Genomic DNA, 72,089 nt, shown 5'->3' on the forward strand with positions numbered 1-72,089 from the left:
ATGTTGTTTATATGGCGACATGTGTGGTGTGCAATGAGTACTACATAGGGTGCACTGTGAGACCCCTTAAGAAAAGAACTGGAGAGCATATTATGGCTTCTAAGCCTGACAGTATTGTCAATCGACGGGGATTGTCGGGACTATCCAAACATTTTCGGGAGAATCATAATGGAGATGTAAGTTCCCTTAGGGTTAAAGGCATAGAGAGAGTTGGGAAGCCGGCTCGGGGTGGGGACTGGGAGCGCACTTTGAGGTGTTGTAAGGCTTACTGGATAATAGAGTTGGGAGCTAGATTCCCTATAGGGCTAAATTATCGCAGCAACATTAGCTATTTTTATTAATAGCGGATGGCGGTTTTTGTTTCCACCATGAAAACCGCATATACATTTTCCATTTCAAATGGTTGAAGGTTTTGCATTGCAAACATCTAGATAGGATAAATCAGTATAGAGACTAGCAGAGAACAATGTTGCAAAAGAATGTTGTTGTTTTTTCTCCTTATTTGCTTTATATTATTTTATACTTTTACCATTTAGAAAAAATACATAAAGTTGCTGCACTGGGAAAGTAGCGATGTCTTTTACAAACTTATTTTGTGTTGATAAGGAGGCGACAATCTATGTAGACGTCATGATTTCTGGTAGGCTGTCTCACATTTGAATTTGTAATGATTGTAAATTAACAGGTGTACATGGTTTTACTTAATGGAATGGTTATATAAGGATGTTTTTATGTAGTGTTCATATGCCTATGACAAAGAACTTTATTCAAAACGCGTCAGGAATTTAGGGGCTGTGTCCCCGCATGTTGTTTTATTCTTGACATGAAAATAAAATATTGAAGATTTTAATGAAGAGATGCCTGGTGCTGGAACTTTTTTTCCCTTCCTTTGCTAGTTCTAATTGTGCCCCTCCCAAAGCAAAAAATAAATAAATAATTGTCAGGGTCACAGAAGAGTATACAGTATCTCACAACTTTCCAGCATTTACATAGTAATTTTTCTCCTGCTGAAGTCCTAGATTCCTCTTTCATTGCCCTAATGTAAGTATGTACATGTACATAAATCTAAGTATGATGATAACAAAACTGCCCCCCAAACACAGTGTGATACCCCCATGACAAAGTCCTCCACATCAGCCTCTACAGGCAAAGTATAGCGACCCCAACACAGTATGATTCAACAACTGTGACCCACCACACAGCCCTCCATGCAGTATAATGGGTCTGCATACAGTATAACTGCCCCACACTGTATAGTGGCCTGCACTAGTCCTCCACACAGTATGATGGACCCCACACAAATCTTCACACTGCATAATTGCCTGCATACAGTATAATGGCCCCCCACATAGCCCTCAAAATATAATGGCCCCACATAACCTTCCACATAGTATAATGCGCTCCCCCATAATCCTCCATATAGTATAATGTACCCCTCCTAGTCCTCCATATAGTATAATGCACTTCTCATGGTCCTCCATAGAATATAATGCACTCCCCATGGTCCTCCATAGAATATAATGCACCCCCATGGTCCTCCATACAATATAATTCATCCTTCATCATCCCCCCTACAATAAAATGCACCCCCTCACTCCATGGTCCTCCATACAAATTAATTCCCCCATAATCCTCCATAGAATATAATCCACCCCATGGTCCTCTATAGAATATAATGAACCCCCATAGTCCTCCATACAATATAATTCATCCTTCATCATCCCCCATACAATAAAATGCACCCCCTCACTCCATGGTCCTCCATACAATTTAATTCCCCCATAGTCCTCCATAGAATATAATCCACCCCCATGGTCCTCTATAGAATATAATGCACCCCCATGGTCCTGCATACGCTATTTTGGCCACCAGTCACTGATTAAAACAAATGAATACAATGCTCACCTCTCCTTGTTCCACCCGATGCTCTGGTTTGCTGAGCGTGTGGTGTGACGCGCTGGACATCACAGAACAGTGGGCACACTGTAATTACATCATCGCGTCGGCTGCTATGACATGTCAGACTCCGAGGAAGAATGATGGGGGTGGAAGTGTCTGCTGACGCTCCCTCCTCTGTGATCATTGCTTGTGCTGACAGCCTGGTCCCCCTCCGGCTGTCAATGCGAGCAATGATGATGGAGGAGGGAGCGTCAGCAGACATTTCCACCCCTATCATTCTATGCTGACGGGTGAAGGGGGAACCCAGCTCACGGGCCCCATAGCAGTGGTGTGGCCTGCCGCCATTGGCAATATGTCACTGATGGGGACCAAAAAGATTGTATTATCATTCGTCCACATGCAGTTTGTAATAGCACATATAAGGCTACGTGCAGTCCGCATCTGTGCACCGAGCCCATAGTAAAACGTTTCCTGATATGCACTGTAATGTCACCTTAGGTGACCATTCAACCGATGAGGCCAACCTGTTTTTTTAGCCGCCATCTGGCCGGTAAGCGTCTGCATATTGATTGTCATGTTGTGTAGGAAAACACAGCAGACTGCATATTCCTATACAGAGGGCTACTGCGCAGAAACGTATACCATGCGGAGCACATTTCTTTACACTAGTTTCCTATGGTGGACGGATGCCTCAGCATCCATCCTGACTGTGCACACTATTGGCCGCATACCTCCTGAGTATGTGTCTAATAGTGGGCGCAAACATTTTGTGAACCAAGTCTACAGTAAGAGACCTGTCATATTGTACATCGCACTCGTTATGGCCCAACATCTGTCCACATAAACCTCTCAACTGTATGCTCACATCAAGTTTTTAGGCAAATCTGGATGCAAAATTTGTTTCTGCTTCTAAACTTTAATGAGTTAATTAAGCACACCAGGTATATCATATCCAGTGAAAACAAGGATCCCCTCTAGGTAGGATAGGTGATAAGTTACTGATGGGTGGGGGTCCGACCACTGCTACCCGCACTGATTGACAGACTATCCTGATGGGGAACTTTCATCACCGTTACAAAATGGAGCAACATGCTGGATGTCCGACCGCTGCTCCATTCATTCCCTCTGGGGCTGCCGGAAATGCCGGAAACCAACGAGTGCAGCGTTCACCAACCCCATAGGGAATGAATAGAGCAGCGGGTGCACATGGGAACTGGTGCTTCATTCTAAGGCTATGTGCACACGTAGAATTGACCTCTGCGGATTTTTCCACAGCGGACTTTAGAAATCCGCAGGGAAAAGGCACTGCGTTTTACCTGCGGATTTAGTGCGGATTCCACTGCGGTTTTACACCTGTGGATTCCTATTATGGAGCAGGTGTAAACCGCAGCGGAATCCGCACAAAGAATTGACATGCTGCGGAATGTAACCCGCAGGGTTTCCGCGCATGTGCACTGCAGATTGCGGTTTCCACGGGTTTACATTGTACTGTAAACTCATGGAAAGTTGCTGCGGACCCGCAGCTGCAGATCCGCAGCAAAATCCGCAACGTGTGCACATAGCATAAGGGTACCGTATGAAATCGTTCAGAGTTTCGTCCAGAAAAGTGGGACATTTTTTCTCATCTGTGATCCGTACACGAGTCGCTTTTTACAGCAGCTATTAATGATTTACAGTTTCCCGAGTTACAGAATTTCAATCGATCTGTAAAAAACAGACACTACATTATGGCTCCAGATTTTTTGCGCACTCATAGACATAAATGGGCGAGTGTCATCTGATTTACGGAAGAAACTAGTGCACGCTGCCATTTTTTTCACACGTAGACCCGGTCAGTGAAAAAGGTCACTTATTTGCCCCCATTGAATAACATAGGTCCGAGTCCTGACTGGGTTCTGCACAGATAGCACTGGGACTGAAACTACGTGTGTGAACGAGCCCTAACAAGTATAAAGCGTCCTGTTGAGCCGACCAGTCCGAGTGGCCGGACACCCAGGGATCAATGTTATCATCTATCCTACTGGTGACTTGTTTTCACTAGGCAAACCTTTTACGTGCTGCACTACAATACTTGTGATAGTCCTGGTCTATCTGTAATGGGGTAAGAAGAGGTAATGGCGTCCATCTCCAGCACCTACTGATTATAGATTGTAATTACTGTATAAATATTATCGGCGATGGTTTATCGCTCGACCAGCGAAAAAATCCCGGGGAACCATAGAACTGGGGATACGGCGGAGGATGAAAGTGAGCGCACAAGCAGACTGTGACACGCACGAGGTGGAACGCATGAGGACGCGACAGAGACCGGAAGTGGCCTCGGAACTTCCTGTCGTGAGGAGTTAGAAGAGGCTGATGCTTATCTTCGGTGCTAGTGGCAGGTGAATGAACCGGGCATCCTTCTGAAACGGTGGAATAGGAGCAGGTTGCCCGGTTTACACTAGGTTGCATGATACAGAGTGTCGAGGCTGTATTTTAATACATTTCCAGTGTCATTACTGCCCGTAGCCAGTAGGGGCGCTGTAGGTATTACTTGTCCACAATGGGACACAACACAATGACAAGTTCGTGGCTAAATGATGAGTTTGTAGTATGACATGGTAGACTGTGCCCCGTGGATAACGACTATGATTTCTGCTGTTTTATTCCTGTATGTGATGACCAGGAGGGGAAAGTGCAGAACCCCAAACCATTGGGATCTCCTCCAGTTCTGTGCGGAATCGGGTACTGAGGATGGACAAGGGCGAGACTAACGTAACGGAGCGGGTGCTGCACCTCACCCTGGAGATAATCTACCTGCTGACCGGAGAGGTGAGGGCTTTGGGAATCCAGTGGCATGACGTTACTTTTACCTCTATTAAGGGGTTATTCCTGAAAAAGCAATGTATCCTTAACAGTAGGATGAGGAATAACTTACGGATTGCCTGGGGCCCAACAACAGGGTCCCACAAGAATCCTGAGGTCGGCCCCATCCTGAATATAGCAGAGGTGCTCATGTGCGATCTCGACACCATTCATTGTCTGTTAGGGCAGCCAAGTTCGGCGTTCGGATTTCCAGCAGTCTCATGCACACCTGCACAGCCCTGATCTCAGGATCTTTGGGGGCCCCAGTGGTCAGACCCCGGAACTCTGCAAGTTATAACTTGTGGATAGGCCTTTTTGGAAATAACTCTTAATAATAGAGGAAGATGATAGGTCCTATATTCCCTTACATTGCCTATGTCACATGACCTTCCTGTCATCGCTATTATCCCTCTTATTACCAAGACAGAGTGAATATGACGTGACTTCGAGCATGGGCTGCCATATGAATATTGTTCCGGGGTTCTGTTATTGTGTAATGCCAAAACTTGGCTTTGAATGGGTGCCAGACTTTGGGCCTAGCTGCAATATATGTGAGGAGTGAGTGACTATGATGTTTCTCCTCTAGTCTTCAGTGGCTAACTTTTGTTCGTGTACCATAATTAACTATATATATATATATATATATATATATATATATATATATATATATGTATATATATATATATATATATATATATATATACACTGTGTGCAGAATTATTAGGCAAGTTGTATTTTAGAGGATTATTTTTATTATTGATCAACAACTATGTTCTCAATCAACCCAAAAGACTCAAATATAGAAGCTTAATATTTTAGGAAGTTGGAGTGGTGTTTTTTTTATTTGGCTATCTTAGGAGGATATCTGTTTGTGCTGTTGACTATTACTGTGCAGAAGTATTAGGCAACTTAATAAAAACCAAATATATTTCCATCTCACTTGTTTATTTTCACCAGGTATTTTCACCAATATAACTGCACACAATTTAGAAATAAATATTTCTAACATGGAAAAACAAAACCCCCCCAAAATTAGTGACCAATATAGCCACCTTTCTTTATGATGACACTAACAGCCTTCCATCCATAGATTCTGTCAGTTGCTTGATCTGTTTACGATCAACATTGCGTGCAGCAGCCACCATAGCCTCCCAGACACTGTTCCGAGAGGTGTACTGTTTTCCCTCCCTGTAGATCTCACATTTTATGAGGGACCACAGGTTCTCTATGGGCTTCTGATCAGGTGAACAAGGGGGCCATGTCATTATTTTTTCTTCTTTGAGACCTTTACTGGCCTGCCACGCTGTGGAGTAGTTGGAGGCATGTGATGGAGCATTGTCCTGCATGAAAATCATGTTTTTCTTGAACGATACTGACTTCTTCCTGTACCACTGCTTGAAGAAGTTGTCTTCCAGAAACTGGCAGGAGGTCTGGGAGTTGAGCTTCACTCCATCCTCAACCCAAAAAGGTCCTACAAGTTCATCTTTGATGATACCAGCCCATACTAGTACCCCACCTCCACCTTGCTGGCATCTGAGTCGGAGTGGAGCTCTCTGCCCTTTACTGATCCGGCCTCTGGCCCATTCATCTGGCCCATCAAGAGTCACTCTCATTTCATCAGTCCATAAAACCTTTGAAAAGTCAGTCTTAAGATATTTCTTCGCCCAGTCTTGACGTTTTATCTTATGTTTCTTTTTCAAAGGTGGTCATTTTTCAGCCTTCCTTACCTTGGCCATGTCCCTGAGTATTGCACACCTTTTGCTTTTTGTTACTCCAGTAACGTTGCAGCTCTGAAATATGGCAAAACTGGTGGCAAATGGCATCTTTGCAGCTTCACGCTTGATTTTTCTCAATTCATGGGCAGTTATTTTGCACCTTTTTTGCCCAACACGCTTCTTGCGACTCTGTTGGCTATTTGCCATGAAACGCTTGATTGTTCCGTGATCACGCTTCAATTTCAATTTCAAGACTGCTGCATCCCTCTGCAAGACCTCTCACAATTTTGGACTTTTCAGAGCACGTCAAATCTCTCTTCTGACCCATTTTGCCAAAGGAAAGGAAGTTGCCTAATAATTAAGCACACCTTATATAGGGTTTTGATGTCATTAGACAACACCCCTCCTCATTACAGGGATGCACACCACCTGATTTACTTAACTGGTAGTTGGATCTCAAGTCTGAACAGCTTGGAATAGGACAACATGTAAAAAAAAAAGTATCATGTGATCAAAATACAACTTACCTAATAATTCTGCACACAGTGTATGTATATAAATATATATATATCTCTATCTATCTATCTATCTATCTATATATCTATGCGCAAACATGACTTATATAGTAAAGCTCTTCTTCTTTACACTATCCTTACCCTCATAGAATACGTCAGTGTGAACCTACTACAGCCAGAGAGGACTGTCCAATAAATATCCAAATGATGGAGCAGATCATTCAGACTGCAATCATGCTGCCTTTATCAGAATTCACCCAGCATAATGGCAGCTGTGCCCAGAGGCTCGCATGGCGGGTACAAGCATGGCCTCAGATTGGCTGTTATACATTGGCACACTTGTTTCTACCTGTGTGCAATAGTGCAGCATGCCTTGATGCTCCATACAATAGCATAATGGTAAAAAACAATGTGCAATGTTCCCTACAGCCTTATGGCTAGTCTATAGAGGATGGCTTGTCAACAGACATTGTAAAAAGTATTCGGAAAAAAAACCAACCAACCCCTAATGGGAAATTCCATTTTCATTGACTGATGAAATGCCACTGACTAATTCCACAATATCCTAGTCAGTGCTCTTATGTTCTTTCACTTTACATTCTGATAATTGTTTAAAAATAAGCTATTAACTCTTCTACTTCTCAAAGTGTGGATTTTTTTCCACACCTCCTTAAAAGTTTTGTACAGTATTGTATGTTTTTTTTTTGTTTTTTTTTACAGATTGCTTGGCCATTGTCTTTATTTTTTTGAGCACATAAGCCCTTGCCTTTGTAGATATCATATGACTTTTTCATATTTTGATCTATGTTTTTTTACAGTGCCTTTTGTATCTTTCCTTTGAAACAAGTTGTAGTTGTAACATAAAACCTGCCATTTAATAAACTTGTATGACAGTGGTCACAGCTGTAGATTCCTGATATGAAATTTGCGCAATTCTACCAAAAACTAAATTTCCACTCTTGTATAAGATAAAATAAAGCTTTACTGCATCTACTATTTTCAGAGCAGAATCCTTCCTCTTCATCACACGTCCATTATCGGTGTGCCCATCCAATGTACTGCTATCACTCCTGGAGAGATCAGATGTTCCCCAAGCAATCTCTGCCAATCATTCTGTAGTGAGTTTTAGAGCAGCACAAGACTAAAGGAAATAAAACACAAAAAGGTAACTCGGACACACTGCATGTCCGCTTCTTCCTGGGGCAAGCAGGGCTGTGGAGTCGGTAAGCCACAGTTGCGACTCCGACTCCTGGATTTTATCAGGTTTCGGCTCCGACTCCAGCTCCGACTCCGACTCCGGCTCCTTCATAAATGGCCAATTCGTAACAATAAATTTACTGTTGTAAAATATTAACATCGTGCTTATTCAGTTTCTCACCATCATATAAGTAATCAGACCACTTAGGGCAAAAACTATATTTATTAGAATACAATTAGAATATAGCAAATAACTTTTATAAACTTTTATAAACTCTTGTAAGTAAATATGCAATAAACACTGTTATGCAGTTAATAAGAAGAAATCTATAAATTTGTCCTCAGAAAAAGTATTGCCTCTGTCAGATCCTCCTTCATGGATGCCCTCAAATGTGATCTAATTATTTTGAGAGCAGAGAACAACCTCTCTACACTAACTTGGGTTGGTGGCAAAGCAGTAACCACTCGGGCAACATCTGAGACAATGTCAGGATACAGAGGAATCGCTTGTTGCACTGTTATTTTTGATGAACGGTCAAATTTCTCAATTTCTTTTAGTGCACATGAAATATTCTGCTGAAATGTACTGGCTGTGTTCTTTGATGGGCATGACTCTTCTTCTATGCGGGAACGCTTTGCACGGTCCTTGTGATCCAAATATTTTTCGAAATTAAATTCTTCATCAGTTGATGAGGGTGAAGATGTGGCAGGACGACCAAATTCTTCTTGTTCCTCCTGACTGTTCTGCAACCCTTTCATCCTTACTGCTATTTCAAACAGAGCTTCTTTTCCTTTAGTTAGCTGTTGATCATCTAGATTCTAGAAGAATCCAATGCATTGGGTCTACATAAACAGCTGCCAAAAGAATGTTATTTTGTAATAGTATCTCCTCTCTCCGTTTCATTGATGTAGCAATGCCACTTGCAATTAACCCTCCTCTTTGGGACAGGCGAAACATCAGGTTCTTCCACTCCTTTAAGAAAATACCTGGAGTTAAGTCCTCTGCTTGTAATTTTTTAGTCACTGTAAATGGGTGCTCTAGCAATTTTTCCAGCTCAGTCACCTGATTCCACTGACTTTCATTTAGCGTCAGTTGAGGGTTAGCCATGTCTACAAGAAAGGTTTTCAGTTCAACCAAGCGCTGAATCATTAAGTAAGTACTGCCCCATCGTGTGGCTTGATCAATAATTGCACCTTTTCCAGCACATCTCTTCGAAATTGAGTCAACTTTAGGGGTTCTGGCAACAGTAGCCAATTTTTTCACCTTGCCAATCAGTGCAGCAGCATGTCCTTCTTGCAGACTGTCTCTTATAGCCAGCTGTAGCGTATGCACAACACAGCGCATGTGATGAATGAAAGAATGTATTGACACAGTTTCAACAAGATCATCTAAACTACTGTATCATGTTGCTGTTCATCTGAAGCAACTTCAGTTTGCTCCTCAGTTACAATACTGTGTTCCTCTATTTCAAACATTCTGTGTCTGTGGACCCAGAATGTTCTTCTAGCTGCTGGTCACCATCATTACTCTCATTCATTAGCTTAATGGTACTTATCATATTTGAAGCATTGTCAGTTACGACAGAAAGAACTTGCTCTTTTTTAAGTTCATAATCTTGCAGAACCTTTTCCACCAAGACCTGGAGAAACTCACTGGTGTGATGAGCTTTGGTGTCTTTTACTGCCAATGTCTTGGTAACTATTTCATTTTTGTCACAAACAAATCGGACATTGATGGCATAATAGTTCACTCTGTGACGTGTGCAGGCATCCATTTTAAGAAACAGAAAGCGTCCCTTGAGAGTTTTTTTTTAAGTTTTTCCTTTTGTTTAAAAGCTTCTTTGATTACTAATTTTCTAATTCTCTCTCCAGAGAAACACCAAGCTTGCGGGTCATTTCCCCATTCAGACACATAAAAGCTGGTCGTGAAAATAATGAAATAGGCACACTATCCTTTACAACAAGCTCTATGATCTGTTTTTTAAATTTATCTACTGTCATTGTCACAGTAACTTTGTCACTGACAAAATATCTTGCAACTGATGGCTGCAAAGTTCTCTGCTCCTTTGTTTGGCTGGAAGAGCTGGGCACTGGTTCATTGGTTTGGATGCAGTCTTTCTCATCCACTGCTTTCAGTACTTCTGGATGAAAGCGCTGTAAATGTCTCTTTAGATTAGAACCTCTGGTAGGAGCATTTTTATCTTTGCCTGAATATGCACTCTTGGCTTCACAGCATTTGTTTTCGTCTGGATCATTTGTCATACACTGATAGACATAATGTTTTCTATCTTGAGTGATGGTGAAATGTTCAAATACAGCAGATTTAATGTGACGCTTTGTCAGGACTCTGAACGTTTTTTACCTTTTGTGCATTACTGCCCTTTTCCAAGATGGCGTCTTTGGTCTCATGTGCACTGTGTCTTCCTGCTATAAAACTCCACCCCAGCCTTCAGTCTGTGCTAGAGTATTCTGCCTTGCATCCAGCTCCTGACCTCTGATTACTCCCTGGCTATATACCTGCTCCTGTGAACCTGTGTGGTGATCCTGCTACTCTGCGCTGAGTTCCTGCTGCATACACCAGTTTCCAGTAATCCTCCTTCATCTGCTGCTCGTGTTTACTTCCATCTGCATTTGCTGGACATGTAAGCTGTTTCTGCTCTGCAAAAACCTGAGACTATTAACCAGGCCTCCCTGGTTGAGCTAAGATATGATTTGAACTGCCTTATAAGCTTACACTGTGTTCCAAATTATTATGCAAATAATATTTCCTCATATTTTCTCTAAATTACCTATCTGAATAGCAGTCATTGTTATTTCCCAGTCATCTACTATTCTAGTATAATTGCAATGTTTTGGAACAAACTGCCTATGAAAACAGTATCTTTTAAAAAAAAAATAAACACTCAAAATGCATGTTCCAAATTATTATGCACAGCAGAGTTTTCAACCTTTTTTTTTTTATTTTGAACAAAAAAATGGTCAGTTGTGAAGTTATAAGCATTATCAGCTTATTACAATATGAAATCAAACAGTTTTCAAGTGAAAACTTTATTCTAGGTGATGTTACATTTGCACATAGGACCCCTTGTTCGAAAGAAGCTTCTGAACTCTCTCATCCATTGAATTTGTCAGTTTTTGGATGGTTTCTGGTTGAATTGTTTTGCATGTGGACAGAATACCCTCCCAGAGCTGTTGCTTAGATGTGAACTGCCTCCCGCCATCATAGACACTCCTTTTGATGATGCTCCAGAGGTTCTCAATGGGGTTGAGGTCAGGGGAAGATGGTGGCCACACCATAAGTTTGTCCTCTTTTATGCCGTAGCAGCCAGAGATGCAGATGTGTTTTTTGCAGCATGAGACGGTGCATTATCATGCATGAAAATGATCTTGCTGCGGAAAGCACGGTTCTTCCTCTTGAACCACGGCAGGAAGTGTTGTTTTAGAAACTCCACATAGATTATGGAGTTCATCTTTACCCCTTCAGGGATCATAAAGGGGCCGACAATCTCTCCCCATGATTCCAGCCCAAAACATTACTCCACCTCCTCCTTGTTGGCGCCTTAGCCGTGTTTTCATGGGGTGTCCATCAACCAGCCATCCTCCACTCCATCCATCTGGACCATCGAGCGTTGCACGGAACTCATCGGTGAACAAAACAGTTTGGAAGTCAGTCTTCATGTATCGTTTGGCCCACTGGAGCCGTTTCTGCTTGTGTGCAGTGGATAGAGGTGGTCGACAGGATGGCTTATGCACTTCTGAAGGACCCTGCATCTTGTTGCTTTGGGGACGTTGGAGGCACCAGCAGGTTCAAAAACTTGTCTGCTGCTATGACAAGGCATTTTTGCAGCTGCTCTTTTAACCTTATGCAATTGCCTGTTGGAAAGAGTCTGTTATGACCCCAATGGCAGAGGGTCTCAGAAGTAATTACCAAGTCTGCAAACACAAAAAACCAGCTCATAGGACAGTGGTAACTGGGCTGACCGTATAACTAATCCTAGCACCACAAATAGCAGCAGCCGGGGAACGTGCCTACGTTGGTTCTAGACGTCTCGCGCCAGCCGGAGAACTAACTAACCCTAGAAGGGAAAAGATAGACCTTTCTTGCCTCCAGAGAAAAGACCCCAAAAGTTGGATACAAGCCCACAACAAATAATAACGGTGAGGTAAGAAGAAAAGACAAACGTAAGAAAGAACTAGATATTTAGCAAAGAGAGGCCCACTGACTAATAGCAGAATATAGTAAGATGACTTATACGGTCAGCAAAAACCCTATCAAAATTTCCACGCTGGATATACAAGAACCCCCGAACCGTCTAACGGCCCGGGGGGAGGATACCAGCCCCCTAGAGCTTCCAGCAAAATCAGGAATCACATTTAGTACAAGCTGGACAAATAAATAAGAGCAATGCAAATAACCAAAAAACAAGGAAGCAGGACTTAGCTTAATTTTGCAAGAACCACGACCAGCAGACAGGAGCAAACAGAAAGGAACTGATTACAACGATGCCAGGCACCAGACTGAGAATTCAGGAAGTTTATATAGCAACACCCCTGGACTAACGACCCAGGTGGGTGCCAAACTAGGGAAAGACAATCCCAGAGTCATATCACTAGTGACCACAAGAGGGAGCCAAAAAAGTCTAATTCACAACAGTACCCCCCCTTTAAGGAGGGGTCACCGAACCCTCACCAAGACCACCAGGGCGATCAGGATGAGCAGCGTGAAAGGCACGAACTAAATCGGCCGCATGCACATCAGAGGCAACCACCCAGGAATTATCCTCCTGACCATAGCCCTTCCACTTGACCAGATACTGAAGCCTCCGCCTGGAGAGACGAGAATCCAAAATCTTCTCCACCACGTACTCCAACTCGCCCTCAACCAACACCGGAGCAGGAGGCTCAACAGAAGGAACCACAGGTACAATGTACTGCCGCAACAAAGACCTATGGAACACGTTGTGAATGGCAAACGACACAGGAAGATCCAAGCGAAAAGACACGGGATTAAGGATTTCCAATATCTTGTAAGGACCGATGAAGCGAGGCTTAAATTTAGGAGAGGAGACCTTCATAGGAACAAATCGAGAAGACAGCCATACCAAATCCCCAACACGAAGTCGGGGACCCACACCGCGGCGGCTGTTGGCAAAACGCTGAGCCTTCTCCTGTGACAACTTTAAGTTGTCCACCACATGATTCCAAATCTGCTGCAACCTATCCACCACAGAATCTACCCCAGGACAGTCAGAAGGCTCCACATGTCCCGAGGAAAAACGAGGATGGAAACCAGAGTTGCAGAAAAATGGCGAAACCAAAGTAGCGGAACTAGCCCGATTATTAAGGGCAAATTCAGCCAACGGCAAGAAGGTCACCCAATCATCCTGATCTGCAGAAACAAAACACCTCAAATAAGCCTCCAGAGTCTGATTAGTTCGCTCCGTTTGTCCATTAGTCTGAGGATGAAAGGCAGACGAAAACGACAAATCAATGCCCATCTTAGCACAGAAGGATCGCCAGAACCTGGAAACAAACTGGGATCCTCTGTCAGACACGATATTCTCAGGAATGCCGTGTAAACGAACCACATTCTGAAAGAACAAAGGAACCAGATCGGAAGAGGAAGGCAGCTTAGGCAAAGATACCAAATGGACCATCTTGGAAAAGCGATCACATACCACCCAGATGACAGACATGCCCTGAGACACCGGAAGATCTGAAATGAAATCCATGGAAATGTGTGTCCAAGGCCTCTTCGGGACAGGCAAGGGCAAGAGCAACCCGCTGGCACGAGAACAGCAAGGCTTAGCTCGAGCAAAAGTCCCACAGGACTGCACAAATGACCGCACATCCCGTGACAAAGAAGGCCACCAAAAGGACCTAGCCACCAAATCTCTGGTGCCAAAAATTCCCGGATGCCCTGCCAACACCGAGGAATGAACCTCGGAAATGACTCTGCTGGTCCACTTATCAGGAACAAACAGTCTGTCAGGTGGACAAGAGTCAGGTCTACCAGCCTGAAATCTCTGCAACACACGTCGCAAATCCGGAGAAATGGCTGACAAGATTACTCCCTCTTTGAGAATACCAACAGGTTCTGCGACTCCAGGAGAGTCAGGCACAAAGCTCCTTGAAAGAGCATCAGCCTTCACATTCTTTGAACCTGGTAAATACGAGACCACAAAGTCAAAACGGGAGAAAAACAATGACCAACGGGCCTGTCTAGGATTCAGGCGTTTAGCAGACTCGAGATACATCAGATTTTTGTGATCAGTCATGACCACCACACGATGCTTAGCACCCTCGAGCCAATGACGCCACTCCTCAAATGCCCACTTCATGGCCAACAACTCCCGATTGCCAACATCATAATTCCGCTCAGCGGGCGAAAACTTCCTAGAGAAAAAAGCACATGGTCTCATTACAGAGCAACCAGGGCCTCTCTGCGACAAAACGGCCCCTGCCCCAATCTCAGAAGCATCCACTTCAACCTGAAAGGGAAGTGAGACATCAGGCTGGCACAAAACAGGCGCCGAAGTAAACCGGCGCTTCAACTCTTGGAAAGCTTCCACGGCTGCAGGAGTTAGCAACATCAGAACCTTTCTTGGTCATATCCGTCAAAGGTTTAACAACGCTAGAAAAATTAGCGATAAAACGACGGTAGAAGTTAGCAAAACCCAAGAACTTCTGAAGACTCTTAACTGACGTGGGTTGAGTCCAATCATGAATAGCTCGGACCTTGACTGGGTCCATCTCCACCGCAGAAGGGGAAAAAATAAAACCCAAAAAGGGAACCTTCTGTACTCCAAAGAGACACTTTGAGCCCTTAACGAACAAAGCATTCTCACGCAAAACCTGAAACACCATCCTGACCTGCTCTACATGCGAGTCCCAATCATCAGAAAAAAACAGAATATCATCCAGATAAACAATCATAAATTTATCCAGATACTTCTGGAAAATATCATGCATAAAGGACTGAAACACTGAAGGAGCATTAGAGAGCCCAAAAGGCATCACCAAGTACTCAAAATGACCTTCGGGCGTATTAAATGCAGTTTTCCATTCATCTCCTTGCTTAATGCGCACAAGGTTGTACGCACCACGAAGATCTATCTTGGTGAACCACTTGGCACCTTTAATCCGGGCAAACAAGTCCGACAACAGAGGCAAAGGGTACTGAAATTTAACAGTGATTTTATTCAGAAGCCGATAGTCAATACAAGGTCTCAAAGATCCGTCCTTCTTGGCCACAAAAAAGAATCCCGCACCAAGAGGGGAAGAGGATGGACGGATATGCCCCTTCTCCAGAGATTCCTTGATATACGAACGAATTGCGGTATGCTCAGGTACAGACAGATTAAATAATCTTCCCTTAGGAAATTTACTACCTGGAATCAAATCTATAGCGCAGTCACAGTCCCTATGAGGAGGGAGAGCACTGGACCTGGACTCGCTGAATACATCCTGATAATCAGACAAATACTCAGGAACTTCCGAAGGAGTAGAGGAAGCAATAGACACCGGGGGGGAATCACCATGAATTCCCTGACAGCCCCAACTTGACACAGACATTGCCTTCCAATCCAAGACTGGATTATGGGTCTGTAACCATGGCAGACCCAAAACGACCAAATCATGCATTTTATGCAGCACAAGAAAACGAATCACCTCCCGATGTTCAGGAGTCATGCACATGGTTACCTGTGTCCAAAACTGCGGTTTATTTTCCGCCAATGGCGTAGCATCAATACCTCTAAGAGGGATAGGATTTACCAACGGCTCAAGAACAAAACCACAGCGCTTGGCAAATGACAGATCCATAAGACTCAGGGCAGCACCTGAATCCACAAACGCCATAACAGGGTAGGAGGACAATGAGCAAATTAAAGTCACAGACAAAATAAATTTAGGTTGCAAATTACCAATGGCGACAGGACTAACAACCCTTGTTAGGCGTTTAGAGCATGCTGATATAACATGTAGAATCACCACAGTAAAAACACAACCCATTCTGACGTCTATGATTTTTCCGTTAATTTCTAGTCTGAATTCTACCACATTGCATTAAATCAGGTGTTTGTTCAGACAACACCACCAGAGGATTAGCGGCTTTGCGCTCCCGCAAACGCCGGTCAATTTGAATAGCCAGCGCCATGGAATCATTCAGACTTGTAGGAATGGAGAAACCCACCATCACATTCTTAATGGCTTCTGAAAGGCCATTTCTGAAATTAGCGGCCAGAGCACACTCATTCGACTGAGTAAGCACGGACCATTTCCGAAATTTTTGGCAATACACTTCAGCTTCATCCTGGCCCTGAGAAATAGCCAGCAAGGCTTTTTCTGCCTGAATTTCAAGATTGGGTTCCTCGTAAAGCAATCCGAGCGCCAGAAAAAACGCATCAATATTTGCCAATGCCGGATCTCCTGGCGCTAGCGAGAAAGCCCAATCCTGAGGGTCGCCCCGCAAAAAAGAGATAACAATTTTAACTTGCTGAGCTGAGTCTCCAGATGAACGGGGTCTCAGAGACAGAAACAATTTACAATTATTCCTGAAATTCCTAAACTTAAATCGGTCTCCAGAGAACAGTTCAGGAATAGGTATTTTAGGTTCAGACATAGGACTACTAGTAACAAAATCTTGTATGCCCTGCACACGAGCAGCAAGCTGATCTACACTTGTAATCAAGGTCTGGACATTCATGTCTGCAGCAAGCACAAGCCACTCAGAGGTAAAGGGGAGGAAGAAAGGAAAAGAAAAAAAAAAAAAAAAAACCTCAGAATTTCCTTTCTTATTATCCCACTTCTGCAATGCATTAAACATTCAACTTTGGCCTGGCATACAGTTATGACCCCAATGGCAGAGGGTCTCAGAAGAAATTACCAAGTCTGCAAACACAAAAAACCAGCTCATAGGACAGTGGTAACTGGGCTGACCGTATAACTAATCCTAGCACCACAAATAGCAGCAGCCGGGAAACGTGCCTACGTTGGTTCTAGACGTCTCGCGCCAGCCGGAGAACTAACTAACCCTAGAAGGGAAAAGATAGACCTTTCTTGCCTCCAGAGAAAAGACCCCAAAAGTTGGATACAAGCCCACAACAAATAATAACGGTGAGGTAAGAAGAAAAGACAAACGTAAGAAAGAACTAGATATTTAGCAAAGAGAGGCCCACTGACTAATATCAGAATATAGTAAGATGACTTATACGGTCAGCAAAAACCCTATCAAAATTTCCACGCTGGATATACAAGAACCCCCGAACCGTCTAACGGCCCGGGGGGAGGATACCAGCCCCCTTGAGCTTCCAGCAAAATCAGGAATCACATTTAGTACAAGCTGGACAAATAAATAAGAGCAATGCAAATAACCAAAAAACAAGGAAGCAGGACTTAGCTTAATTTTGCAAGAACCACGACCAGCAGACAGGAGCAAACAGAAAGGAACTGATTACAACGATGCCAGGCACCAGACTGAGAATTCAGGAAGTTTATATAGCAACACCCCTGGACTAACGACCCAGGTGGGTGCCAAACTAGGGAAAGACAATCCCAGAGTCATATCACTAGTGACCACAAGAGGGAGCCAAAAAAGTCTAATTCACAACAAGAGTCCTCAATTTTTCCTTATCAGCACGCACACGTGTGTACTGGGAATGAGCTACATACTTCTTGATTGTGCGATGATCACGATGAAGTGTCTTGGCAATGTTGATTGTAGTCATGCATTGACCTAAATACTCCACAATTTGTTGCTTCTCAGCAGCCGACACATCCTTTTTCTTTCCCATTTTGGCAAAAAATGTAGGCTGCTTAATAATGTGGAACAGCCTTCTTAAGTAGTCTTGCCTTTATTTGGACACACCTGCGAAACTAATTAGCACAGGTATCTGCAATTCCTTTCAGTGATATAAAGAGCCCAGACACACATCACCATCAATGAGTTTAAATGACAAACAAAAAAATTCTAACCTTATCACTCTTAAACTCTTTGTGCATAATAATTTGGAACACAGTGTATCTATCTGTTTGGACTAAGGCAAGGATTGATTCGTGTCAAGTATCCTCAAGAATAACTGTGCTTCATAGACTTTCTGCTTGATTGCATTTTCCTCTGAAGTTTCCTATAGACTGCTAAGCTGCATTTAATATTTACACCAAGTGTTGTGGACTTGAGTTTCTCTCTGCACCTGTTTGAATCACCGTGTGATAATATAGACTTTACCACTTATAAAACTGTGTCCTGTAGTTGTCTTGTTCCACGCAAAGAGTCTCCTGAGTTATCCCCTATAATTATTACAGGATACTCTAGCAATAAAAAAAGGAGACTGCTGGAACAATGAGGCTATGTGCACACGTCAGGATTTTGTCAGGCTTTTTCATCAGGTTTTGTAGCCAAAACCAGGAGTGGGTGATAAATGCAGAAGTGGTGCATATGTTTCTATTATACTTTTCCTCTATTTGTTCCACTCCTGGTTTTGGCTACAAATCCTGAGGAAAAATCCTGACAAAATCCTGACAAAATCCTGACGTGTGCACATAGCCTGACTGCAGAGAACAGATTAGAGCAGGTGTTTTCCATAATTAGATCACTGCAGAAAGATGTGGAAGGTCTGCAAAATAAGTTTGGAAGCTTTGAACACAATCAACAAGTGTTTGGACAAACTTTGCAGGACTTAAGCAACCGCATGGCAGCCCAGGAAAACAAACTTGCTGGCATAGATGTTGTGAATTAGACTTTTTGGCTCCCTCTTGTGGTTACTAGTGATATGACTCTGGGATTGTCTTCCCTCAGTTTGGCACCCACCTGGGTCGTTAGTCCAGGGGTGTTGCTATATAGGCTTCCTGGATCCTTAGTCCAGGGCCTGGCATCGTTGTAATCAGATCCTTTCTGTTTGCTCCTGTCTGATGGTCCTGGTTCGTGCATAATTAAGCTAAGTCCTGCTTCTTTGTTTTTTGGTTATTTGCTTTGCTCTTATTTTTGGTCCAGCTTGTACTAAATGTGATTCCTGACTTTGCTGGAAGCTCTAGGGGGCTGGTGTTCTCCCCCCGGGCCGTTAGACGGTTCGGGGGTTCTTGAATATCCAGCGTGGATATTTTGATAGGGTTTTTGCTGACCATATAAGTCATCTTACTATATTCTGCTATTAGCTAGTGGGCCTCTCTTTGCTAAATACCTAGCTCATTCTTACGTTTGTCTTTTCCTCTTACCTCACCGTTATTATTTGTTGGGGGCTTGTATCCAACTTTTGGGGTCTTTTCTCTGGGGGCAAGAAAGGTCTTTCTTTTCCCTTCTAGGGTTAGTTAGTTCTCCGGCTGGCGCGAGACGTCTAGAACCAACGTAGGCACGTTCCCCGGCTGCTGCTATTTGTGGTGCTAGGATTAGATATATATCGTCAGCTCAGTTACCACTGCCCTATGAGCTGGTTTTTTGTGTTTGCAGACTTAGTAATTATTTCTGAGACCCTCTGCCATTGGGGTCATAACACATAGAGTCCCAGTATGGATGGGCTTTTCAGGACATAAGCACGCAAATAGCTGCACAAGCGACTTTACCCTCTGGGCAACCGCCACCAGCTAGCCCACCTAAGTTGCCCCTATTCAGATTTAATGGTGATCGCGACAAATTTTGTGGCTTTGTGAATCAATGTATGCTATATTTTGATGTGCATGCTGACCGTTTTCCTACTGATAGATCTAAAGTATTGTGTGTAATAATGCTACTGACCTCACGAGCGCTCGCCTGGGCGAATCCGATGATTTGAGTCTCGTGACCCACGGTTAAATAACTTGGATAATTTCTTGGCCGCTATGTCATTAATGTTTGATGACCCTAATCGCCGTGCAACCGCTGAATCTGCTTTGTTGTCTTTACGCCAGGCTAAACGTTCTCTTATTGAGTATGCCACTGAATTCAGGAGATTAGCTGTAGATACTAATTGGGATAGTTATGCACAATTGACTATTTTTAAAAGGGGTCTGTCTAGTATTATAAAAGATGAACTAGCTCACTCTGAGTCACCACAAGAGCTAGAGACATTTATACAGCATTGTGTGCGCATAGACATTCGCCTTACTGAGCGTAGGCAGGAGAAATTTGCTGCATATAACCATATTTCTAACTTTTCCCTTCCTTCCAAAGAGCCTGCAGGTAAAACCTCTAGGGAGGTGGAGGAGGTGCCCATGCAAATTGATTCCGTTCAGAGGCGCGAGATCAATGAGCGCCGGGAGCATCGCCTTCGTGAAAGTCTATGTTTCTACTGCGGCCAGTCTGACCACTTCTTGAACAATTGTCCTAAGTGTGCTAGACGGCCTAACAAGGTGCTAGCAGAAGTAGGGGAGTATGACAACTGTGATGATGAATCTGACATCTCTGAATGTAGCCTGCCTTTAAACGCTGTATTCCATTCACTTTCTATGACTTCACCCCCCAAAGAGCTGAAGGAGAAGAACTCTCACTGTTCTCTCCCTGTTAAGATCCTGTGTTCAGGACAGTGGATTTCCAGTGCAGCTATGATTGACTCAGGTGCAGGTGGAAATGTCATGGATATCGCATTTGCCAAGGAACATGGTATTGAAATTCAGCAAAGAGCCTCTCCAATTACCATGGAAACAGTGGATGGGTCACCTTTAATCTCTGGGCCTGTGGATCAGGAGACCGTACTGTTATGATCCCAGTGGTAGAGGATCTCTGGAATTCCGGGAAGGACAACAAAAACAAAAGAACTGCTCTAGGGAGGTGGAAACTGGGCTAACCGCATAACTGATCCTAACACAACAACTAGAAGCAGCCGGTGAACGTGCCTACGTTGATTCTAGATGTCTCGAGCCAGCCGGAGAACTAACTACCCCTAGAGGGAAAATAAGACCTCACTTGCCTCCAGAGAAATTGAACCCCAAAGATATAGAAAGCCCCCAACAAATAATAACGGTGAGGCAAGAGGAAAACACAAACGTAGAGATGAACTAGATTCAGCAAAGTGAGGCCCACTAGTCTAGATAGGCAGAAAATAGATAGTGAACTATGCGGTCAGCAGAAAACCCTGCAAAAACATCCACGCTGAATATTTCAAAAACCCCCACACCGACTGACGGTGCGGAGGGAGAATATCAGCACCCTAGAGCTTCCAGCGAGCTAGAAAATCACATATAAAGCAAGCTGGACAAAAACACTGAAAAATGCAAAAGATCCAAAGTATTCAAAACGGACTTAGCTTTTCTTGCATGAGACAGACGAAAAGGAATCAGGAGGAGACCTTATAGGACTGGATACAACGATGCCAGGCAAGAGACTGAGTCCAGAGGAGACCTAAATAGGGAACACCCGCTGCTTAATGACACAGCTGGAGCCTAGGCCTGCAACAAGACATGCCTAACACAATACCGTTAGTGACCACCAGAGGGAGCCCAGAAACACAGTTCACAACAGTACCCCCCCCTTGAGGAGGGGTCACCGAACCCTCACTAAGACCCCCAGGGCGATCAGGATGAGCAGCGTGAAAGGCATGAACCAAATCAGCCGCATGAACATCAGAGGCGACAACCCAGGAATTATCCTCCTGACCATAGCCTTTCCACTTAACTAAATACTGAAGTCTCCGTCTAGAAATACGAGAATCCAAAATCTTCTCCACCACGTACTCCAACTCGCCCTCAACCAAAACCGGGGCAGGAGGCTCAACAGCAGGAACCATAGGCACCACGTACCGCCGCAACAAGGACCTATGGAACACATTATGAATAGCAAATGACGCTGGAAGGTCCAAGCGAAAAGACACCGGGTTAAGGATTTCCAAAATCTTATAAGGACCGATAAAGCGAGGCTTGAACTTAGGAGAGGAGACCTTCAAAGGAACATGCCGAGAAGACAACCAAACCAAATCCCCAACACGAAGTCGGGGACCCACACCGCGGCGGCGGTTGGCAAAACGCTGGGCCTTCTCTTGTGACAATTTCAAATTGTCCACCACATGGTTCCAAATCCGCTGCAACCTATCCACCACAGAATCAACCCCAGGACAGTCAGAAGGTTCAACCTGGCCCGAGGAGAAACGAGGATGAAAACCAGAGTTGCAGAAAAAGGGTGAAACCAAAGTGGCAGAACTAGCCCGATTATTAAGGGCAAACTCGGCCAGTGGCAAAAAGGTAACCCAGTCGTCCTGATCAGCAGAAACAAAACATCTTAAATAAGTCTCCAACGTCTGATTAGTTCGCTCGGTCTGGCCATTAGTCTGAGGATGAAAAGCCGACGAAAAAGACAAATCAATACCCATCTTAGCACAAAAGGATCGCCAGAATCTGGACACAAACTGGGATCCTCTGTCAGACACAATATTCTCAGGGATGCCGTGCAAACGAACCACATTCTGAAAGAACAAAGGAACCAAATCAGAGGAGGAAGGCAACTTAGGCAAGGGCACCAAATGGACCATTTTAGAAAAACGATCGCACACCACCCAGATGACAGACATCTTCCGAGATACCGGAAGATCCGAAATGAAATCCATGGAAATGTGCGTCCAAGGCCTCTTCGGGATAGGCAAGGGCAAAAGCAACCCGCTGGCACGAGAACAGCAAGGCTTAGCCCGAGCAGAAATCCCACAGGACTGCACAAAAGAACGCACATCCCGCGACAAGGAAGGCCACCAAAAGGACCTAGCCACCAAATCTCTGGTACCGAAAATCCCAGGATGCCCCGCCAACACCGAAGAATGTTCCATGCACCGGCCTCCCCTCAGCTAAAGATACAGTGAACTTGGTTATACAGAATGTCTTTCGGTTGAAGGGGTTCCGGATGAGATCATCTCTGACCGTGGAGTACAGTTCATTTCAAGATTCTGGAAGGGGTTTTGCTCTGCACTCAATATTAATGTCTGTCTCTCTTCCGCTTACCATCCCCAGACAAATGGTCAGACTGGGCATACCAACCAGACGCTGGAACAATATCTAAGATGCTAGGTCAGCCATCTCCAGGATGATTGGTTGGAGTTGCTGCCGTTAGCCGAATTTTCATATAATAATTCTCAGAGCGCCTCCACTAAATTTACACCTTTCTTTGCCAATCTGGGTTATCATCCGTGTATTTTACCTAGGTCTCCAATTAATTCTCCGGTTCCGGCAGTGGAGGAAAGGCTGACTGCGATGAGACAAAATCTGGAGGTTCTGAAGGAATCCCTGACCACAGCTCAAGAACATTATAAGAGATCGGCTGATAGATTCCGTAAACCTGCACCCATGTTCAAGGTAGGAGATTCCGTGTGGTTAGCAACTAAGAATCTGAAGTTAAACGTTCCTTCACAAAAACTTGGACAGAAATTCATTGGCCCTTTCAAGATCAACGGTATTGTGAGCTCTGTGGCCTGCCGGCTGAAGCTGCCTAGGACTATGAAGGTACACCCAGTTTTTCATGTATCTTTATTAAAGCCTGTATCTCCTAATACTTTCCAGGGACGTGTTGTGCCACCTCCGCAGCCTGTGGTGATTGATGGGCAAGAACAATTTGTGGTGGAGGAAATTATTGATTCCAGGATTCGCAGGAATCGGCTCCAATATCTGATAAGATGGCAGGGATATCCCCCTGAGGAAGACTCTTGGGAACCTGTGGAAAACATCAATGCCCAACAGAAGATTTCTCGTTTTCATCAGAGATTCCCTGAGAAACCAGGTGCAGGATCTTCCTGAGGCCGCTTCTAAGGAGGGAGTAATGTCAGCACTCTGAACATTTTTTACCTTTTGTGCATTACTGCCCTTTTCCAAGATGGCGTCTTTGGTCTCATGTGCACTGTGTCTTCCTGCTATAAAACTCCACCCCAGCCTTCAGTCTGTGCTAGACTATTCTGCCTTGCATCCAGCTCCTCTCCTCTGATTACTCCCTGGCTATATACCTGCTCCTGTGAACCTGTGTGGTGATCCTGCTACTCTGCTCTGAGTTCCTGCTGCATACACCAGTTTCCAGTAATCCTCCTTCATCTGCTGCTCGTGTTTACTTCCATCTGCATTTGCTGGACATGTAAGCTGTTCCTGCTCTGCAATAACCTGAGACTATTAACCAGGCATCCCTGGTTGAGCTAAGATATGATTTGAACTGCCTTATAAGCTTATCTATCTGTGTTTGGACTAAGACAAGGATTTATTCGTGTCAAGAATCCTCAAGAATAACTGTGCTTCATAGACTTTCTGCTTGATTGCATTTTCCTCTGAAGTTTCCTATAGACTGCTAAGCTGCGTTTAATATTTAAACCAAGTGTTGTGGACTTGAGTTTCTCTCTGCACCTGTTTGAATCACCGTGTGATAATATAGACTTTACCACTTATAAAACTGTCCTGTAGTTGTCTTGTTCCACGCAAAGAGTCTCCTGAGTTATCCCCTATAATTATTACACGCTTCTTTGACATTCTCAGGTTTTTAATTCTGCATCACAATCCAAATGACAGTTGTTTTTCCTAAAAATAATTGTACAAAATTATTGCCAGGTCGTACGTCGTACAACTGATATAGTGGTCAGTAATACTGTTATTCCTCATGTACTCACAGTTAACTGATGCAAAGTTTCTTGAAAGGATAATACTTCTTACAGTCTTCCTCTTCTGAGTAGCAGCTGTGAGATGCTTGGAAGACGCACACCTAGTAAACATCTAGTCTAGAGGAGGAGCTTTACTACTAAGAATTTGCAACACATTTTCACTTTTAGTTTCATACATTGTAAGTAGGGGGGTTGGGGCAGAATTAGGTTAACCAAGTATAAGATTAGATAAGGGCAGTGGAGAACAGTGACACACAAGAAGTAAGAAATGTCTCTATCTCCAGCAGAACTGTTTATCACTGTTGTTCATAGTTTGATAGAACATATATATTTGAGTAACATTTATAATATTCATATGACAGTTCAATTATGAAATATTAACCCCTTCCCGACTTATGACGCATACGCTGCATCATGAACGTCGGTGCCAATCCGACCTGTGACGCAGCGTATGCGTCATGGAGGGTTCGCGTCCCTGCAGATCGGGTGAAAGGGTTAACGCCAATTTCACCCGATCTGCAGGGACAGGGGGAGTTGTACTTTAGCCCAGGGGGGGTGGCTTTGCCCCCACGTGGCTACGATCGCTCTGATTGGCTGTTGAAAGTGCAACAGCCAATCAGAGCAATTTGCAATATTTCACCTATGAAAATGGTGAAATATTGCAATCCAGCCATGGCCGATGCTGCAATATCATTGGCCATGGCTGGAAATCCATATCTGCACCCCCCCACCGCCACCGATCTTCTCCCCAGTCCTCCGTTCTGTCCCGTACTCCCCTCCGTCCGCCTGTCCGCTCCCCCGTCCTCCTGTCCGCTCCCCCGTGCTCCGATCCACCCCCCCCCCCCTGTGCTCCGATCCACCCCCCCCTCATACTTACCGATCCTCCCGGAGTCCGTCCGTCTTCTCCCTGGGCGCCGCCATCTTCCAAAATGGCGGGCGCATGCGTAGTGCGCCCGCCGAATCGGCCGGCCGGCAGATTCATTCCATGAACATTTTGATCACTGTGATAAAACCTATCACAGTGATCAAAATAAAAAAAATAGTAAATGAACCCCCCCTTTATCACCTCCATAGGTAGGGACAATAATAAAATAAAGAAAATATATTTTTTTTCCACTAGGGTTAGAACTAGGGTTAGAACTAGGGGTAGGGTTAGGGGTAGGGGTAGGGTTAGAACTAGGGTTAGCGTTAGAATTAGGCTATGTGCACACGGTGTGGATTTGGCTGCGGATCCGCAGCGGATTGGCCATGTAAACCTATGGAAAACCAAATCCGCTGTGCCCATGGTGCGGAAAATACCGCGCGGAAATGCTGCGTTGTATTTTCCGCAGCATGTCAATTCTTTGTGCGGATTTCGCAGCGTTTTACAACTGTTCCTCAATAGGAATCCGCAGGTGAAATCCGCATAAAAACACTGGAAATCCGCGGTAAATCCGCAGGTAAAACGCAGTGCCTTTTACCTGCGGATTTTTCAAAAATGGTGCGGAAAAATCTCACACGAATCCGCAACGTGGGCACATAGCCTTAGGGTTGGAATTAGAGTTAGGGTTGGAATTAAGGCTAGGGTTGGAAATAGGGTTAAGAATAGGCTTGTGGTTAAGGTTATGGTTAGGGTTAGGGGTGTGTTGGGTTAAAGTTGTGGTTAGGGTTGGGATTAGGGTTAGGGTTGGGATTAGGGTTAGGGTTGTGGTTAGGGGTGTGTTGGGGTTAGGGTTGTGATTAGGGTTATGGCTAGAGTTGGGATTAGGGTTAGGGGTGTGTTGGGGTTAGTGTTGGAGTTAGAATTGAGGGGTTTCCACTGTTTAGGCACATCAGGGGTCTCCAAACGCAACATGGCGCCACCATTGATTCCAGCCAATCTTGCATTCAAAAAGTCAAATGGTGCTCCCTACCAGCATACTCAGGACAAACTGGGCAACAATTATTGGGGTCCAATTTCTCCTGTTACCCTTGTGAAAATAAAAAATTGCTTGCTAAAACATAATTTTAGAGGAATGAAAAATTATTTTTTATTTTCACGGCTCTGCGTTATAAACTTCTGTGAAGCACTTGGGGGTTCAAAGTGCTCACCACATATTTAGATAAGTTCCTTGGGGGGGTCTAGTTTCCAAAATGGGGTCACTTGTTGAGGGTTTCTACTGTTTAGGCACATCAGGGGCTCTGCAAATGCAACGTGACACCCGCAGACCATTCCATCAAAATCTGCATTTCAAAACGTCACTGCTTCCCTTCCGAGCCCCGATGTGTGCCCAAACAGTGGTTTACCCCCACATATGGGGTACCAGCGTACTCAGGACAAACTGGACAACAACTATTGGGGTCCAATTTCTCCTGTTACTCTTGCGAAAATAAAAAATTGCTTGCTAAAACACAATTTTTGAGGAATGAAAAATTATTTTTTATTTTCACGGCTCTGCGTTGTAAATTTCTATGAAGCACTTGGGGGTTCTAAGTGCTCACTACACATCTAGATAAGTTCCTTGGGGGGTCTAGTTTCCAAAATGGGGTCACTTGTGGGGGGTTTCTACTGTTTAGGCACATCAGGGGCTCTGCAAATGGAATGTGACGCCCGCTGTTATGACCCCAATGGCAGAGGGTCTCAGAAATAATTACTAAGTCTGCAAACACAAAAAACCAGCTCATAGGGCAGTGGTAACTGAGCGACCATATATCTAATCCTAGCACCACAAATAGCAGCAGCCGGGGAACGTGCCTACGTTGGTTCTAGACGTCTCGCGCCAGCCGGAGAACTAACTAACCCTAGAAGGGAAAAGAAAGACCTTTCTTGCCTCCAGAGGAAAGACCCCAAAAGTTGGATACAAGCCCCCAACAAATAATAACGGTGAGGTAAGAGGAAAAGACAAACGTAAGAATGAGCTAGGTATTTAGCAAAGAGAGGCCCACTAGCTAATAGCAGAATATAGTAAGATGACTTATATGGTCAGCAAAAACCCTATCAAAATATCCACGCTGGATATTCAAGAACCCCCGAACCGTCTAACGGCCCGTGGGGAGAACACCAGCCCCCTAGAGCTTCCAGCAAAGTCAGGAATCACATTTAGTACAAGCTGGACAAAAGTAAGAGCAAAGCAAATAACCAAAAAACAAAGAAGCAGGACTTAGCTTAATTTTGCACGAACAAGGAGCAGCAGACAGGAGCAAACAGAAAGGATCTGATTACAACGATGCCAGGCACTGGACTAAGGATCCAGGAAGTTTATATAGCAACACCCCTGGACTAACGACCCAGGTGGGTGCCAAACTGAGGAAAGATAATCCCAGAGTCATATCACTAGTAACCACAAGAGGGAGCCAAAAAGTCTAATTCACAACAGTACCCCCCCCCCCCTTAAGGAGCGGTCACCGAACCCTCACCAAGACCACCAGGGCGATCAGGATGAGCAGCGTGAAAGGCACGAACTAAATCGGTCGCATGCACATCAGAAGCAACCACCCAGGAATTATCCTCCTGACCATAGCCCTTCCACTTGACCAGATACTGAAGCCTCCGTCTGGAGAGACGAGAATCCAAGATCTTCGCCACCACGTACTCCAACTCGCCCTCAACCAACACCGGAGCAGGAGGCTCAACAGAAGGAACCACAGGTACAACGTACCGCCGCAACAAAGACCTATGGAACACGTTGTGAATGGCAAACGACACCGGAAGATCCAAGCGAAAGGACACAGGATTAAGGATTTCCAATATCTTGTAAGGACCGATGAAGCGAGGCTTAAATTTAGGAGAGGAGACCTTCATAGGAACAAATCGAGAAGACAGCCATACCAAATCCCCAACACGAAGTCGGGGACCCACACCGCGGCGGCTGTTGGCAAAACGCTGAGCCTTCTCCTGTGACAACTTTAAGTTGTCCACCACATGATTCCAGATCTGCTGCAACCTATCCACCACAGAATCTACCCCAGGACAGTCAGAAGGCTCCACATGTCCCGAGGAAAAACGAGGATGGAAACCAGAGTTGCAGAAAAATGGCGAAACCAAAGTAGCGGAACTAGCCCGATTATTAAGGGCAAACTCAGCCAACGGCAAGAAGGTCACCCAATCATCCTGATCTGCCGAAACAAAACACCTCAAATAAGCCTCCAGAGTCTGATTAGTTCGCTCCGTTTGTCCATTAGTCTGAGGATGAAAGGCAGACGAAAACGACAAATCAATGCCCATCCTAGCACAAAAGGATCGCCAGAACCTGGAAACAAACTGGGATCCTCTGTCAGACACAATATTCTCAGGAATGCCGTGTAAACGAACCACATTCTGAAAGAACACAGGAACCAGATCGGAAGAGGAAGGCAGCTTAGGCAAAGGCACCAAATGGACCATTTTAGAAAAGCGATCACATACCACCCAGATGACAGACATGCCCTGAGACACCGGGAGATCCGAAATGAAATCCATGGAAATGTGTGTCCAAGGCCTCTTCGGGACAGGCAAGGGCAAGAGCAACCCGCTGGCACGAGAACAGCAAGGCTTAGCTCGAGCACAAGTCCCACAGGACTGCACAAACGACCGCACATCCCGTGACAAGGAAGGCCACCAAAAGGACCTAGCCACCAGATCTCTGGTGCCAAAAATTTCCGGATGCCCTGCCAACACCGAGGAATGAACCTCGGAAATGACTCTGCTGGTCCACTTATCAGGAACAAACAGTCTGTCAGGTGGACAAGAGTCAGGTCTACCAGCCTGAAATCTCTGCAACACACGTCGCAAATCAGGAGAAATGGCCGACAAGATAATTCCCTCTTTAAGAATACCAACTGGTTCTGCGACTTCAGGAGAGTCAGGCACAAAGCTCCTTGAAAGAGCATCAGCCTTCACATTCTTTGAACCTGGTAAATACGAGACCACAAAGTCAAAACGGGAGAAAAACAATGACCAGCGGGCCTGTCTAGGATTCAGGCATTTAGCAGACTCGAGATACATCAAATTTTTGTGATCAGTCAAGACCACCACACGATGCTTAGCACCCTCGAGCCAATGACGCCACTCCTCAAATGCCCACTTCATGGCCAGCAGCTCCCGATTGCCAACATCATAATTCCGCTCAGCAGGCGAAAACTTCCTAGAGAAGCAAGCACATGGTCTCATTACCAAGCAACCAGGGCCTCTTTGCGACAAAACGGCCCCTGCCCCAATATCAGAAGCATCCACTTCGACCTGAAAGGGAAGTGAGACATCAGGCTGGCACAAAACAGGCGCCGAAGTAAACCGGCGCTTCAACTCTTGGAACGCCTCCACGGCTGCAGGAGCCCAGTTAGCAACATCAGAACCTTTCTTGGTCATATCCGTCAAAGGTTTAACAACGCTAGAAAAATTAGCGATAAAATGACGGTAGAAGTTAGCAAAACCCAAGAACTTCTGAAGACTCTTAACTGACGTGGGTTGAGTCCAATCATGAATAGCTCGGACCTTGACTGGGTCCATCTCCACAGCAGAAGGGGAAAAAATAAACCCCAAAAAGGGAACCTTCTGTACTCCAAAGAGACACTTTGAGCCCTTAACAAACAAAGCATTCTCACGCAAAACCTGAAACACCATCCTGACCTGCTCCACATGTGAGTCCCAATCTTCAGAGAAAACCAGAATATCATCCAGATAAACAATCATAAATTTATCCAGATACTTCCGGAAAATATCATGCATAAAGGACTGAAACACTGAGGGAGCATTAGAGAGCCCAAAAGGCATCACCAAGTATTCAAAATGACCTTCGGGCGTATTAAATGCTGTCTTCCATTCATCTCCTTGCTTAATGCGCACAAGGTTGTACGCACCACGAAGATCTATCTTGGTGAACCACTTGGCACCTTTAATCCGGGCAAACAAGTCCGACAACAGAGGCAAAGGATACTGAAATTTAACAGCGATTTTATTCAGAAGCCGATAGTCAATACAAGGTCTCAAAGATCCGTCCTTCTTGGCCACAAAAAAGAATCCCGCACCAAGAGGGGAAGAGGATAGACGGATATGCCCCTTCTCCAGAGACTCCTTGATATACGAACGCATTGCGGCATGCTCAGGTACAGACAGATTAAATAGTCTTCCCTTAGGAAATTTACTACCTGGAATCAAATCTATGGCGCAGTCACAGTCCCTATGAGGAGGCAGAGCACTGGACCTGGACTCGCTGAATACATCCTGATAATCAGACAAATACTCAGGAACTTCAGAAGGAGTAGAGGAAGCAATAGACACCGGCGGGGAATCAGCATGAATTCCCTGACAGCCCCAACTTGACACAGACATTGCCTTCCAATCCAAGACTGGATTGTGGGTCTGTAACCATGGCAGACCCAAAACGACCAAATCATGCATTTTATGCAGAACAAGAAAACGAATCACCTCTCGATGTTCAGGAGTCATGCACATGGTTACCTGCGTCCAAAACTGCGGTTTATTTTCCGCCAATGGCGTAGCATCAATACCTCTAAGAGGAATAGGATTTACCAACGGTTCAAGAACAAAACCACAGCGCTTGGCAAATGACAGATCCATAAGACTCAGGGCAGCACCTGAATCCACAAACGCCATAACAGGGTAAGAAGACAATGAGCAAATTAAAGTCACAGACAAAATAAATTTAGGTTGCAAATTACCAATGGCGACAGGACTAACAACCCTTGTTAGGCGTTTAGAGCATGCTGGTATAACATGTGTAGAATCACCACAGTAAAAACACAACCCATTCTGACGTCTATGATTTTTCCGCTCATTTCTAGTCTGAATTCTATCACATTGCATTAAATCAGGTGTTTGTTCAGACAACACCACCAGAGGATTAGCGGTTTTGCGCTCCCACAAACGCCGGTCAATTTGAATAGCCAGCGCCATGGAATCATTCAGACTTGTAGGAATGGGGAAACCCACCATCACATTCTTAATGGCTTCAGAAAGGCCATTTCTGAAATTTGCGGCCAGAGCACACTCATTCCACTGAGTAAGCACGGACCATTTCCGAAATTTTTGGCAATACACTTCAGCTTCATCCTGGCCCTGAGAAATAGCCAGCAAGGCTTTTTCTGCCTGAACTTCAAGATTGGGTTCCTCGTAAAGCAATCCAAGCGCCAGAAAAAACGCATCAATATTTGCCAATGCCGGATCTCCTGGCGCTAGCGAGAAAGCCCAATCCTGAGGGTCGCCCCGTAAAAAAGAGATAACAATTTTAACTTGCTGAGCTGAATCTCCAGATGAACGGGGTCTCAGAGATAGAAACAATTTACAATTATTCCTGAAATTCCTAAACTTAAATCGGTCTCCAGAAAACAGTTCAGGAATAGGTATTTTAGGTTCAGACATTGGACTACTGGTAACAAAATCTTGTATGCCCTGCACACGAGCAGCAAGCTGGTCTACACTTGTAATCAAGGTCTGGACATTCATGTCTGCAGCAAGCACAAGCCACTCAGAGGTAAAGGGGAGGAAGAGAGGGAAAAAAAAAAAAAAAAAACTCAGAATTTCCTTTCTTATTATCCCACTTCTGCAATGCATTAAACATTCAATGAGGCCTGGCATACTGTTATGACCCCAATGGCAGAGGGTCTCAGAAATAATTACTAAGTCTGCAAACACAAAAAACCAGCTCATAGGGCAGTGGTAACTGAGCGACCATATATCTAATCCTAGCACCACAAATAGCAGCAGCCGGGGAACGTGCCTACGTTGGTTCTAGACGTCTCGCGCCAGCCGGAGAACTAACTAACCCTAGAAGGGAAAAGAAAGACCTTTCTTGCCTCCAGAGGAAAGACCCCAAAAGTTGGATACAAGCCCCCAACAAATAATAACGGTGAGGTAAGAGGAAAAGACAAACGTAAGAATGAGCTAGGTATTTAGCAAAGAGAGGCCCACTAGCTAATAGCAGAATATAGTAAGATGACTTATATGGTCAGCAAAAACCCTATCAAAATATCCACGCTGGATATTCAAGAACCCCCGAACCGTCTAACGGCCCGGGGGGAGAACACCCGCCCCCTAGAGCTTCCAGCAAAGTCAGGAATCACATTTAGTACAAGCTGGACAAAAGTAAGAGCAAAGCAAATAACCAAAAAACAAAGAAGCAGGACTTAGCTTAATTTTGCACGAACAAGGAGCAGCAGACAGGAGCAAACAGAAAGGATCTGATTACAACGATGCCAGGCACTGGACTAAGGATCCAGGAAGTTTATATAGCAACACCCCTGGACTAACGACCCAGGTGGGTGCCAAACTGAGGAAAGACAATCCCAGAGTCATATCACTAGTAACCACAAGAGGGAGCCAAAAAGTCTAATTCACAACAGCCCGCAGACCACTCCAACAAAGCCTGCATTTCAAAACGTCACTACCTCCCTTCCGAACCCCGACTTGTGCCCAAACAGTGGTTTACCCCCACATATGGGGTATCAGTGTACTCAGGACAAACTGGGCAACAACTATTGGGGTCCAATTTCTCCTGTTACCCTTGTGAAAATAAAAAATTGCTTGCTAAAACAATTTTTGAGGAATGAAAAATTATTTTTTATTTTAGGTTCTAATATGGTGCATACAAAAGAAAACTTTACATGGTCGACATGACCCAGTCAGGACTGTGGAGTCGGTGTCCATTTGTTGGAGCCAGTATAAAATGGACCGACTCAGAATCCTAAAATATATAATAAATTGGGTACAGTAGTACAATGCAGGATGTGCTGTAAATTTTTTCCTAAGGACTTGGGAAAGTTATAAAATGTATAAATATCTGTTCTGTCCCCGACCTCAGCTTTTAGTTGAGATGAATCTGTGCTGCACTTTATGCACATGCTCAGTAGTCACCACTACTGTGGAGTTGGAATCAGGGAAATTGAGGAGTCGGAGGATGCAGCCAATCAGCGGCCACTTCACACTCCATTCTTGTGGACTAAACCGTTGTCCAGAAGAAAGGAGAGCAGCTGCTGCTCTGACTTCCCCCAAGTTGTCAGTTACGTCCAAAGGAAGTGAGAGTGAAGCTTCCTCTGATGGGTTGCAGGGCTCGAGTGACATAACATAATGCGAGACCCCGGGAGAACTGGCGCCGACATTGCTCGAACAGTCGCGTACAGCAGACTCACTCCTGTTCATGTGAATAGAGTACCCGGCTGTGACCACTGCTTAGTTTCTATTTTTTATGGAAAACAAATTTCAGCAATCTGCTATCTCCTGCAGTCCCACAGAGAATGAATGGAAAGGAGATGCCCATGCTTGACCTCCACTCCATTCAGGCAGGAGGAGCCACATTCATGGGATCGCTGTAAGTCCCACTGCTTAGACACGCAGCAGGTCAATAAGTTATCGCTTATTGATAGAGGATAATTTATTACCTTGGTACAAACCTGTTAAGGTTGTGTTCATATGTTGCAGATTTCTTTGCAGCAATATCTTGGCTTGTTAAATTCAGATTTTGTTGAGCGTTTGCTGCTGGCTTTACATTTTCTATTGCAAAGGGTGAAATCTGCACAAAAAGAATTGAAACCCTGCAGCTACTTAAATCCCCACCATAGGTCAATTTCCACACAAAATTTCAACAACATGTAGATGAGATATTTTTTGAAATCTCATTTATTTAGTTGGTACTGTATTATGCCATTATGCTGTTAGTCTCTCCAGCCAAACGACCATAGTGTCACTATAACAGATCCGGACCATTGATGCATGATCTCCTCTAGACCTCTGAAGGTCTCTTGTGGTATCTTGTACCTAGACATTAGTAACAGAGTTTTTAAGTCTTATATATTGTGATGTGGGCCTAGCTATGGATCACATTTTTTTTACAGCATATCTGCTAGGTCACATTGAGATCTGGAGGCTAAATCAACATCTTGAAGGAAACCTGTAATCTGATTCATCCTGCCCAACCTCGGACAGCTTGAATCGGAACCTAGTTGTATGACTGCAGCCTGGTATATTTTATCTCTGAAATGCTCTGCTGTTTCAGAGAAAATAAGCTTTAAAGATCTGAGCTCTGCCCCTGACCAGCTCTTCCCAGCACCACTGCAGGTATTTGACCAGCCTCTCGCTATGGAAGCGACCTGAAAAATCACCTACAGTGGCTCTGGGAAGGGTCAGCCAGGGGAGAAGCCAGACCAATCTCATCCCTGATCGGAACAAGACTAGAATATGTTGTCTGAGTGTTTGAGAAAAATATGCCTGACTGCAATCATGCAGCCAGACTCTGATTCATGCTGCCTTTGGTTTGGGCAGCATGAATGACATGACAGGCTCCCTTTTTTAAATTGTTTAAACCATTCCTAAACCACTATTACCTTGGGGTGTACTTGATCTGCTTCCCAAATAACGTAGGTGGAAGGTGTCAATCCACATGATTGGTCAGGATATAAGGCAGGGTTCACATTGCGTCAACGGCATCCTCTACATAGCGGCGCTAACGCAATGTAATGGATGCTTCAGCGCACCCTTTGACTGCCATTATGTAGCGCATCGCTAACGCATGTCATAATCGGCATGCGTTAGCGATGTGCCGTCATTCTGTGACGGACCCTCGAACGCGGTCTGCAGCGTTTCCGGGTCTGTCACCGCTAGCGTAAGTGGAGCATCTGCGCTATCGCGATCGCATAGCGCGATCTTTAAAAGGCACTAGCGTTGGTGCAGTCCGTTTAATGCATGCGTTGAACGAACTGCACCAACGCAATATGAACCCGGCCTAAGGCATCACAGCAGAATACACAAGAGATGATCACACTGCCCCCACCTGCTTTACTTCTTTATAGTGCATTCTGGCACTGTCACAAAAATATGACCAGACCCAGGACACTTTGTTGTTCTATGGTCCAGTTTTGATAATTACTTTCAAAATGCAGGCATTTTCAGCAGTGGGCATCCTGATTGGCTTGCAACTTTGCAGCCCTATATGTGGCAAGTTCCTATCCATTGTCTGTTTTTACAACTTTTCAACATAGCCAGTACCATTTTTCTTTAGTAGTTTGTGCTACAGTATCTCTTCAGTGGGATTGGGCCAGATAGGGCATGTTTTGCTTACCACTCAGATCAATGATACTTAGGCTACTTTTCCACTAGCGTCGTTCTGCCTACGTCGCAATGCGTCGTTTAGGAGAAAAAACGCATCCTGCAAAGTTGTCCGCAGGATGCGTTTGTTTTCCCCATAGACTTACATTAGCGACGCATTGCGACGTATAGCCACACGTCGCATCCGTCGTGCGACGGATGCGTTGTACTTTGGCGGACTGTCGGCACAAAAAATGTTCCATGTAACTTTTTGTGTGTCGTGTCCGCCATTTTCGACCGCGCATGCGCTGCCGAAACTCCGCCCCCTCCTCCCCGGTCATTACAATGGGGCAACGGATGCGTTGAAAAACTGCAACCGCTGCCCCATTGTGCTTTTATTTCACAGCATGCGTCGGTACGTCGGGCCGACGCGTGGCGACGGCCCCGTACCGACGCTAGTGTGAAAGTAGCCCTAGGCAGCTATGACCCTCTTCCTGCTTCACTAGTTGTCTTGTTTGGACCCCTTTTGGTAAGTACTAACCATTTCATAGCTGGAGCATTCCAGCCGACCTGTTGTTTTGCAGTTCCTCTAATCCAGTCATCACTATTTTTCCCATATCAAAAATCATTCACATCTTCGTTGCCTATTTTTTTTAAGCTTCCATCTCTTAAATTTCAAGAATTGACTGTTCACTTCCTGCCTCATACATCCCACCCCATGACAGTTGCCATTGTCTAGCGATAATCGGTTATTTACCTAACGTGTCGCTGATCAGTGTGTGCTTGTATCTCAGGACTATGGACCTATGAAAAAGTCCAGTAACCCGAAGAAAAGAAACAGACATCAAGGTGTATCAAGAGGATGGCGCGGGAGCCAAATCTCCATCAACGAGTCTCCTCTTCATCTAGATATGCACGAAAGAAACCAGGAGAAGACAATTCTTGAACTCACCAACAAGATAATTGAACTGCTGTCTGGAGAGGTGAGCTCTGCTGGGTTTGGTGGGGTTATTATACAGTAACACTTAGGTGTTTGAATGATGACTATTATTGTATGTATCAGGTTCTTTTAAGATGCCAAGATGTCACAGTCCATTTTTCCTTGGAAGAGTGGGAGTATTTAGAAGAACACAAGGATTTGTACCAGGAGGTTATAATGAAGACTTGCCAACCCCTCACATCATTGGGTAATAGGAGTTTGATTGATGTGTTTTTTTTGTAGATTAATAAACTGTCATCAAAATGTTAGGTGTGGTCTGCAGTCACAAGATCATTATTTAGATCAGTGATTCCTATCCGTTTTATCATGTTGGGAGACCACTACCAACTCTGTATTTTATGACTCACTTTTACATTTTTCACCAATTCTTTGCATGTAGAAAGTGAAAGAGAATCAAAAGGATTGTCTCCTGTAAGACAATTCTGTGCCTAGACTGCAGCTTGTTAAAAAAAAAAAAAAAAAAAGGACAAACTATGCTGTACTCACCTTCCTGTAGTCTACCGGTGAGTCTTGGCTGCTGCTCTTTGTCTGGCATTGACTGCGGCACTCACATCAACACTGCGGAAGCCAATCAGTGAGGGGGCATTCCATCAACACGGTAAAATCTCACTGATTGGCTGCCAAGCTGTTGACTTGACATGAGCGTTGGAGTCAATAGCGGACACTGGGAAAAGAGGTGAAAGCTCAGCGTTATAACGGTGAATACAGCGCGATTTGTTTTTCTTTAACAAACTGAAGCCAGGGCAGATCATTGTCTGGAGAGGAACAACCCATTTAATGAGTCTTAATTGTCTCTCTAGTGCGTTTCTGCTCTGTGCTTTTTTGAGACACATTTGACATTTCAAGGCATTGAATGGTAAAACTGGGTAGAATATTAAATAGGCACAGAATTAAGTGCTTCTGTTATAAAGTACAGTCCAAAGTTTGTACACGCCTGTTCATTAACGCCTTAGTGACGGAGCCAATGTGCAGCTTAAGCCCTTCATGACCTTGGGATTTTCCATTTTTCCATGTTCGTTTTTCGCTCCCCTCCTTCCCAGAGCCATAACTTTTTTTTATTTTTCCATCAATATGGCCATGTGAGGGCTTATTTTTTGCGAGATGAGTTGTACTTTTGAACGACATCATTGGTTTTACCATGTCGTGTACTAGAAAACGGGCTTTTTTGGCTTTTTTACTAGGTTCACTAAATGCTAAAACTTACCTGTCATTATGATTCTCCAGATCATTACGAGTTCATAGACACCAAACATGTCTAGGTTATTTTTTATCTAAGTGGTGAAAAAAAATTCAAAACTTTGCTAAAAAGAAAAATTGCGCCATATTCCGATTCCCGTAGCGTCTCCATTTTTCGTGATCTGGGGTCGGGTGCGGGCTTATTTTTTGCGTGCCGAGCTGACGTTTTTATTGATACCACTCTTGTGCAAATACGTTCTTTTGATCGCCCGTTATTGCATTTTAATGCAATGTCGCGGCGACCAAAAAACGTAATAATGGCGTTTCAAATTTTTTTCTTGCTGTGCTGTTTAGCGATCAGGTTAATGCTTTTTTTTTTAATTGATAGATCAGGCGATTCTGAACGCGGCGATACTAAATATGTGTAAGTTTGATTTTTTTAATTGATTTATTTTGAATGGGGCGAAAGGGGGGTGATTTAAACTTTTATATTTTTTTTTAATTTTTTTCACTTTTTTTTACTTTTTTTTTTTTTTTTTACTTTTGCCATGCTTCAATAGCCTCCATGAGAGGCTAGAAGCTGGCACAACTCGATCGGCTCAGCTACATAGCAGCGATCATCAGATCGCTGCTATGTAGCTGAATTGCTATGAGCGCCGACCACAGGGTGGCGCTCACAGCAAACCGGCATCAGTAACCATAGAGGTCTCAAGACCTCTATGGTTACTATGCAGACGCATCACTGACCCCCGATCATGTGACGGAGGTCGGCGATGTGCTCATTTCCGGCCCGATGGCCGGAAGCGCCGGTTAAATGCCGCTGTCAGCGGCATTTAACTAGTTAATAGCAGCGGGTGGATCGCGATTCCACCCATCGCTATTGCGGGCACTTGTCAGCTGTTCAAAACAGCTGACATGTCCTGGCTTTGTTGCGGGCTCACCGCCGGAGCCTGCATCAAAGCGGGGGTTCTGACCTCGGACGTACTATCCTGTCCGAGGTCAGAAAGGGGTTAATGACCGGGCCAATTTTACAATTCTGACCACTGTCACTTTATGACGTTATAACTCTGGAACGCTTTAACGAATCCCGCTGATTCTGAGATTGTTTTTCGTGACATTTTGTACTTCATGATAGTGGTAACATTTCTTCAATATTACTTGCGTTTATTTATGAAAAAAACAGAAATATAGCTAAAAAATTTTACATTTTGCAGTTTTCTACTTTGAATTTTTATGCCCTTAAATAAGAGAGATATGTCACACAAAATAGTTAATAAATAACATTGCCCACATGTCTACTTTACATCAGCACAATTTTAGAAACAATTTTTTTTTGTTAGGAAGTTATAAGGCTATGTGCACACGTTGAGGACTTTTTGCGTTTTTTTGCGTTTTTTCGCTATAAAAACGCTAAAAAAATGCTTATATTAAGCATCCTATTTATTAGAATGCAATCCGCAATTTTTGTGCACATGCTGCGTTTTTTCCACGGCGGAATTGCATTCCGGAAAAAAATGCAGCATGTTCATTCTTTGTGCGGAATCGCAGGGATTCCACACACAAAGAAATGCATTGATGCGCTTACTTCCCGCATGGGGCTATGCCCACCATGCGGGAAGTAAGCGGATCATGTGCGGTTGGTACCCAGGGTGGTGGAGAGGAGACTCTCCTCCAGGCCCTGGGAACCATATAATTGTAAAAAAAAAAAAAAATAATAATTAAAATAAAAAATCGTGATAGTCTCACCTTCCGGAGGCCCCGGCAGCCTTCCTGCTCCTCGCGATGCTCCCGTTCCCAGTAATGCCTTCCGAAAATGACTTGGGATGACGTATCGCATTACTGGGAACGGGAGCATCGCGAGGAGTGGGAAGGCTGCTGGGGCCGCCGGAAGGTGAGAATATCACGATTTTTTATTTTTTTAAATTATTTTTAACATTATATCTTTTTACTGTTGATGCTGCATACCTGTCAATCAGTTTTCCAAACGATGCTACAGATCGCTTGGAAAACAATAGCAATCTGCAAGCTAATTACGCTTGCAAAATACTAGTGTTTAAAGGGACTATGCATGCCAATTCCGCATGTGATATACCCGTGGCAGGAGTTGCAGAATTGCAGTCGCGTTAGTTTACAAAGCTGTGACTGAAAAAGATCACAGCAGCACCAAGAAACTAGAGACCAGCACTTTCCGTCAGGCAAAGGAGGAGGAAAGAGCATCTCAAACGTCAGTTAACAAGATATTTTGTAAGTGACAAAGTTACTGTAACAATGACAGCAGATGTGTTTAAAAGACAGCTCATTGTGCTTGTTGTGAAGGACTGTGTACCATTATCATTATTTGCAAGACCAGCTTTTACAGCTCTTAATGGAGAAATGGTTCGCAAACTTGGTGTTTCTCTGGAAAGAGAAAGTATTAGAAAATTAGTGATTGAAGCAGCATATAACCAAAAGGAAGATCTTAAAAAGACTCTCCAGAAACGCTTTGCATTTTTTAAAATGGATGCCTGCACACGTCACAGAGTGAACTATTTTGCTATCAACGTTCGATATGTTTGTGACAACAAAAAAATTGTTACTAAGACACTGGCAGTAAAGGATCCTAAAGATCATCACAGCAGCCAGTTTCTCCAGACATAAGTGGAAAAAGTTCTGCAAGATTATGAACTCAAAAAAGAACAGGTTCTTGCTATTGTAACTGATAATGCTTCAAACATAAGTACAATTAAACTGATTAAGGAGAATAATGAAGGTGAACAGCAGCTAGAAGAACATTTCACATTCAGTATGTCGGAGATGGAAGGCCACAGTCCTGTTCCCCTAACGGAGGAACAAACAGATATTACTACAGAAGAACAGCAAAATGATTGTTTACAATTAGATGATCTTGTTGAAGCTGCTTCACACCTCTTTCCTATTCATCACATGAGCTGTTTTGTGCGCGCGCGCTGCAGCTGGCAATAAGAGATAGCCTGCAAGAGAGACATGCTGGAACTCTGATTAGGAAATTGGCTATTGCTGCCAGAACCCCTAAAATTGATTCCATCTTGAAGAGACGTGCTGGAAAAGGGGCAATTGTGGATCAAGCCACTCGGTGGGGCAGCTGAATTCACAACAGTAGCCCCCTTGAGGGGTCACCGAACCCTCACCAGAGCCCCCAGTCCGATCCGGACGAGCCAAATGAAAGGCACGAACCAAATCATCATCATGAACATCGGAGGCAACAACCCAAGAATTATCCTCCTGGCCATAACCCTTCCATTTGACAAGATACTGAAGCTTCCGCCTCGAAAAACGAGAATCCAAAATCTTCTCAACCACATACTCCAACTCCCCATCAATCAACACCGGGGCAGGAGGATCAACAGAGGGAACAACGGGCACCACATATTTCCGCAACAAAGATCTATGAAAAACATTATGGATGGAAAAAGAGGCAGGAAGGGCCAAATGAAAAGACACTGGATTGATAATCTCAGAAATCCTATAAGGGCCAATAAACCGAGGCTTAAACTTAGGGGAAGAAACCTTCATAGGGACATGACGGGAAGACAACCAGACCAAATCCCCAACCCGAAGCCGGGAACCAACACACAGACGACGGTTAGCAAAACGCTGAGCCCCCTCCTGAGACAACACCAAATTGTCAACAACATGAGCCCAAATTTGCTGCAACCTGTCAACCACAGAGTCCACCCCTGGGCAACCAGCAGGCTCAACCTGCCCCGAAGAAAAACGAGGATGAAAACCAGAGTTACAAAAGAAGGGTGAAACCAAGGTACCAGAACTAGCCCGATTATTAAGGGCAAACTCGGCCAATGGCAAGAAAGCCACCCAATCATCCTGATCAGCAGACACAAAGCATCTCAAATAAGTTTCCAAAGTCTGATTAGTTCGCTCAGTTTGGCCATTTGTCTGAGGATGAAATGCGGAAGAAAAAGACAAATCAATGCCCAGCCTAGCACAAAAGGCCCGCCAAAACCTAGAAACAAACTGGGAACCTCTATCGGACACAATATTCTCCGGAATGCCATGCAAACGAACCACATGCTGAAAAAACAACGGAACCAAATCAGAAGAGGAAGGCAACTTAGGCAAAGGTACCAAATGAACCATCTTAGAAAACCGGTCACAAACCACCCAGATAACTGACATCCTCTGGGAAACCGGAAGATCCGGAATAAAATCCATAGGAATATGCGTCCAAGGCCTCTCAGGGACCGGCAAAGGCAAAAGCAACCCACTAGCGCGGGAACAGCAAGGCTTGGCCCGCACACAAGTCCCACAGGACTGCACAAAAGAACGCACATCCCGTGACAAAGAAGGCCACCAAAAGGACCTACCAACCAAATCTCTGGTACCAAAAATCCCCGGATGACCAGCTAACACAGAACAATGAACCTCCGAAATCACTTAACTAGTCCATCTGTCAGGAACAAACAATTTCCCCACTGGACAGCGGTCAGGTTTATCAGCCTGAAATTCCTGAAGAACCCGTTGTAAATCAGGGGAGATGGCAGAAAGAATCACCCCTTCCTTCAGAATACCGACCGGCTCAAGGACCCCAGGAGAATCAGGCAAAAAGCTCCTAGAGAGGGCATCAGCCTTAACATTCTTAGAACCCGGAAGATACGAGACCACAAAATCAAAACGGGAGAAAAACAGGGACCATCGGGCCTGTCTAGGTTTCAGCCGTTTGGCAGACTCGAGAAAAATCAGATTCTTATGATCGGTCAAGACCACAATACGGTGCTTGGCCCCCTCAAGCCAATGTCGCCACTCCTCATAGCCAACAACTCATGATTGCCGACATCATAATTGCATTCCTCAGGCGAAAACTTTCGAGAAAAGAAGGCACACGGTTTCATCAAGGAACCATCAGAATTCCTCTGAGACAAAACGGCCCCTGCCCCAATCTCAGAAGCGTCAACCTCAACCTGAAAAGGAAGAGAAACATCCGGCTGACGCAACACAGAGGCAGAAGTAAATCGGCGTTTAAGCTCCTGAAAGGCAGAAACAGCCGCAGAGGACCAATTCGTCACATCAGCGCCTTTCTTCGTCAAATCGGTCAGGGGTTTAACCACACTGGAGAAGTTGGCAATGAAACGGCGATAAAAATTAGCAAAGCCCAAAAATTTCTGAAGGCTCTTCACGGATGTGGGCTGGATCCAATCATGAATGGCCTGAACCTTAACCGGATCCATTTCTATAGATGAGGGAGAAAAAATGAAGCCCAAAAAATAAATCTTCTGTACTCCAAAGAGGCACTTAGACCCCTTCACAAACAAGGCATTATCACGAAGGATCTGAAATACCATCCTGACTTGTTTCACATGAGACTCCCAATCATCTGAAAAAATCAAAATATCATCCAAATATACAATCATGAATTTATCAAGATAATTCCGAAATATATCATGCATGAAGGACTGAAACACAGATGGAGCATTAGAGAGTCCGAATGGCATCACAAGGTATTCAAAATGGCCTTCAGGCGTATTAAGCGCAGTTTTCCATTCGTCACCCTGCTTAATACGAACAAGATTATATGCCCCTCGAAGGTCAATCTTAGTAAACCAACTAGCCCCCTTAATCCTAGCAAACAGATCAGAAAGCAAAGGCAAAGGGTATTGGAATTTGACCGTGATCTTATTCAAGAGGCGATAATCAATACAGGGTCTCAAGGAGCCATCTTTTTTGGCAACAAAAAAAAAACCTGCTCCCAATGGTGAAGAAGATGGCCGAATATGCCCCTTCTCCAAGGACTCCTTAACATAGCTCTGCATGGCGGTATGTTCTGGCACAGACAGGTTGAAAAGTCGGCCCTTAGGGAACTTACAGCCTGCAATCAAGTCAATAGCACAATCACAGTCCCTATGCGGTGGAAGGGAACTGGACTTGGGCTCATTGAATACATCCTGGAAATCTGACAAAAACTCAGGAATTTCAGAAGAGGGGGAGGAGGCAATTGACATCAAAGGAACGTCACCATGAACCCCCTGACAACCCCAACTAGTCACAGACATAGATTTCCAATCTAATACCGGATTATGCACCTGTAACCATGGGAAACCCAGCAGAATAGCATCATGCAAATTATGCAACACCAGAAAACGACAATCTTCCTGATGGGCTGGCGCCATGCACATGGTCAGCTGTGTCCAAAACTGAGGTTTATTTTTAGCCAACGGTGTAGCATCAATGCCCCTCAAAGGAATAGGACTCTGCAAAGGCTGCAAGGGGAAACCACAACGTCTGGCAAATTCTAAGTCCATTAAGTTTAGAGCGGCGCCTGAATCCACAAATGCCATGACAGTAAATGACGATAATGAGCAGATCAGGGTCACAGATAACAGAAATTTAGGTTGTACAGTACTGATGGTAACAGAACTAGCGATTCTCTTGGTACGCTTAGGGCAATCAGAAATAACATGAGCAGAATCGCCGCAGTAAAAACAACCTATTCTGACGTCTGAATCCTTGTCGTTCAGCTCTAGACACAATCCTATCACACTGCATAGGCTCAGGACTCCGCTCGGAAGACAATGCCATAGTGTGCACAACTCTGCGCTCGCGCAAGCGCCGATCAATCTGAATGGCTAGAGACATAGAATCACTCAGACCAGCAGGCGTGGGGAACCCCACCATAACATCTTTAACGGATTCAGAAAGACCCTTTCTGAAGATTGCCGCCAAGGCATCCTCATTCCATTTAGTCAGTACAGACCATTTTCTAAACTTCTGGCAATATGATTCTGCCGCTTCTTGACCCTGAGACAGGGCCAACAAGGTCTTCTCAGCATGATCCACTGAATTAGGTTCGTCATACAATAACCCAAGCGCCTGAAAAAAGGTGTCTACATTAAGCAACGCCAGATTCCCAGGTTCCAGGGCAAATGCCTAATCCTGGGGGTCACCACGCTGCAGAGATATAACAATTTTAACCTGCTGGATGGGATCACCAGAGGAACGGGGTTTCAGAGCAAAAAACAATTTACAGTTATTTTTAAAGCTCAGAAATTTGGACCTATCCCCAAAAAACAAATCAGGAGTTGGAATTCTAGGCTCTGAAACCGGAGTCTGAACGATATAATCGGAAATACCCTGTACTCTAGCAGCAAGTTGATCCACACGAGAAGCCAATCCCTGAACATCCATACCAGCGCCGAACTCCTGAGCCACCCAGAGGTAAAGAGGGAAGAAAAAAAAAAACACAACAGACTACAGAAAAAAAAATGGCTCAGCACTTTCCTTCCCTTCTTCTGAGATGCGGTTAACTCATTGTTGGCCAGTTGTACTGTTATGATCTGGTGGCCTAAGAGCAACATGAGACGTACTCTGGAGAAGGTGGTACCTGTACTGACCGCAGACCCTGAACATAACATCGCAACTAGAAGTAGCCTTGGAATGTACCTAGCGCTTCCTAGACATCTCGACACAGCCGGAGGACTAATTACCCCTAGAGATAGAAAAGGGAAAACTATCTTGCCTCAGAGAAAATTCCCAAAGGATAGACAGCCCCCCACAAATATTGACTGGGAGAGGAGAGGGAAAAACATACACAGACTGAAATCAGAATTTAGCAAAGGAGGCCACTTCTAGCTAAATAGAAAGGATAGGACAGAGTACTATGCGGTCAGTATTAAAACACTAGAAAATATCCACCACAGAAAATACAAAATCTCCACAGCTAACTAAAGATATGGAGGGTATATCTGCATCTCCAGAGATACCAGCTCGGCTAAACAAATCCTTATACAGACCAAGCTGGACAAGACAAAACATGGAAAAGAACTGAACAATAAGGCCACAGCATGTGGACAGCAAAAAATCAAGGCCAGAACTTATCTTTGTTGAAAAGAACTGCAAAGCAGGAGAGACCAGGCAGAGATGTGAATCCTCCAGGAGCAATGGACAACTGGCACTGACTAAAGGGTGAAGCAAGACTAAATAGCCCAGTCAGATTTGCAAAAAGTGAACACACCTGATAAATGCTGCGATTCAGAGACAGCAGCGCTACCACTTACAACCACCGGAGGGAGCCCAAGAGCAGAATTCACAACAGGCCGCACCTATTTAATGATTGAGCGATTGCTTGAGCTGAAACCTTTCCTTGTAGATATGGCCAACCCTCAGGTAACACTACATGAAGGTCAATGGGCACAGGTGGCTGAATTGAAGGAATTGCTTCATCACCCATTTACAGTGACTAAAAAGTTACAAGCTGAGGATTTAACTCCTGGCATTTTTATAAAGGAGCAGAAGAACTTGTTGTTTTGCCTGTCCCAAAGAGGAGGTTTAATCACAGATGGCATTGCTGCTTCAATGAAACGGAGAGAGACACTATTAGAAAATAAAATTCTTCTGGCAGCTGTTTATATGGACCTGAGTCATTGTATATTGCTGGATGATCAAGAGCTTACTAAAGGAAAAGAAGCTTTGATTGAGGTAGCAGTTAGGATGAGTGGGCTACAGGACGGCCAAGAGCAAGAGGACTCGCTGCCAGTGCTGCTGCCGTTCCTTCATCCTCATCAGATGAAGAGTTTGATTTCGACAAGTATTTGGACGACATGGAGCAGGCAAGCGTTGCTGCAGGCAAAAAGATTCCACTCCCATAGAAAGCTGATTGACCATATTTCAGCAAAATTTTTCACTTGCTCTCAAAGAAGTAGAAGAGTTCAATCGTTCATCAAAACTGACTGTGCACGAGGCAATTCCTTTATACCCTGAAATTGTTAGAGATGTTGCCCATGTGGTTACTGCTTTGCCACCAACCCAAGTTGGTGTAGAGGTTGTTCTCTAGCCTTAAAATAATTAGCCACAAAAAAAAACAAAAGATAGTCAGCTCACCTGAATATCGGCTATTCCACACCTGTTCCTGCATGGAAAAGTTGAGCACTCAGTCCACAGAAAAATCGTTGAATCCAGCAGGAATGTAGTAAAATTAGTATATTTATTTCTTCATTTTTAAAAAAAGGAAAGGGTTGTATCCTATGGTACACCACTTGTAAATAAGTTATTTCTTACAGCATTATGCACACATGGCAGCGTTCTTCCGACGTGTTTCGACTAACATCTTAATTATGGTGAGTCCATAGTGAGACTAAACCGTTCTTATATTTTTTTTTGTGTGTGTGTGTGTCATCGCAGCTGTTTTAAGTTGACGTTGCGCTTAGTAACCCGATATTTACCCTGGTTACAAGTGAACACATCGCTGGATCAGCGTCACACACGCCGATCCAGCGATGACAGCGGGTGATCAGCGACCAAAAAAAGGTCCTGATCATTCCCTACGACCAACGATCTCCCAGCAGGGGCCTGATCGTTGGTCGCTGTCACACAAAAAAGCGTGACGTTGCAACGATATCGTTAACGAAATCGTTATGTGTGAAGGTACCTTTAAAGTGAAAAAAAAAATGCAGTTTTATTCCCCTATCAAGATGCAACATTGCAGCTTCCCAACTGAAGTACGGTAATTTTCAAGTTTTAGAAAACACACATCTAAGGCCATTGTTGTATTTCTGTTGAACAACAATGTGAAATTGATTCAGTGGCCAAGTATATCTCTTGATCTGAACCCAATTAAAACACTTATGGGACATTCTGTAAAGACAAGTTGAGCATCACTCCAGCGCCATCACTCTCTAAAAGAGGTCATTCTTAAAGAATGGAAATAGACAGATGTTGTAGTTTGTCACCATCTTGTTCATTCCATTCCTAGAGGACTTGGTCATACAAAATACGAGCTGTACTAGTTTTTGGTGTGGGGTGTATTCATTTTTTCATTTTTTAGTAAAACTGAAGATTTTGAAATGAAAGTTGTATTAACTTTACTTCATGGGATAAAAAATGTTCTCTAAAACTCAGTTTGTCACTTTTGGAAATTATTCTTTTATTTAGTGAGATTGCTATTTTTTTTTTAAAGGGGGTGTACTCATTTATGCTGAGCACTGTATAACTTTAAGAAAAAATTGTCGATTGTAGACATGTGAGAGCTTGATTTTTTTGCAGGAAGAGTTGTATTTATTAACTGCATCACTTCGGGATACACAATTCTGTTGACTTCAATGGAGCCCCAGAAGTCTATGAGAAGCTGACACTGCACCAGTATTTACTGTGCATGCTAATGTGGCTTCCAAAGACTTCTGTGGGCTCTATTGACATTAGCATGTATATCACATAGGAGACACTGGAGCTGGAGTATATACATCACAGGGGACATTTGGGGCTGGTGCACGCATCACAGGAGACATCTGGGGCTGCGGCTGCAGTCTTCATCTGTGGGACAGGAGCGCATTGCGCGCTAACTCTGCTCACAGAATATATCCAGATGCTGACACTGGTCAGCATTAGGATTTAATCCTTTATTGTGTGCCCCCCAGTGTTGAGCACTGTGTGATCGCAGTGCAATAAGAAATTAAAGAGACGGCTTCTAGCCTAAGTACTGCAGTCCCAGGAATCTGCCTGGGGGGCTGTAGCAAAGGTCATCATGAACCATAAACAGCTTGCGGGCCAGAGGTTCCCCACCCCTGTTCTATATGATTCTAATTAATGGCGTTTAGCTGTTTCACATTACAAATTTCTTTTATCACCTATACTTCTCTCCTGTTGGTTCTGCTGGTTTGCTCCTTCCCAACACTGCCTATCCAGATATGAGCACTCATAGTGAAAGTATCATATCTATGTCTGTTGTGTTCAGAAAACGTATCACTCTGCAATAAGATCAGAGCAGGGTGTCATTATATCTCACACAGGTAGCTTAGATCAGGCAGGTTGATCCTGTGTGAGATGTAATGACAGACCTGATCTTACTGCAGAGCTGTTACAAGTTGCTTGAGCACAGCAGTGATAAGTGACTATTGAAACACTCAGTAATCAGGAAAGCTGATAAAAGGGTTTGTAATGTGACACAGCTGAACTCCGCTGCACTGCCCCTCCTCTCACACGGACTCATGCAGGAGGTTAGACCACTAGATCAGTGCTGTATCATTACACCTTACACAATGAGAAATCTGCTCTAAGTTCTGGTGGGGGCATGTTCTAAGTGCTGTTACCTGGTTAGGATTGGTCAGCATCAGACAGGGAAAAGTACACGCCCCCCCAGTGAAAACTAATAACACCCATTTGTCTGCAACCACTATCACATTGAAAAATTTGGTGAAAAGTCCTCTTTATAGTATTGAACTCATAATGAAACTTTGATGCTTATATTTCTATTTTTTTTATTATTTATAGAATTTGATTTGTATATTGTAAGCACAATATATTTCTCTCCCAACAGATTTTCCTCAAACCACAAATCCTAAAGCATCCTACAGTCATGTTTCTTCATTGGATTGTTCGAATGACAATCACAGTATTTCAAATACGGCACATGACATGGAGGATGTTATAGAAGTGCCTCGTTCATGTGAAGAACTAGATTTTACTGATGCTGATATATATGTAACAAATAAAGTACAACCTCACATTGAAGAGGAACTATATGAAAAAATAGTTCTCAAAGAATCCCATCTATATATACCCACAGCACACAAACAGAACTATCCAGCTTCTTTTATTAATGCAGAGTCATTCTCCTTTGAAGAAGAAAATCGAGACCATCCCACGATTTATACAATAACAGATCCAACACAAGACTATTCATCTATTCAAGTTAAGGAGGAACCAGTCTCAAGTGATGAAGAAAATCTAAACACTAATATATACACATCCGTAAATCACAGACGGCAGTATCCATCTGCTCATATTAAGATAGATCCACTTTCCTTTGAAGAAGTTACTGTGGATGACACAAACATATGTACATTTGATCACACTCCACATGGTCATTCTCACCTTATTAAGGAAGAACCAATAATATGTGATGAAGAAGATCTTGAAGATGTATATTTAGGAGTAAACCATATACAAGAGAATGGCCAAATATATTCAACCAAACCTAGACCATTCATATGCTTTCAGTGTGGGAAGTGTTTCACACGCAAGTCACAGCTCCAAAGACATCAGATGATACATACAGGTGTGAGACCATACTCCTGCTCAGAGTGTGGAAAACGTTTTTTCCGGAACTCACACCTTCTCATACATCAAAGAACACACACTGGTGAAAGGCCATATTCCTGTTCCGAATGTGGAAAACGATTCACCACAAATTCAAATCTTACTATCCACAAAAGAATCCACACAGGTGAAAATTTATATTACTGCCCTGAATGTCACAAATGTTTTACTAATAACTCCAACCTTGCTATACATCTGAGGATTCACACAGGCGAAAAACCATATTCTTGCTCAGAATGTGGCAAATGTTTTACAACCAAGTCAAATCTTGTTCTACACCAGAAGATCCACACTGGAGCCCGACTTTATCACTGTTCTGAATGTGAGAAGAGTTTTACCACAAGTGCAAACCTGGCTCTTCACCAAAGGATCCACACAGGAGAGAAACCATACTCTTGCACGGATTGTGGGAAATCTTTCACGATAAACTCTCATCTTGTTCGACATCAGAGAGTTCACACAGGGGAAAAGCCTTATACTTGCCCAGAATGCGAAAAATGTTTCGTCAGTAATTATGAACTCAAACGACATCATCGAACTCACTTTGAAGAGAAAGCATATTCTGAGACCTTTGGTGAGGAAAACATAAATGATCCAACAGATCCCACCAAGGATTGGAGGATTTCTGTAATGGAAAGATCACATTTTTGTGCTGAATGTGGGAAAGGTTTTGCCACCAACTCAAGTCTTGTCCAGCACAGGAGGATACATAGGACTGAAAGGCCATATTCTTGTTCTCAATGTGGTAAAAGTTTTACGTGTAAATCGTATCTTCATAGGCATCAAAAAATTCACACAGGAGAGAGACCGTATTCTTGTCCTTTATGCAGAAAATGTTTCTCCAGAAATTCCCATCTCAAAAGGCATCAGAAATGTCACACAAGAAAGAAAGCATTTCCATGCCTGCACTGTGGGAAATATTTCAGTTCTCCAGCGCGTCTTATTCAACACAGTCATATCCATGCAGCCGAAAACCCTCAGTCTTCTGCACATGAAGATATTTATATTATATAAATACTGTATTCTTTATAGGTTAGAGTTTTGAGGCTGAAATTAAGCTTTTGGATTAGGACATGGATCATGTTTGTATCTTGGTGAAATGTTTTACAAACGATATGATCAGTGTCTTAAAGGGTTTGCCTACCTTTAGAAGAAAATGTATTTTGTTTTTTTCTTAAATGCATGAACTTGGGGCTGAAAATAATTTTTGCAGTTGGGTTTCATTAAATGTTTTGTACCTTTTTGAGTTTTAAAGACTAATGGTGCATTTACAGTACACAATTATTAGGTAGGAGCGTTCTTAGAAACTTTGGCTTCATAATAATTGTGTAGTCTAAAGAGACTACCGATCACCCAACGAACTAGCAAAATGCTTGTTGATCGGGTGAAATTGGCAGCTCATGATCCTGTGATGCTGAGAACAATGTCAGCTTATGTGCTCTGAAGAATCTTTTGCAGATCTTTCAATGATCATTTGATGGCGGTCTGACTGTGTAAACAGACTAATAAACGACTGCCAAACATGTTACAAGATAGCAGTTATTTAATACTGCATATTGGGCAGTGTAAATGCAGCTTAATTTTCCCTGCATGTTCAACTTTGATGTGGTCATAAATCAGCTCAAAGACAGTTGAAAGTTAAAATGAAAATCTCCGTTAACTTTTTCTGTAGCCGCCTTGGACACTCCAACACAGGCTACAGAAGGCAAATGGTGCAAAATATTTAATAAATCCCAATTGTAAAAATAGTTTTGGCCCCAAATACATGAATTTTAAGTGAGGAAAAAATTGTCCATAAAGTTGGACAACCCATTTAATGGATCTACTTGAAGAGCTACCCTGAATAATAAGCATCGGAGTAGTTTGTTTGGTGAAGTTCCTTTTTCACTTTAAATTGTTCTGGGTCACAACCTCAAAGAGGTTTTTCAGACTTAAACATATAACATGTTCTTCAGATAGACCAGGGATGCACAACTCCAGTCCTCAAGGGCCACCAACAGTGCATGTTTGCAGGATTTCCTTAGCATTGCACAAAGTGTTGGAATCCTCATCTGTGTAGGGGATTGCATTATCACCTGTGCATTATTAAGGAAATCCTGAAAACATGACCTGTTGGTGGCCCTGGAGGACTGGAGTTCTGAATCCCTGAGATAGACCTTTAATGTTGGGGATCTAATCCCCTAGCATCCCGTAGATCAGCTGAATGAGGAATCTGCTACACTGCATCAAGGTTTGCAGTCTGTTCATTGTTTACACAGGCAGGTATTTTTTAGTTTTCATTGAATCTCAATATAGACATTAAAGGGTTATTCCCATCATTAAAATGTATAGCCTTTCCACAGGATAAATGACAACTTTGAGATCAGTGGGATTATGACTACTGGGAGCCTCACCAATTCTTAAATGCCCCTTCAGAATAGAGTTGGGGCACACATTGGCACCACTGCGCTAGGACTTCTGAATAAAGCAGAATACTCTGCTATCTCCTGATGCTCCAAAGGATCAGTGGGGGTCCTTATCAGTCAGATCCTCACCGATCACAAAGTTATTACCAATCCCATGTTTAGCTAATAATATTTAATTTTGGAAATGACTATTTAATTCTAAAATATTGCAATTTTCACATTGGCCCCCAGATGTCAGCACAATATGGACATTCGGTATTGTAGTTTCGTGACATGAGACCTCTCCTATAACAGTATGTAGTAGCAGTAAGTTTAGTGCTGCTCGGACCTAGATCTGCATCTATTGAAGGGATTTTCTGGGACATTTATAAAACTAGAAGGCAGTCCTCTGTTGGGATGCCGCCCTGTTTCGCAGTTCCCACAGTTGTCATGTGACTGCTCATGCGATTTGCTTACTTGCAATGATTACAGGCCAATCACTTTCTTTTACCCTTGTTTCAATTGTACATTTACACTGTTAGGAATTGCTTATTAGACTGCCTTACTAGTTTTATAAATGGCCTGGAAAGTGCCTTTCAGCTAATATTGGTGCATTGCCATTTTATTTAAGCAATGTGCTTAATATTACTAAACAAAAGCATATCCTCTTGTTTGTATCTGATGGATTTTTCTGCATGAAGATAATACTGTCTCATTCTTATCAATATGTTATAGTTTATACAGATTTGCTCCAATGTGCCTATAGTAGCAAAAGATAATGCCTGGTTGATAAAAATATTTTAAATGCTAATAGTCAGCTATCAGATTGTGCATGCATGTAGTTAGAACTGGCTGGTCAAAAAAGCACTTATTTTGGGAAGGACTACACCTCCATGCTTATGAGCTAGAGAGTCATAATGGCTTCTTTGTTTTACAACGTGGACCTTAAAACAGCTTACCTTCATCTACAAGCAAAAATTCACCTGTAAGATTTTACAATAAAATCGTTTCTAGGCTCATTCTCCCAGCTAATGGGCAAAGTGTGCAAGAAAGTAGTTACTGTAACTGAAAACATTAGAACCTCTTGTAAAAAGGATCTCTTAGGAAGACAAAAAACGATTTAAGAGATTTACTGAGCAAAATATACACACTGCCAAAAAGTGTACTACATAGTGAGTGCCAATACTTATTGTACCAGCCTCAATAATTTTAACGTGTTTCCAGATGTTTATCATTTAGCAGGTGCCATTCTGATACATTTGTCTGGGTTTTCAGCTGTCTAGTATCCTTGTACCCTAACTTAATGACAGTATTGTTTCCTCAATTCGTCCCTTCAACCTAAATACTTGCCATCACACACATTTTAGAAAAAAAAATGTAGACATGTAACCATGTCTCTCTGGTAGTATAGGAAGGGTTAAGCTTAAAAACATTGTCCCATTTTAGAAACTCCTGGTCCCCAAGTTCAGTTTGTTGTAAGAAAAAAAAGCGCTATATTCACCGCCCTCCACCTGGTGACCAGCACTGAGTCTCTGCTTGATCTCCCGCTGTCCAGTATTGGTTGTAATACTGACGTTGTGTCCTTAGTGCAGCAGCCAGTTGGTGAGCTCCATGGCTCTTCCGGACTAGATGGAATGCCCCCTTCAGAGCCGCTGCGCTCAATGATTGATCTGTCAACTTGACTTCAGGGCTACAGCCAATAACTGATACTGGGAACAGCGGCAGGGACTTGTCGCTGACCTATGTACAGTTTTGGGTTTTTATTTATTATAAACCCGGCGACCAAAACCTTCTAATAGAGGACAACCCCTTTAAATGTTTGAAGGTTGTGCTACTCCTATCATAGCGCCCAACTGTTTGCAACACAGCAGAAGTCCCTCCTCCCTTTCTTCACACAGATTCTGAACTCAGAAGAAGGGAGCTTTTTTCATTTGACCTTAGTGATGTTTTGCCAAACCTTGCCGATAGATATGTGAAGGCCACATTACCAGTCTAAAAGAACAACCTGCAGCCTATCAGAACTCCAATTTAATTTCTTAAATGGCTCTTCTAAAATGAAATCTGTACGGTGATTGGTTGTTATATCTAACATAGTTTTCTTGTAGACAGTTTTGACAAATTCCACCACATATGTATAGTTCCTGGCCAAACACAATGGTTGTAAGGAGTAATTAGTGAGAGTTCTCGCTAGTGTACATCCTCAGAGGCATCATCAAGTTTGAGGTAGATATTTTCAAATGTCAGGAGGGACCTCAGAAGAAGAGAGTGGTTGTCAGATCTTTTATCTATTAATGGTTAGTATATGATATGTAAAATAGATTAGATTTAGGCCTGCAGTAAACCTTCTGTAAAGTGAGCGAGGATCAAAGGATGTATGTTTTTTTTTCTAGGTAGAGTTACAATGAAATTTGAATTTCCAGTTCTTTGTACAAAATGTCTTGTAGAGATGTGCCTCAGGATCCAATATTAACATGTTATGTTAGAAAACTGCATGCCTTATTGTATTACTGTACATATTTAGCTGTTGTCTCCTGGGCCATGTATGACTGATTTCTGCATTGACAAAAATGGAAAAATTAAGCCCGAGGAGTTTGCATTACTAGCTCCCAGGGCAAGAAAGTAGGTTCTCCTACCTCAGCCTTTGTCTTCCCGTTATGTACTTTCCCTAGTACACAAAGAGGCATGTTTGTGAGAGTAATGAAACAATATTACTAGTCTGGAGAGGGGGACGCCTCAGTGTATGCACCCTGGCTAAACTGACCGTTTGAAATCTCAACTCTTTAGGTCACAAATGGCTGTAAATTAACCTGAGTCCTTAAAGCCCTGAGACCAGACCTGTCCATCAGCCTCCTCTGGTAGTAAAGCATCTTTTCCACATGAGGTCGTTTTCAATTGGACGATGCCGATGGACTGATCTGGTCACACATGCTCGAGCACTAGCGGTCATTTTCTGAACCAAGAGCTGCCTAAAGGTGTTGATGCCTAACTTTCCATAAAATGTGTCAATTCCTGCATCTACGCGTATTTCCAACTCCATGCACTTATCCGCATCAGGGAAAGGCATGCCAAGCTTTATGAAATGTGGCATTTGAAATTATCACTCACAAAATTGTTGAAACCACTGCATACTGTGACTTACAGTTCATTACATTACATCCCCAATCTGTTCCCTCTCTCCCATTGTTGCTTGTGAAGGGCTTCTGTAGTTTGCGCATCTAGTAGTGAACCAGGAGGCTTACAGTGAATAGTTCTGTATGTTCCTCACAGAAAGTGGAGTGCTACAGTCTATGGAATTGTGGAAGGACACAAAAACAAAGGATTTCAATCGTCACAAGGATATTGTATACTCTAAGCAATGCTTCATCTGTAACTACAATCTATGGGGCCTCCTATAATAGCTGTTTAATAAAGATTTCCCAAACTATCTGTGCTGCCTTCGTCTTAGTCATTCACATTTGGGAAGAACTATGAAAACCAAGTTAGGCTGGTTTCACACTTGCGTTTTGATCTGCAGCGTTTTTAAAAAAAAAGCAGGTGGTGAAAAAACGCATGCAAACGCTGCGTTTTTTAGACGCATGCGATTTTGCATGCAGAAAAAAAAACGCGGCGTTTTGCCGCGTTTACATGCGTTTTTTCCTGCGTTTGCGTTTTTGAAACGCATGCTGAGAAGTGTGTGACAGCTGCCAATCATCAAAATCAACTAGAAAACCCACTATTAATAGAATTAGCTAGGGTTAGTGTTAGGATCCCTAGGGTTAGGGGTAGCTTTTTATTAAAAGAATGTCCTGGTCACCAGGTCACTGATAAGCCACCCCCCACCATCAAGGTGATAAAGGGATCCAAACCCTAACCATAACCCTTGGGATCCTAACCCTAACCCTTGGGATCCTAACCCTAACCATAACCCTTGGGATCCTAACCATAACCCTAGGGATCCTAACCCTAAGGGTTAGGATCCTAACACTAAGGGTTAGGATCCCTAGGGTTAGGATTCCTAGGGATCCTAACCCTAACCGTTACCCTAGGGATCCTAACCCTAACCCTAAGGGTTAGGATCCTAACCCTAAGGGTTAGGGTTAGGATCCCTAGGGTTAGGGTTAGGATCTCTAGGGTTACTAGGGATCCTAACCTTAGGGTTAGGATCCCTAGTAACCCAAGAGTTAGGGTTTTCTTGTTTTTTTTGTGTTTTCTTGTGTTTTTCTATAGAAACGCATGCATTTAAAAACGCATGCAAACGCATGTGCTTAAAAACGCATGCGTTTACATAGACAGCAATGCATTTTTTTGCTGCAAATAAACGCATGCGTTTTTTTTGCGGCAAAAAAACGCCGCTAGAAATTACTACAGGTTGCATTTCTGAAATCCAAAATAAGTCTTAACATTGCCAAGACCAATGCAACAAGACTCAAAACACAAATTCCAATAATTTTAATACTATAATGTTTATTAATAATTACAACATGTATTAATTCATAATTTTAACAGTAATAACCTCCAATGTGAAATGGAGCGGATACATACACATAACATCAATTTTTAAACCCATATGTGAGAAAAAATTCTAATATACATCTATAAACCACCACTGCCTCTAATAGAGGGACAATAGTCTCACCATAAATGGCAGCCTATCACTCATATGCCTGTGAGTACTCATTAATGTTACATACAAAAAGTGCATTAGCCACCATGAATCGGAGCTTAAATTTATTTTACTGCCATCCAGCATGTATACCGAAAAAAGCTCACTACCTCATTGGTACAATGCAACTGCACACTATGAATACAGTAATCAGGCTAAAGAGGTTTTTTACTCACATAAGGTATGATGTCCGTGTCACCGTTCCTGAACCCCGACGCGCGTTTCGTAACACTTCCTCAGGGGGCATGAATATATACTATGAATAATCCAACGAGAGGGATATGGACAAGGATTATGAAGAAAGAAAAAGAAAACAAAGAAGGACCATTACCCTATTCGTTATACATAGTGTTACATTTACGTCTCTTTTAACTATGTATAGTTCAGTATTGAGCATTACTATTCCCTCAGATCTGCTAATCATTATTATGATGTTATTGGTCTATCTAATGTTGTTCTTTGCATTGTTAGGGCTGTTTTAATTACTTTATTGCGCCCAGATGCGCCGTGCGCATGCGCTGCCACGGTCCAGCGTCCGGGATTGGGGAGATGATATTTTTCCTCCCTCCAATTCTGCGGGGTGCTGGTTATCGGGGTCGGCCGTTTTGAGAGCGTTGTATCACGAGGAGGCGTGCCGATTGGTGCATTACTATACTACAATTTTATTTTTTTTGTAAATAGCCAACATGTGATCATATCCAGAACGGCCATTGGTTCAGCCTTCAAAGGTCCTTCATGCACTCACCTACTACTATCCGGTACATGTGACCTGATCATGTGATCTTTTTGAGATCTCCTATTGGTGGAGATCTTAAAAGGTCCTTGCAACCAGTAAATCCTAAGGAAACTTATGGCTTTGAATATGCTGACCCTATGGCCAATAGCCATACTAACGCCCTAATTACACACCAGTTCCTTATACACTCTAATAGACGGCACTATATAGGGAACTCACTTCCCTCATGTTAGCCACACCTCCTGACGAAGCCTTAGTGGCGAAAGGCGCATCGAGGTGCCCACCAGCGTGACAGCAGGGGAGATACACCAGCTTTAGCTATGGCCACAGGTACTACATGAATATTTGTTCATGCTATGACCAGTTGTGACTCTTTCACAAGTTGGTGACTATACTTAGGTATAGGATTATACAAGTTCCACTATTTGTGTATTGTGAAAGGGACTTATGCTATATTAATGATGATATGTTGGTATAGTTTCTCCACTTGTGTAGATATAATTTGATATCCCTGGTCTCAGCTATCTATATACTTTACCATAGGTATATTTATGTTTCCTCTCATTGAGGTTTTTCATGTGTTCCATCTCTAGTACCATTGGCTTATTGGCACCCCCGGCTAGTCCTACTATGGTGGATGTTGTTGTTTTGTCTTGGATTGCCTTCTTTGTACTTGCTCACGGTATTTGATTTGTCCATGTGATTTTACGTATTATTTTGATACATATAATAAAATTTGCTATATTTCGTTATATATGTACAGACTATTATTTGGTCTCCTCTTCATCTATATAGCCCGGGATGCACTAAGCAACATTATTATGTTGTGGCAAATCTAGGACTATGTGGCGATAGGTAAAATACAGCCGGACACATCCCTGTTTCATCCTAGGGGAATGAACCCTTAGGATTCACAGAGGCCTCTATGGCGAACGTGCTGCTCCCTATGCACCACCACTGATTGAACAGCGGTGCTGCAAGGAGCTGGACGGTCCCCCTCCACCTCCCTTCTAAAAGGGGATGGTGGATGGAGGGTTCCTGCACTGTCCTCATCGCAACCCTCACCTGCAAGCATAGTGCTGGCTCTGCCTTCCTTCAAGTTCCGACAGTGAGTTCGGGATCTGGGGGGGCTCCTGCAGCATGTCGCAACCCTTGGGATCTTTTTCACGTCACTTTCGGGTCGGGCACTGGTAACTTGGTCCCTGGCTTCGGCCTGCGCTTGATGCAGGCCAGTATCTCGCCCACATCGGTTCTAGCACCGGAAAAATTTAGTCCCTGGCTTGCAGCCTGTGCTAGGCCGCAAGCCGGTAACTCGCCCATCTTTCTGTTCTGGCGCCGGAAAAATTTAGCCCCCAGCTTGCGGCCGGGTGTAGGCCGCAACCCGGAGGCACCACTCACGTGATAACGCGTTCCGGCGGCCCCTACCACGATCATGGTGTTTCTCGTTCAGGTCGAAAGCGCCTGTTGTGTTCGCAGGGGCCATCTTCCTGCCCCTCTCCGCTTCCGGAGACCAGTGCTAACCGACATCAGAACCCAAACCACAGGACAGGATCTGGAACATCATTGGCTCAGGGTAAGTGACCGCAAACCCCCCTCCCCTTGGAAGTATTTCTCTACCATTTCTGTAAGAAGACCTGTAAAACGGCTCACAGTAGGGTTCCTTAGGCATCAGTCCTTTTTGTTTCACTGCCTGTATATCCTGCCAGTTTGCGTTTTCCAAAGCGCAGATCTCGCCACTCTGCAAAGCCTGTGACCCTAAATACACTCAGGAGCCCCCCACTGTCAGAGGCCAGTGTACCTAGGCCCCCTAAGTGGGCTTCATCACTGTCACACTCCATGGCTTCTCCAAAGCGATTGAATCCCTCCGTGGATCGCAGCTCCCATGACTGAGGTAGATGGATCCTCTCCTACCAGGGGGCCATCGGCTAGCAGTGGCTGCATGCATTCTAGAAACGTGCAGGTGATTAGAAAACGGATCCGTGGTATACCTACCAAACTATCAAGTGCCTTGGCATCTGCGAGCACCGCTTCTCACTCTCACTGGAGGTGTGTAACGAACATGGTTCTGAGTATGATTCGGAGGTTTCCCAGACCTGCATTTGTCAGTTACCCAGGCAGAGGTGTCCGGATAAGCGATGCACAACATAGGATGCCAGGCCTGGGCTGATTTTTAGAGGCGACAGGTCCTTAAGGGCACCGATCTGCCCACACCACAACAGACAAGCACATAGAGTGTCGCTTCTATGTATCCTCTCTTACATCCAGGCCTAATGCCAGACTACTAGTCCTGTACCCCGGGGGCTGGAACTCCAGGATGTGCAGGCACACTCCCTTCTTGGCGTCCGAGCAGCCCCCACTGCATCACCACTGTTAAGCAAATGATGCAAGGAGGCAGGCGGTCCCTCTCCACTTCTCTGTTTAAGGGACGGTGGATCGAGGCTTCATCATTTCAACCTACATCGTCCAAAGACAGCAGTGACAGCAAGAGATGGTTTATCCTGACCTGCTGGATACAGCTGCGCATTCTACCACAGTGCAGTTTCTCCGGGTAAACGCTCTACCCTTCCTTAGCCGCCACATGGGTTGCTAAAGCAATGTGCTCCCAATCGGAGACCTTTTATTCAGAACAGTAACCTCCCGGAGGCAGTACAGCTGGCCAATCAAATCTCGAGGGGAGATTATGTGGTCCACGTCTCTTTGGGCGCAGCTAATGTGCAGCGCTGTTAGCAGCAAATGCCATTACTTTCAGAAGGGCATTGTGGCTCAGAAGATGGAAAGCGGACTCTGCGTCCTAAAAGTCTCGGACACTTACAAGACTGGTCGGTTATTCAGTGAGAAGTTGGAACCAAGACAGGCTGGCCCACTTCTACTTCCCAATCAGGACGTTCCCCACGCTGGAACAAGGGTCACAAGTTTTCTACAGACTCAACCAGCACTGGAAGAGTTGTCCTAGATAGGCTAGATATCATGTATCTAGGTTCCAAATAAAGGAAGGGAAAAGGACCTCAAACCTTTAACAAATTTGTCAAGGCCCGCCATTTTCGGATGGAGTCCCTCCGTTTGGTCGTTACCGCAATGGAAAACAGTGGAGTTTCTGGCATCCATCGACATTCGGGTTGCTTACCTCCACATTCTGATTTTTTTCCCCTCGCCAGCAATTCCGGTGCTTCGCCATTCAGGAACAGCTTTTCAGTTCAGGGCTTTGCCTTTAGGCCTTCTTACCGCTCCCAGAGTGATTCTCAAGGGTCATGGTGGCTGTCGTGTCCGTCTTTCACTCTGGGGATGTGGTAGTCCTGCCCTATCTGGACGACTCTGTAATCAAGGGACCGTCCTTCCAGGACTGCGCTGAGTCTGTCTGTATCATTTGCAACACCTTTTTGCCTGGGCTGGCTGATAAATCCTCCAGTGGATTCGTGATGCAAGACCTTGGCCCTTCAACAGAGAGCTTGCGTTCTTTTTCTCTCGCTCCCTTATTCCATCCGATTGGCTATGAGGGTTCTGGGAAAAATGGTGGCGGCAATGGAAGCAGTCCCCTTCGTTCCGCTTATCTCTGCGGATCACACAGGTTTTCAGATTGGGGGGCTGTGAACTCCTCCCTCAACCAGGGGAGATCCTTTCTTCCGGTTTAATGGTTAGTAGTGACTACCGATTCCAACCTGCTGGGCTGGGGAGACTTCAACATACTGCTCAAAACTGCTGGTCAACTCAGGGAACTCTTGATCAATGCTTCTGGAGATCCGAGCGATAAGGCTAGTCCTACAGCAGTTCCACTGTCTTCTGGCAGGGTCACCCCATCCGAATTCATTCAGATAGCGCCGCGGCATACATTAATCATCAGGAGGGTACCCGCAGCCGAGCGGCCATGGCCGAGGTCGCTCACATTCTCCAATGGGCAGATCAATCACTTGGTGATCTTGGCGGTGCAAGAAAACTGGGCGGCAGACTCCCTTAGCCACCAGAGTCTCGCCTCTGGTGAGAGCATACTTCATCTGGAAGTCTTCTAACAGATCTGCCTTTGCTGGATGGCATCCGGACTTAATGCCAAAGTACTCGAGTTCATAGCTCAGTCTAGAGATCCAAAAGCCATCGCAGTGCATGCTCTGGTTCTTCCGTGGTACCAGTTACGTTTCCCCTCTTCCGCTACTTCCGAGAGTCTTAGGAACAGAAGGAGTCCCAGTGCTCCTGTGCGATCCGGTCTGACCACGTCAGGTGTTGTTTGCGGCGCTAGCACAATTCGTCGCCGTCTTTTTCTGGCGGTTGTCGGATTGTCCAGAACCACTCTCCAGGGCCTGTTTTGTCACCAGATCCCAGGGGTCCCGTGTTTCTCAACTTGGCCGTTGAACCCTGGGTTCTGACCCAGGCGGGACCCTCACAACAGGCTGTCAGCGACTAGTGCTTGTAGCCCGCTTCAGTATGCACTTAGCTTGGAGCTGGGATCTCGGACTCCCCCCTTTTTATTTTTTTCTTCAAAATAATCTCGATTCAGGCCGGGTGTTCACCTCGCTGATAGTTAAAATTTTGGCTTTTTTGGTCTTATTGCAACAAAACAGCTACTGCAATTTTTCATGAAGGGAGTTCACATGGGTACTTCCCTGTCACATACCACTAGATCTTTGGGACCTTAATTGGTCCTGGGAGTCTTACGGCAGACTCCTTTTGATCCACTATCTTACTGGCATGAAAGGTCGCCTTTTTTCGTGGCAGTCACGTCATTCAGGTGAGTTTTTCGGAGTTAGCCACTCTGTCTATGGGGATATTGTTCTTTCCTCGTCTTGTCCAGCTCCAGTCCACAAAGTGGAAAGGGATCTCCATGCTCTGGACGAGGTGAAAGCTCTGAGAAGGTATGTATCGAGGACGGCGTCTTTCCGAATGTCGGACACATTACTCGGGCTTTCTGATGGTCACAGTAGGGATTTAGCCGTATTTTCGGCTATGGTAGCCAGGTGGATTCGTTCCACCTTCCAGGAGTCTTTCCGTGTCAGAGGTCAGCCAATCTCAGCGCACACTCCACTCTGTCGAGTGACGTTTCTTTGGTTATTAGGCACCAGGTGTTTGCAAAGCACTCATGCAAGCTTGCAGGTTCGTCCAGTCCGCATTCATTATTGAAGCACTATAATTTTCACACCCAGACTTCCACAGATGTGATTCTGGGCAAGCGGACTCTGCAGGCAGCGGTAGTGCACTTTTACGTAGCAGTTACACAAGGCCTGATCTGATGTTATCCCCACCCAGGGACTGCTTTGAGACGTCCCATGGTCTGTGTCCCCCAATGAGGCGAAGGGGAAATAAGGATTTTTGTGTACTCACCGTAAAATCCTTTTCTCCGAGCCATTCATTGGGGGACACAGCTCCCACCCTTTTATTAGTTTGTGCTTGGTCTATAATTTGACGTTATACTCTTATATGTTTTTATTGATCTCCTACTGCTTTTGCACTGAACTGGTTCTCTGAGAGCCAGCAGGAGGGTGTATACTGCAGGGGAGGAGCTAACTTTCTTTGTAAGACTTATTATCAGCCTCCTGGTGGCAGCAGCATAACACCCACGGTCTGTGTCCCCCAATGAATGGCTTGGCGAAAAGGATTTTACGGTGAGTACATAAAAATCCCTATTTTAGATGCGGGATACCCCCTGATTTTAACCAAAGGCAACATTTTCATAAAAGTTACTGACTGCCTGAAGAATGGTTGGGCCACCTTTTACCCGCTGCACGGCTTTTGAAGCCTGGAGTGGTTAAAAGAAATTTTAAAAAGATGGAATATATTAACAGCAAGTATTTTTAGCATTTTTTTAAGGTTTTTTTTCAGGTGGAACCCACCTGAAAAAGATGTTGTGAGCACATACCTTAACATATTGCACACATACAGTGTTTGCAACAGAAAAATCAGTTGCAAATACTGTTGGGATAACAGGGAAAACCCTGTAAAATATGCACATGTTTATGTGCGTTGTTTATGCATTTTTTTCCTATTAATTTGAATGGGTCAAAATGCTGAAATAATTGACATACTGCAGATCCAAAACTGCCTCAAATCTGCAAGGAAAAAATAAACCGTCTATGACTTTACAAATTTTGTTCATTTTACTGGTACAGTAATTTTTCATGGAAAAATGTGGCAAAAATGCAACATGTGTGCATACCATTAGGGTGCATCTGATGAGGGTCTTCATGGAAATAGCGGCAAGAAAAATGGCAATTAAAGGTGTGCCAGAATCTGTATGTCCATCACTAGATGTTGCTGCCCTCAGAAAGGACAACAGAAACATGGCCACAGATTCCATTTAAAGCCAGTTCAAGCAGTAAGCTGCTGGAGAAGGGATAGCATATTAGAGGCATCTAGTCAAGGATTATTGCCTTACAGTCCTTTGTGCTGCTACATACAACTAAAAGTCCTTTCAGGGCCAATTCAAATATTATTTATTTATAGAGCACCATTAATTCCATGGTGCTGTACATGAGAAAGGGGTTACGTACATTACGTACATAGTTATAGATATCTTTTACAGTAAACAAATTTACCATGACAGACTGTTACAGAGGAGAGAGGACCCTGTCCTTGCGGACTTAGATTCTGTTTTATAATAATACGGCTCTTTCTGACCCGGTGACTCTAACAAAATTGTTAAGCTAATACCCAGCTCTTGTTATTGTTATGCAAAGTATTTCTAAACACAATTAACATACCGTATATACTCGAGTATAAGCCGACCCGAGTATAAGCCGACCCCCCTAATTTTGCCACAAAAAACTGTGAAAACTTATTGACTCGAGTATAAGCCTAGGGTGGAAAATACAGCAGCTACCGGTGAATTTCAAACATAAAAATAGATGCTCCATACCGTTCATTATTGCCCCAAAGGAGGTTCCATATAAAGCTGTGCCACATATAATGCTCTGCACCGTTCATTATGGCCCCATAGATGCTCCATATATAGCTGTGCCATATATAATGCTCCATACCGTTAATTATTGCCCCATAGATGCTCCATATATAGCTGTGCCATATATAATGCTCTGCACCGTTGCCCCATAGATGTGCCATATAAATCTGTGCCATATATAATGCTCTGCACCGTTGCCCCATAGATGTGCCATATAAATCTGTGCCATATATAATGCTCTGCACCGTTGCCCCATAGATGTGCCATATAAAGCAGTGCCATATATAATACTCTGCACCGTTGCCCTATAGATGTGCCATATAAATCTGTGCCATATATAGTGCTCTGCACCGTTGCCCCATAGATGTGCCATATAAATCTGTGCCATATACAATGCTCTGCACCGTTGCCCCATAGATGCTCCACATAAATCTGTGCCATATATAACGCTGCTGCTGCAATAAAAAAAACAAACACATACTCACCTCTCTTGCTTGCAGCTCCTCAGCGTCCCGTCCCGGCGTCTCTCTGCACTGACTGATCAGGCAGAGGGCGGCGCGCACACTATATGCGTCATCGCGCCCTTTGACCTGAACAGTCAGAGCGGAGAGACGCCGGGAAGACAGAGTGGCGCCCGGCGTGTGGAACGTGGACAGGTGAATATAAAATACTCACCTAGTCCTGGCGCTCCCCCTGCCTGTCACACTGTCTTCGGGTGCCGCAGCTCTTCCTCTGTCAGCGGTCACCGGCACCGCTGATTAGAGAAATATGCAGCTCCACCCCTATGGGAGTGGAGTCCATAATAATTTCTCTAATGAGCGGTCCCACGTGACCGCTGTACAGGGGAAGAGCTGCGGCACCCGAAGACAATGACAGGCAGGGGGAGCGTCAGGATCGCCGGGACTAGGTGAGTATGCCTCAGCGCTCTCTCCCCCGCACCCGCCGACCCCACCGCCGACCGTGACTTGAGTATAAGCCGAGAGGGGCACTTTCAGCCCAAAAATTTGGGCTGAAAATCTCGGCTTATACTCGAGTATATACGGTAGGATATATGTGTTAGTTCTAAGGGTACTGTCACACAGTGGCACTTTGATCGCTACGACGGTACGATCCGTGACGTTCCAGCGATATCCATACGATATCGCAGTGTCTGACACGCTACTGCGATCAGGGACCCCGCTGAGAATCGTACGTCGTAGCAGATCGTTTGAAACTTTATTTCGTCGCTGGATCTCCCGCTGTCATCGCTGGATCGTTGTGTGTGACAGCGATCCAGCGATGCGTTCGCTTGTAACCAGAGTAAACATCGGGTTACTAAGCGCAGGGCCGCGCTTAGTAACCCGATGTTTACCGTGGTTACCAGCGCAAAAGTAAAAAAAAAGAAACGTACATACTCACATTCCGGTGTCCTTCAGGTCCTTTGCCGTCTGCTTCCCGCTCTGACTGAGTGCCGCCGTAAAGTAACAGCAGATCACAGCGGGAAGCAGACGGCAAAGGACCTGAAGGACACCGGAATGTGAGTATGTACGTTTTTTTTTTTTTTTACTTTTATGCTGGTAACCAGGGTAAACATCGGGTTACTAAGCGCGGCCCTGCGCTTAGTAACCCGATGTTTACCCTGGTTACCCGGGACCTCGGCATCGTTGGTCGCTGGAGAGCGGTCTGTGTGACAGCTCTCCAGCGACCACACAACGACTTTCCAACGATCACGGCCAGGTCGTATCGCTGGTCGTGATTGTTGGAAAGTTGCAGAGTGTGACAGTACCCTAAGACAGATCAGTCACATGCCTCGTTAGAACCCACAATCAATCAAAATTTAGATAAGGAACAGACTTAAGAAAGAGAAGGAAAGAGAAAAGAAAGGAAGTAAAAAGATAGCTATTCGCATACGTTATCTGTTACGCATATTGTTTTGAAACATTCTTGAAATATCTTGGCTTAATTGCCTTTGTTAGGGCCCTGCGCGGCTGGGATTCTTATGTTTATTGTAAAATGTCTGTTTATGTGAGAAAATGTAATAAAACCGATTGAATAATAATAATACTGCTCTTATCTACAAATAGTGTAAGGTTAGCTGCTGGAGTAGGGATAGCTTATTAAGGTACCTTCACACTCAGCAACTTTACAACGAGAACGACAGCGATCCGTGACGTTGCAGCGTCCTGGATAGCGATCTCGTTGTGTTTGACACGCAGCAGCGATCTGGATCCTGCTGTGATATCGCTGGTCGGAGCTAGAAGTCCAGAACTTTATTTGGTCGTCAGGTCGGCGTGTATCGTCGTGTTTGACAGCAATAGCAACGATGTCAGCAATGTTTTACATGGAGCTAACGACCTGTGAGAACAATAAGTGAGTCACCATTACGTCACAGGATCGCTCCTGTATCGTTGTGGAGCTGCTGTGTTTGACGTCTCTACAGCGACCTAAACAGCGACGCTGCAGCGATCGGCTCGTTGTCTATATCGCTGCAGCGTCGCTGAGTGTGACGGTACCTTTAGGAGCTTGTAATCAGGGATTATTGCTTTACAGTCCTTCATGCTGCAATGTGCAACCAGAAGTCCTTTCAGGGCCAAATTAAATAGATTGTATTCTAAAACAGTACCTCTCTTATCGGTAATTAGTGTAGGGTAAACTGCTGGAGTAGGGATAGCATATTAGAGGCATGTAGTCAGGGATTATTGCCTTACAGTCCTTTGTGCTGCCAGCTCAAAAATATCTCCAGAATCCGTCCTTTCCTCAACCTTCAATCTACTAAAATGCTTGTGCATGCCCTCATCATCTCCCGCCTTGACTACTGCAACATCCTTTTCTGCGGCATCCCTGCTAACACCCTTGCACCTCTCCAGTCCATCCTTAACTCTGCTGCCCGACTAATCCATCTCTCTCCTCACTACTCCTCCGCTTCCCCCCTCTGCAAATCTTTTCACTGGCTCCCATTCCCTCAGCGTATCCAGTTCAAATTACTAATACTGACCTACAAAGCCATCCATAACCTGTCTCCTCCATATATCTCTGAACTAATCTCCCGATATCTTCCCTCACGTAATCTCCGGTCCTCCTAAGACCTCCTTCTCTCCTCCACACTTATTCGCTCCTCATCCAATCGCCTCCAAGACTTCTCCTGAATATCCCCCATCCTCTGGAACTCTCTGCCCCAACACGTCCGACTATCAACCACATTCAGATACTTCAGACGGAACCTGAAAACTCATCTCTTCAGGAAAGCCTACAGCCTGCACTGACCCCGCTGCCTCCTCATCACTACCAAAGCTACCGCCTCACCAACACCGGAGCTCCTGCAACCCCCAACCTACTGTCTCCTTCCCCATAATCCCTGTAGAATGTAAGTCCGCAAGGGCAGGGTCCTCGCCCCTCTGTATCAGTCTGTCATTGTTAGTTTGTTTACTGTAAGTGATATCTGTAACTTGTATGTAACCCCTTCTCATGTACAGCACCATGGAATCAATGGTGCTATATAAATAAATAATAATAATAATAACTGTACAACCAAAGGTCCTTTCAGGGCAAATTTAAATACATTCTATTCTATAATAATACTGCTCTTATCTGCATTTAGTGTAGGGTTAGCTTCTGGAATAGGGATAATGTGTTAGAGGCATCTAGTCAGGGATTATTGCCTTACAGTCATTGGTCCTATCTTAAAACAAAATTCCTTTTGAGGGGTAATTCCAAAATATTCTATTTTCTAATAATACCGCTCTTAGCTGGAATTAGTGTAGGGCTAACAGCTAGAGTAGGGATAGTGTATTAGAGGCATTTAGGCAGTGATTATTGCCGTACCGGCCTTGTTGCAGGTACCAAAATTCCTTTAGAGGGTTACATCTATTCTATTCCCTATGACTATCGCTGTTTGCTTCTGAAGAAGGGATAGTTGTGCATTAGAGGCATATAGGCAGGATTTATAGCTTTACAGTCCTTGCTACTGCAACCTAACACCAACAGTCCTTATCAGGGTTACATCTACTCTATTCCTGTTGTGAATTCTGCTCTTGGGCTCCCTCCGGTGGTTGTGAGTGGTAGCGCTGCTGTCTCTGAGTCGCAGCATTTATCAGGTGTGTTCACTTTTTGCAATTTTGACTGGGCTATTTAGTCTTGCTTCACCCTTTGGTCAGTGCCAGTTGTCCATTGTTCCTGGAGGATTCACATCCCTGCCTGGTCTCTTCTGCTTTGCAGTTCGTTTCAACAAAGATAAGTTCTGGCCTTGATTTTGCTGTCCACATGCTGTGGCCTTATTGTTCAGTTCTTTTCTATGTTTTGTCTTGTCCAGCTTGGTCTGTATAAGGATTTGTTTAGCCAAGCTGGTATCTCTGGAGATGCAGGTATACCCTCCATATCTTTAGTTAGCTGTGGAGATTTTGTATTTTCTGTGGTGGATATTTTCTAGTGTTTTAATATTGACCGCATAGTACTCTGTCCTATCCTTTCTATTTAGCTAGAAGTGGCCTCCTTTGCTAAATTCTCATTTCAGTCTGTGTATGTTTTTTCCCTCTCCTCTCACAGTCAATATTTGTGGGGGGCTGCCTATCCTTTGGGGATTTTCTCTGAGGCAAGATAGTTTTCCCTTTTCTATCTCTAGGGGTAATTAGTCCTCCGGCTGTGTCGAGATGTCTAGGGAGCGCTAGGTACATTCCACGGCTACTTCTAGTTGCGGTGTTAAGTTCAGGGTCTGCGGTCAGTACAGGTACCACCTTCTCCAGAGTACGTCTCATGCTGCTCTTAGGCCACCAGATCATAACAGTACAACTGGCCCACAATGAGTTAACCGCATCTCAGAAGAAGGGAAGGAAAGTGCTGAGCCATTTTTTTTTTCTGTAGTCTGTTGTGTTTTGTTTTTTTCTTCCCTCTTTACCTCTGGGTGGCTCAGGAGTTCGGCGCTGATATGGATGTTCAGGGATTGGCTTCTCGTGTGGATCAACTTGCTGCTAGAGTACAGGGTATTTCCGATTATATCGTTCAGACTCCGGTTTTAGAGCCTAGAATTCCAACTCCTGATTTTTTTGGGGGGGATAGGTCCAAATTTCTGAGCTTTAAAAATAACTGTAAACTGTTTTTTGCTCTGAAACCCAGTTCCTCTGGTGATCCCATCCAGCAGGTTAAAATTGTTATATCTCTGCGGCATGGTGACCCCCAGGATTGGGCATTTGCCCTGGAACCTGGGAATCCGGCGTTGCTTAATGTAGACACCTTTTTTCAGGCGCTTGGGTTATTGTATGACAAACCTAATTCAGTGGATCATGCTGAGAAGACCTTGTTGGCCCTGTCTCAGGGTCAAGAAGCGGCAGAATCATATTGCCAGAAGTTTAGAAAATGGTCTGTACTGACTAAATGGAATGAGGATGCCTTGGCGGCAATCTTCAGAAAGGGTCTTTCTGAATCCGTTAAATATGTTATGGTGGGGTTCCCCACGCCTGCTGGTCTGAGTGATTCTATGTCTCTGGCCATTCAGATTGATCGGCGCTTGCGCGAGCGCAGAGTTGTGCACACTATGGCATTGTCTTCCGAGCGGAGTCCTGAGCCTATGCAGTGTGATAGGATTGTGTCTAGAGCTGAACGACAAGGATTCAGACGTCAGAATAGGTTGTGTTTTTACTGCGGCGATTCTGCTCATGTTATTTCTGATTGCCCTAAGCGTACCAAGAGAATCGCTAGTTCTGTTACCATCAGTACTGTACAACCTAAATTTCTGTTATCTGTGACCCTGATCGGTTCATTATCGTCATTTTCTGTCATGGCATTTGTGGATTCAGGCGCCGCTCTAAACTTAATGGACTTAGAATTTGCCAGGCGTTGTGGTTTCCCCTTGCAGCCTTTGCAGAGTCCTATTCCTTTGAGGGGTATTGATGCTACACCGTTGGCTAAAAATAAACCTCAGTTTTGGACACAACTGACCATGTGCATGGCGCCAGCCCATCAGGAAGATTGCCGTTTTCTGGTGTTGCATAATTTGCATGATGCCGTTGTGCTGGGTTTCCCATGGTTACAGGTGCATAATCCGGTATTAGATTGGAAATCTATGTCTGTGACTAGTTGGGGTTGTCAGGGGGTTCATGGTGACGTTCCTTTGATGTCAATTGCCTCCTCCCCCTCTTCTGAAATTCCTGAGTTTTTGTCAGATTTCCAGGATGTATTCAATGAGCTCAAGTCCAATTCCCTTCCACCGCGTAGGGACTGTGATTGTGCTTTTGACTTGATTCCAGGCTGTAAGTTCCCTAAGGGCCGACTTTTCAACCTGTCTGTGCCAGAACATACCGCCATGCGGAGCTATGTTAAGGAGTCCTTGGAGAAGGGGCATATTCGGCCATCTTCTTCACCATTGAGAGCAGGTTTTTTTTTTTGTTGCCAAAAAAGATGGCTCCTTGAGACCCTGTATTGATTATCGCCTCTTGAATAAGATCACGGTCAAATTCCAATACCCTTTGCCTTTGCTTTCTGATCTGTTTGCTAGGATTAAGGGGGCTAGTTGGTTTACTAAGATTGACCTTCGAGGGGCATATAATCTTGTTCGTATTAAGCAGGGTGACGAATGGAAAACTGCGTTTAATACGCCCGAAGGCCATTTTGAATACCTTGTGATGCCATTCGGACTCTCTAATGCTCCATCTGTGTTTCAGTCCTTCATGCATGATATATTTCGGAATTATCTTGATAAATTCATGATTGTATATTTGGATGATATTTTGATTTTTTCAGATGATTGGGAGTCTCATGTGAAACAAGTCAGGATGGTATTTCAGATCCTTCGTGATAATGCCTTGTTTGTGAAGGGGTCTAAGTGCCTCTTTTGAGTACAGAAGATTTCTTTTTTGGGCTTCATTTTTTCTCCCTCATCTATAGAAATGGATCCGGTTAAGGTTCAGGCCATTCATGATTGGATCCAGCCCACATCCGTGAAGGGCCTTCAGAAATTTTTGGGCTTTGCTAATTTTTATCGCCGTTTCATTGCCAACTTCTCCAGTGTGGTTAAACCCCTGACCGATTTGACGAAGAAAGGCGCTGATGTGACGAATTGGTCTTCTGTTTCTGCCTTTCAGGAGCTTAAACGCCGATTTACTTCTGCCCCTGCGTTGCGTCAGCCGGATGTTTCTCTTCCTTTTCAGGTTGAGGTTGACGCTTCTGAGATTGGGGCAGGGGCCGTTTTGTCTCAGAGGAATTCTGATGGTTCCTTGATGAAACCGTGTGCCTTCTTTTCTCGAAAGTTTTCGCCTGAGGAATGCAATTATGATGTCGGCAATCGTGAGTTGTTGGCTATGAAGTGGGCATTTGAGGAGTGGCGACATTGGCTTGAGGGGGCCAAGCACCGTATTGTGGTCTTGACCGATCATAAGAATCTAATTTATTTATCTCGAGTCTGCCAAACGACTGAATCCTAGACAGGCCCGATGGTCCCTGTTTTTCTCCTGTTTTGATTTTGTGGTCTCGTATCTTCCGGGTTCTACGAATGTTAAGGCTGATGCCCTCTCAAGGAGCTTTTTGCCTGATTCTCCTGGGGTCCTTGAGCCGGTCGGTATTCTGAAGGAAGGGG

General features: G+C 44.2%; 1 protein-coding gene across 3 annotated transcripts; it reads left to right on the top strand.

The window, feature by feature from the left end:
* Positions 1–4,196: 4,196 nt before the first annotated feature.
* Positions 4,197–55,708, top strand: LOC143767143 (uncharacterized). 3 transcript variants are annotated; one of them, XM_077255177.1, is made up of 5 exons: positions 4,197–4,280; positions 4,565–4,710; positions 36,463–36,651; positions 36,732–36,855; positions 49,123–55,708. In XM_077255177.1, exons 2-5 carry the CDS (start codon positions 4,633–4,635, stop codon positions 50,916–50,918), a joined length of 2,187 nt encoding a protein of 728 aa, XP_077111292.1. In that variant the 5' UTR covers positions 4,197–4,280; positions 4,565–4,632; the 3' UTR covers positions 50,919–55,708. The 3 variants fall into 3 exon arrangements, with proteins under 3 accessions (XP_077111292.1, XP_077111293.1, XP_077111291.1); XM_077255176.1 differs by lacking the exon at positions 4,197–4,280 and adding an exon at positions 4,293–4,463; XM_077255178.1 differs by lacking the exon at positions 4,565–4,710 and having other exon boundaries at positions 4,241–4,280.
* Positions 55,709–72,089: the final 16,381 nt, after the last annotated feature.

The sequence above is a fragment of the Ranitomeya variabilis genome, chromosome 4 (assembly GCF_051348905.1).
Source record: "Ranitomeya variabilis isolate aRanVar5 chromosome 4, aRanVar5.hap1, whole genome shotgun sequence".
Taxonomy (NCBI): Eukaryota; Metazoa; Chordata; class Amphibia; order Anura; family Dendrobatidae; genus Ranitomeya; species Ranitomeya variabilis.

Bases quoted from the DNA above. Each gene is read 5' to 3' on its own strand.
- LOC143767143 (XM_077255176.1), top strand. From the start codon at position 4,442: ATGGGACACAACACAATGACAA. The intron at 4,464-4,564 runs GTTCGTGGCTAA...TGTGATGACCAG, and splicing joins GGGACACAACACAATGACAA to GAGGGGAAAGTGCAGAACCC. The intron at 36,856-49,122 runs GTAATAGGAGTT...CTCTCCCAACAG, and splicing joins CCAACCCCTCACATCATTGG to ATTTTCCTCAAACCACAAAT.